The sequence below is a fragment of the Phacochoerus africanus genome, chromosome 11 (genome assembly GCF_016906955.1).
Source record: "Phacochoerus africanus isolate WHEZ1 chromosome 11, ROS_Pafr_v1, whole genome shotgun sequence".
NCBI lineage: Eukaryota > Metazoa > Chordata > Mammalia > Artiodactyla > Suidae > Phacochoerus > Phacochoerus africanus.
Genome location: NC_062554.1, coordinates 98966812 through 99038900, shown reverse-complemented (window position 1 = coordinate 99038900; position 72089 = coordinate 98966812). Strand labels below are relative to the sequence as shown.

The 72089-nt window shown below is 34.4% G+C and overlaps 1 protein-coding gene across 2 annotated transcripts; it reads left to right on the top strand.

Moving 5' to 3' along the window:
- Window positions 1-15660: 15660 nt before the first annotated feature.
- On the top strand, window positions 15661-68220 carry LOC125110738 (platelet glycoprotein 4-like). 2 transcript variants are annotated; one of them, XM_047752253.1, is made up of 14 exons: window positions 15661-15789; window positions 30092-30298; window positions 33740-33900; window positions 38180-38327; window positions 38761-38940; window positions 40214-40305; window positions 42690-42736; window positions 45987-46056; window positions 60195-60382; window positions 61841-61959; window positions 63201-63274; window positions 64119-64173; window positions 65014-65178; window positions 67692-68220. In XM_047752253.1, exons 2-13 carry the CDS (start codon window positions 30179-30181, stop codon window positions 65176-65178), a joined length of 1419 nt encoding a protein of 472 aa, XP_047608209.1. In that variant the 5' UTR covers window positions 15661-15789; window positions 30092-30178; the 3' UTR covers window positions 67692-68220. The 2 variants fall into 2 exon arrangements, with proteins under 2 accessions (XP_047608209.1, XP_047608210.1); XM_047752254.1 differs by lacking the exon at window positions 38761-38940.
- Window positions 68221-72089: the final 3869 nt, after the last annotated feature.

Sequence of the window (72089 nt, the reverse complement as noted above, 5' to 3'; positions counted from 1 at the left end):
ACTCACAGCTGGGTTTCTTTTGATCAAGAATAATATATGTCTAACTTCTATAGACCTCAGTAAAATCCTAACTCTAAAGTTTACTGTATAGCTAGTTCGTAGATAAACACTCTGTTTTAATTAAGTTGGATGTGAATAGGGGAAAGTCCTTCAGGATGAAATTCTTATTATATGATTGTTGTGATTTTGTGAAATCACAAATCACCACAGGAAAATAAGAATGGGAAATAAGAATAATAAGCAAATAATCAGGAAAGACTGAGGAAAACTGAATAGCAAGTGAAAAAAAGAAAAGACTAAGTTATCCATGGAACAATCCCCACTCAGCAACACAAAATGGAAATTATTTTCTGGGAAGTTTAGTTTTCCACCTATGTTAGCAGGCGAGCCTTATTGTCTTCTGGGGCCTGTCCTCGGAATTATGCTGTGCAGGCAGGCATTCCCTTGTTTAGGAACCAGCCCTCGGAATTGTACCACTCAGACAGGCCCCTTTTCCTGATGAGCTTGCCCTTGGAATTGCACCGTTCAGGCAAGCTCCCTTCCTCGGCTTCTTGTATTCTCTCAGCTCCCCACATCAAACAAGATGAGGGTGCCCATAGAAACCACATTTTTTTCACATAGTATTGGAAGTCCTAGCCACAGCAATCAGATACAATAAATGAAAGCTATCTACACTGGAAAGGAAAAAGTAAAAGTGTCATTGTTTGTAGACGACATGATATTACATTTTTAAAAAATCCTAAAGAATCTTAAAAAAAACGTTATAATAAACAATTCCAATAACATGAAAACACTACACAAAATGTTTCCTTTGTATATACTAATAACAAACTCTCATGAAGAGAAATTAAGAAAAAAATCCCATTTACAATTGCATCAATGAACCAAATATCTAGGAATAAATTTAACTGAGGAGGTAAAGGACCTATAAATTTAAAAATATGAGACATTTATGAAATAAACTGAAGAAGACACAAAGAAAGATATTCCATGCTCATGAAATGGACAAATTAATGTTGTTAAAATGATCATACTAGCCAAAGCAAACTACAGGTTCAATGCAATCCCTATCAAAATCCCAATGGTATTTTTCACAGAAATAGGGGAAACAATCTTAAAATTTACAGGGAACCATAAAAGACCCTGAAGAGCCACAGTAATTTTGATAAAGAACAAAGCTTGATGCACCCTGATTTCAGCCTATATTACAAAGCAGTAGTAAGAAAAAACAGGATGGTGTTGGTATAAAAACAGACATATATATCAATGAAACAGAATAGAGTATAGCAATAAAAATATGTATATATGAGCAATTAATTTACAACAAAGTAGCCCAGAATATACAATTGGGAAACAATAATCCCTGCAACAAATGCTGCTACAAAAACTGTGTCTCCTGCACATCAATAAAAAAAGGTGTATTCAGCTTCTCTAATAAGAGAAACAAATAAGTATAGACAAAACTAAGTGAGTATAACTCATTAGATATAAAGCATTTGTTGAAAATAGGAAGGGATGGAAATACTAAGTATACGTAAGTAAATGTGTAAGGAATTACATTTATAGGAGGCATAGAGTTCTCCAATTGTCCTGTCAGTAACATGAAGAAAAAACAAAACAAAACAAAACATGGCTACACATCAGGTCCCTTGTTGTCTACAGCTGTGGCTATACTTGTCCCCCAAGTCCCTCTAATATGGCAAGGGTAGATTTTGACACCAAACACCTGTTTGGGACTCCCTTGCTCCTGAATCATATATCTCAGGATTTGGGTGTAGTGAGCCTTCCATCCTGTTTGAACCCCATCCTAAGTTTGTAAACCCAATCCATTTATCTGTCTCCTAACTTCTCACTGTGATATTAAATTGATTTTAAAATCATAGGATTTGGAGTTCCCGTCGTGGCGCAGTGGTTAATGAACCCGACTAGGAACGATGAGCTTGCGGGTTCAATCCCTGGCATTGCTCAGTGGGTTAAGGTTCCAGCGTTGCCATGAGCTGTGGTGTAGGTCGCAGACGCAGCTCAGATCCGGCGTTGCTGTGGTTCTGGTGTAGGCTGGGGGCTACAGCTCCAACTCGACCCCAAGCCTGGGAACCTCCATATGCCACAGGAGCGGCCCAAGAAAATGGCAAAAAGACAAAAAAATAAAATAAAATAAAATCATAGGATTTGATTACCTAAAGTTCTCTATGATTTTTGTCCTCCCTAGTTCTTAAACTGGGATTAAAAACAAGTTTCTGTTTATTTAGAAGAATTCAGCATGTAAAATACGAATAACATTCAACAGGCTGGCTAAATTAATAATATGCCATAAATAATGTATAAATGAATAATTCATAAATAATATATGCAATACAAGGCCCAGATGGCATATAAGTTTCTTCCAACAAGAGTTTGATATTAGTTGCCTGAAACGATTTGGTTGAGAATGGCTTAAACTGGTTGAGAAAGATTCACAGACAGTCTATGATTTGTGCAGACCAAAGGCCATTAACAGTTAGCAAGGTCTATCACGAGAAATGTTAAGAGAGAAAATTCCTGAAAGGAAAAGTCCCTAAAGGTAACTATGAAATGGGTAAGTTAATGATTGGGTTTAATCATTGACATCATTAAATGGAATAAATATTCATGGTCAATGAATTTAATTCACTGTCATATTGGAGAAATATTTACAAACAAAAACTCTCAAAAACTCTCAAAGTTCAGTGATAGTAGGATTTACTTCTAAACATTGAGGCTCCATGTTTGACTCACTCTATAGACAGACACTACCCTGTGTGCACCAGTCTGAGATGTGATACTGCTGATATAGACGGGGCTGGGTGTTAGAACCTGAGGTTTAGAACAAAGAGAGATCTGCAATTGGCTGTGCAGAGGTGGCCTTGAGGAGCTGTTGGGCAGAAAACAGCAACCAGGAAATTTTGGGGAGGAGTCCTGGCAAAACACCATTGTTAAGTGACATAAAACGGGCAGGACCATCATTGAATCCTCTTTTCCCAAACAGCCCTTTGCCTCAGCAGGGCTCTGGAAAAGGCTCCTTCATGAGCAGGCCTGTTTGTACTCTAGCTCACCTCTCCCACCAGAGTGAGCTCAAGTGCCTGATCACTGCTGCACTGCCTCCCATCTAGGTAGGCTCCTGAACTCCAATGCCACACCACCTTTCTTTTGTGGGATCTGGCAATGAACCCCAATTGCTGTCCCACCATCCTCCTACCTAGATAGACTCCTGTATTTATGCTGCAGTGTCTAGTGGGTTGCAAACTCAGAGGTGTGACTGAAATTACAGAGGAGTTCCAGGGGCCATGTGAATAAGGAATAAGAGCTGAAATCTCTCCTCCTGCCTGCAAGAACCACATACTTACCCCTCAGCCGCTGGCTTTGTAAGTTTAGTGCTTGCAGAACATCTAAATGGACAAGTGCTCCCAAAGCTGAAATGGGTCAAGTTTTAGCAGCTGTGGGCTCTGAGGGTACATTCACATGGGGGTTTGACCGGGCCAGAGAATGAGCTGCCTCCAAAGCACCTACAGCAGGCCCAGGGGAATAACTACTATTGTCCTGGAATCTGATTTCAGTGGCTCTGACCTGGTGGTCTACTGAAAACAATGCCTGAGAAACACCACAGCCAAGTGCCAGCATTCCCACAGTTAAGATGGTGCTGAGGGCAGTGTACTTTGTGAAACTGCACAGTGGGTGAAAGGTACCATAAAAGAGCTCACTCGCTGGTGAACAGGTCCAGCAGAGGAATACTCAGGAGCTCTCCAATCTCACCTACCTCACAACACATATCAGAAACATAGCTCAGAAAAATGTCTGGGGACTCCTATTCCAACAATTTTTAAATATTTAACAATATTTAATGAATACAGAACATTGTAACTGTTTCTATACAGACATGGTTCTAATATTGATTTGCTGTTACCCTATTTTTTTAAGGGAATGGGGGTAGGGGAAAACAGAGGCTAGGTTAACATGGCCTCACTGCTCAGGATCATAACCTATAAATTTTATAATTCAGATGTTCTCTAGTGTACAAAGAAATAATTGAAGTCAATAAGCCTTGTTTCCACCATCAAACTTCTTTTGAAACTATAATATGAACATTGTCTGAGGCATAAGCTTCAAGCCAATGGTTTTTAAGGGCTATTTAAGAAACAGAATTAAGGACACATTCTCCAGATTAAGGATACATTTTACACTTCAAAATATTTTCTTCCTTCTAAAAATGTGAGACAAAGAATAATTTACACTGATTTTTATTATTGAGCTTCAGAAACTTTCCACAAGATGGAAAAAAAAAGAAAAAAGGGATAAAGAAAAAAGGAAAAATTAAACAAAATCTCTACAACCACAGCTCAGCTAATGCTATTTTTTCCATTGTTACCAGTCAGCTCCAAACCCGCTGTGTGGAAAGCCCATTTTTCCATGCACCTAAATGATAGTTCTTTAGTCTATTTGTAGCAGCTTATGCAGGTACAGCCAAACAGAAAGCTTCAAGAAACTATACAGAAATCTTACAATGTGGTATTTGAATTTAAAATATGAAACATAAAATCTACCCAAAAATCATAAAATCAAAAAAGGGGAAAATACAGGCATAAAATAAAAAGAAATAATCAAACTGAAAAAATAAAAAGAAAGGGGCAAAGAAGAAACACAATCAACTGAAAAACAAAGTTTAAAATGGCAATAAATACATGAGTATCAATAATTACCTTAAATATAAATACACTGAATATGCCAATCAGATGACATACAATGGCAGACTGTATAAAAAAAAAATAGCCTACAATATGCTATATACAAGAGACCCACTGTAGGGCAAATGACACACATAGATTGAAAGTGATGGGATGGAAAAATTTATTTCATGCCAAAGAAAAAGACTAGAAAGCAGGAGTCACAACCCTCATATCAGACAAAATAGACTTAAAGACTATAAAGATAAATGAGAGTATATAATGATAAAATAATGAATACAATATAATATAGGAGTACCCAAATACATCAAACAGATACTAACAGAGAAAAAGGGAGAAATTGATGGGAATACAATAATAATAGGAGCCTTTGACACCCTACTCATGTCAATAGACAAATCTAGAAAGAAAACCAATAAGGCAAAAGATATTCCAAACGATACAATAGAATAGGTAGACTTAATTGATATTTTCAATACATTACATCAAAACATAACAGAATATGCATTCTTTTCCAAGGTACATGGAACATTCTCTAGGATTGATCACATACTAGAGCACAAAATTAACATTAACAAATTTAAGAGTATAGAAACTATTTCAATCATCTTCTCAAACCACAATGGAATGAAACTAGAAATCAAACACAGGAAAAGAAATGAGAAAAAAATGACTGCTTGAAGACTATATAGCATGCTACTGAAAAACTAATGGATCAAAAAAGAAATCAAAAAGATAATTTAAAAATACCTCAAGAATGAAGGTCCTAAGAAAACTAAAGAAATAATTAGTAGATGATCCAGCAATTCCACTCCTGGGCATATATACCTGGAAAAACTATGATTGAAAGGGATACATGCACCCCAATATTCATTGTGGCACTGCTCACAATATTCAGGACTTGGAAACCACCTAAATGTCCATTGACAGAGGAATGGATTAAGAAGATGCAGAATACATATACAATGGAATACTACTCAGCCATAAAAAGTAATGAAGTAATGCCATTTATAGCAACATGGATACAACTGGAGAGTCTCATACTAAATGAAGTAAATCAGAAAAAGACAAACATAATATATACTATATCACTTATCTGTGGAATCTAAAATATGGTACAATAGAACATATATTCAAAATAGAAACAGAACCATGGAGAAGGAAAACAAACTTGTGGTTCCCTAGAGGGGAGTGGGGAGGGAGAGGAGTGGACTGGGAGTTTAGAGTTAGTAGATGCAAATTATTAAATTTAGAATGGATAGACAACAAGATCCTACAGTATAACACAGAGAATTCTATCCAATCACCTGGGGTAAACCACAATGGAAAGGAATATAAAAGAAAGAATGTATTTATGTGTATAACTAAGTCACTTTATTGTACAACAGAAATTAGTACAAAATTGTAAATTAGCTAAACTTTAATTTTAAAAGAATCAAGGAGTGTTGTTAACTGTGGCAAAGACAGTGGTAGCCACAAATATTTTCTCCACTTTCCTGCATCTCTCAAACCCCAGCCATTAGGAATTATGCAATAAATTAGTGCCCATTGTCCATGGATGGAAGTGCCATGCAACACTTCCTCAGAAGCCCTGAAGAGCTATCAGGTTCTTATCACCTGTTGCTACACCTGACTTCATGCATAGGAGATGGTCAGCTCCTATCAGCTTGCCTTTCTGGGTGACCCTCTGGAACAGAGCCCCACCAACTCTCATGTTAGAGCATATGGTATAAGAATGAAAGAAACTGTTGTTTAGTTATGCCACAGAAATTTTTTGAAGTTCCATTATCATAAAAACTAAAACCAATTTTGAATAATAAAGGATGCCCCAAAGCTGGAAGTTTTTAAAGTTGTCTTTGAGGCCAACAATTGTACCTGTGTTACTAAATTTAGAAGCCTTGAAAATCTTTATATGTGAAAATTGAGAAATCCTGCACTAACGTTTACTAAATGGTGCCCCTCAGAACCCTAATCCTGGGGTATAATAATAGACACCATATGGGAAAAATTGGTCCTCTGTGGAAATATTTGGGAAATACTGCAAACTAAACAGTCATCTTGGAGAGTCACTATACATATAAGCATGACAAATGATATCTTCATTCCAATTTTCTAAACATAAGCACAGGACACGGTTCCTTCCATTAAATATTTGGGGTAGTAACTCACAGAGTTACAATTTCAGAAAGCCAAAATGAACAAATGTTTAGTACTTCTTTTCTACAGGGCTGTTAAGAGATAGAGGGATTATGCATCTTTCCTATGGTTCAAAAGCTCCAGATAAATCTGTCCTGAGATATGTTTCTGCAATATTTTCTTAGCCTCTTTGCTGAAAACTCCATCTTGTCCTGCTTTACTTTATCCCATCTTCTTGCTTTACTTTATCCCACCTTCCTGGTTTACTTTATCCCATCTTCCTGCTAGAAAAGCTGTCCCAGTGCTGGTAAATGACTTAAGCTTAAGAACAAAGACCTAAAGGCACAAGCATGGTATGTCCTCTAAGGAACAAGAGAAAGAGGAACCTCATGGCCAAGCGGTTTATGAGCAGTCATTAGCAGAATATGCATTAGCAAAGAGAACCAAGGTGCAAACCTAGGCTTGTTGCAAATAGGCATGTTTGCAGAAGCACAGTGAGGATTCTCTAGAATGCTATGCATAGATAACTCAAATGCTAATGATTGTTATGTGCCTAAAGGTCAGAGTAAAAGCTTAACCTTCTACCAGCTAAGTGGCTTTTAAAATAATAAAAGAACTTATAAAATAGTAAACAAACCCTATATCCTCCACCCGTAGCTCCTCCTCATTTGACATCATCCTAAAGAGCGCAATAAAAGCAGTGTGGTTTCTTGAGGCTGTGAGGTGCTCTTGGTCCCTGAGACCTTGAGTCCCCTTACTTAAGATAAATGTCTCTGTGTCTTGTTTCATGTTAACTTTTTTCCTTAAGTTTCACAGCACCCGTTCTTCAGCCCCATCCTGCTGAGCTGGTCTTGGCAAAATCAACACAATATAGGGAAGATAAAGAAAATACATGTTGGTCACAAAAGAATCCTCTTATTCTTAAGAAAAGTGCTCCAAATGTGCCTAAAATATCTGAACATTAACTTTTTGGTCATGACAAAATTTCCTGTTACATATAAATTTTGTAGCAGATAAAGGGAAGTACAAGGTACACATGCACATACATGTGTGTGCTTACATGTCCATATATATATATATGTATATATGTATGTATATATACATGTGTATATAGATAAGAACATAAAAAGGACTTATTCCCCCTCCCCTTAAAGAGTTAAGTCAGATTTGCAAACAGTTCAAGTTAAGATTTGGTCTGCCAACATTTTTAGAAGGCCTTTGAAATTTACATATTGATCTGCTCTGTCCACATGAGAACTATCCATATATACAGAGGCACTCTCCTTTTAAACTCTTTTATACACAGCTCCTACCACCACGTCCATGAAACATATGGGTAAGTTTATTTTATATCTTTAATGCAGTAGGTTTACTTTCATCCTGTCTTTTGATTTATTAGACTACAGGGCTTAAGTCAAAACTTTAATGACCCTGATATTCTGCATTTTATCTTAAGTTATGTCCTTGAAATTCTCTTTTTTTTTTTTTGCTATTTCTTGGGCCACCCCTGCGGCATGTGGAGGTTTACCAGGCTAGGGGTTGAAACGGAGCCATAGCCATCGACCTACGCCAGAGCCACAGCAACGTGGGATCCGAGCCGCGTCTGCAACCTACACCACAGCTCACGGCAATGCCGGATCGGTAACCCACTGAGCAAGGGCAGGGACCGAACCCGCAACCTCATGGTTCCTAGTCGGATTCGTTAACCACTGCGCCACGACGGGAACTCCTGAAATTCTCTTTTAAAGGTGATATTAGAAACCTCAATTTTAACCTCTCAAGTTTTCATTGGCATTACTGTACTACTGTTATGTCTTAAGCACTTAATATTATCATTTTATATTATGTATATATTTATTTTTCTTCCTGCATGTAAAACCCCTTCTCACAAAATACTCTTATAGCTTTATTGCTTTAATAGTTCTATAAATGAAGAAGGGATCAATTGAAAAAATAGATGTTTGTTTATGTATAAACACACACACACACACATACCATCATGTGCATATACATATGCATAAATATGTGTATGTATATCTCCATGCTTAGTTACCCCAAGGATTAAAGTGATAAAACAAATTGTACTTTATTGTCTTACACTGATGACCAATGTTTTGAGATACTTTACTGTGTATGTATATGTTATAGGTTTTTACATGAATTGTGTTATTTAATCTCAAAATAATTCCATTAGTTGCCACTTACAGAATATGTTCATTGTTCATTCCTTCTTTGTTGTATTTAGATATTATTTTCTTTTCTAATATTAGGTTATTTAAAGTTGTTATACAACTTATACAAATGTCTTGAAAAGAATAAAATTAGGTACTGATCAAGAACTCATGTGTGCATATTTTTTTCTTTCAGAAAACCGTACACGGTCTTCAATCAGTCTATCTGGGTTTTAATCTTTGTTTTGACACATAGTAGTTGTGTGACCTCAAGTAGTTTTCTAAAGAACAAAGTAAGGTGTTAGGATAAGTCAACCAGATACCATAATGAGAAGCTTTTATTTAGACAACTGGCATGTAGCAAGCCCCCTGCTACATGTTAACTCTGTTACTTTATCATCATCAAAATTTATAGGTCTTTGTTTATTCATACAATCTAGAACTGCAATGCACATAATGTTAAAATTCTTCAAGTTTGCTGAAGTGTAAACCAAAGGAATGAATCACTTAAAATTTTTATCTATTGTAGGATCTGTATAAGGCTTTATATTTTAAAATTTAAATCTATCATATGATTTGATCTTCACCTTGAGGCTGTAGGTAGAATCAGTGTTACTCTCTTTGACGAGAGGAAATCAGAATTATGAAGACTGTGTGCTCCCAGTTCACAAAAACATGAACAAAGCTGTGAACTTGGGCCATGTGATTTCTTGTCTAGAATGCTTATCATGCATCTTTCATCTGCTTCTCAAATATGTTGCAATATTTATAATTACTCAACATACTTTACTGTTCCTCTTTTACTTCACAAATGTTAAAGTCCATGAATCAATTTATCTGAAAATACTGTTCTAAAGGATTTTTTGAAACCATAAAAATGCTAGAAGAATGTTTATTATTTTCATATTCTTGGAGAGAGCCTTTCAACGCATGGTATAATACCCAAAAAGATTTACCGCAAATGTTAATGGCATAAAAATTGAAAATTTAAGTTATTTAAAAATACAGTAAAAATAAAGTTTAAACTAGTAATTTAAAAAAATTTCAAATCTCATAAGTGAATAACTCCTTACTATTTAATAAACAAAAAAAAAACACAAAAACAAAAGATGAACAAGTTATTACCAAACATATTTTAAAATATAAATGCCAATATACTTAAGAAAATACAGTAAAACTTCACTCAAATACTTATCAATAAAATAAGTATGTGTTAAAAACTTAAAGTTCAGTATAAACAAGTGTGAGTGATAGATGGAGACAGGCTTTTTCACACACTGTACACATATGAACACATATGAACAGAAATTTGGTAAAATTCACTTTCCCTCAAAAAAGTATATACTTTTAACCCAGAAATTTCACTTTCTGCTGTTTACTACTGCCCAAGCATATAAGTAAAACTATACTAACAGGAATATTCAGCATTGTTTTTGCAAGATCAGAGAACTAGAAGAAAATAAAGTTCCATTAAATTTAAAAGACAATATTACCAATTATTCAAAAGACAATACTACATTTGTTATGGAATATATTTCAATAATTGAAAAAAGAGAGTTTATACTATCCAAGATATGAGAATATCTCCAAGGCACCTGAAACTAACAGATGCAAGTTGCAGAAAGTGGGTTTTGGTATAAGTATTAGTCCATATTCATATGTATATAAGTATAAAATTACTTGGAGAGGGAAGGTAATGGGCACATACCTAACACTGGTCACTCCCGAGGAACAGAACTGGTAGTTGAACAAGACCTCATTTGTACCTTTCTATAATTTTAGATAATTTTGCTAGTCCATATGACTTTATTCTCCAAAAGTTTGTCAATAATCATCAGAGCAATTATTTATTAAAAGATACTATATCACAGGCTCTTTACTAAGTCCTTCATATTACCACACTTGATCTTTATAACATACTGAGAAGGAGCTATTCCCACTAAGAGAGGTAAGACAGCAACATGTCGTACACTATGGTAAACTATCGATTCCAAATTCCTACTTAAGCACATTCACTTCCATGGCGGATGCTCTTCATCTCAATGCATTGCGTATCTGTGATATGAATAAGAAGTATAATAACCTCTCAATTCTGGTCATTCTCACTCCTTCCAAAATATTATTCTGGCTATGATCATCAGGTATCTATTCTTTGATTCAGTTGATTATACCAGCTATGAGCCTGCTCTGTGCTCTGAGGATTCAGCAATGAACTAAACAGATAAAGGTTTACCCTCCTACTGAATCAAAGTTCTAGCAAATGCAGAGGCAGGAAAAAAAAAATGTCAAATCCATGTCTGATGGTGCTGTGTAATCTCAGTAACCTGAGCATAGAAAGGGGAAAGGGTCAGGGGCCTGATGGGAAGGGACACATTTTGATGTCTCGTAATCAGATCTCTGCTACATGTGACACGCAGCTCACCTCACTTAGTTATTAAGATTCTCTTATTTAGGCTTCTCCATGTTTTAAGAAAATAAGAATAAGTAGTTATTTAACTCCTAATCCCCAGTCAATACAGTTAGCTCCTGCTCACATCAGAATCCTTTTATGACTGTTTGATTCCAAACCCTATATGGTCTTTCAGAAAAAAGAAAAAAAAAAAAGAAGAGTTCTCAAAGAACTATAAGCTGACCTCAGAGTATTAACAGTTTTATCTTTCATTCTACTAAAATCTGTCTAGTGCTATAGCACAGTTATATAAGGCAAGATATACCCTCCTGTAAAACATATCCCTTCAAAATACTACACATACATAATCTTTTGAAAATGAAAACCTGAACATCCATTACTCAGTAATGTCTGCCTGCCTTACTATTCCAGGTGAATATTTTGCTCAAAATATAAATATATGGTTGCAGATTTTATTTAGCTATGCACTTTCTATGTCTTGTGTGCTAAGCTACTCAGTAACTGCTGTCTATAGGAATGAATACTTAACAGCTTCCTCTGGGAATGCGCATTTGATTCCTTGGGATGCTCATGGGAGGGTGTGGCACTGTCCTCTCCAGATAGAGGATTCAGATGACATTAGGCCACTGATTAATAATGATCCAAGTAAGTTCAGTGTCAACTTAGGTATCTGTTTTGCATATATTTTTTTCTGAAATATCTTTAAGTGTTCATGCTTATATTATAACTATACTTTCAATATATATAAGATATGTGGTTTAAAATAGGTCCTATCTGAACTCCTGTATTGGTCAGCTATTTCTGAATTGTCCAACTGGAAGGTGTGTGTATTCCTGTACATATGTGAGAATTAAGGCTGATAAGAGAATATATCAATGCAGATTAACTACAAAAAAAAGAGAGATTCTTAGACAAAATATATATTGACTTAGACTTTATATTACCTGTTTACTAATAAAACAAAGATAAAAGGTCACAGTTATAAGGGAACCATTTTTTAAATTTACCTGAAATCTATATATGTCACTCTATTGAAAAAAGTTTTTCTGGCATTTAGTTGACTTACAGTGTTGTATTGGTTTCAGGGGTACAGTGAATCGGTTATACATATAAACATAGCCATTATTTTTCCCATATAGGTTATTATAAACTATTGAGTAGATTTGCCTGTGCTATTCAGTAGGTTCTTATTAATCATTTATTTTAGACAGCAGTGCGTGTATGTTTTTCACACCTTTCCAATTCCTCCCTCCCCACAATGGTTTCACGTATAGTAACCATAAGATTGGTTTTGAAATCTCTGAGTTTGTTTCTGCTCTATAAAGAAGTTCATTTATCACATATAAGAGATATCATATGATATTTGTCTTTGGCTTAGTTTACTCAGTATGATAATCTCTAGGTCCATCCATTTTGCTGCAAATGGCATTATTCCATTTTTATGACTTAATAATATTCCATTGTATACATGTTCCACTCCTTCTTTATCCATTCCTCTACCAATGCTCATTAAGGTTGTTTCCGTGTCTTGGCTATTGTGAGTGGCACTGCAATGAGTATTAGGGTTGCATGTATCTTTTCAATTTATGGTTATCTCTGGCTAGATGCCCAAGAGTGGGATTGTTGGATCATATGGTAATTTAATACTTAGTTTTTTAAGGAACCTCCATACCATCCTTCACACTGGTTATACTGATTTACATTCCCACCAATAGTATAAGAGGGTTTCCTTTTCTCCATACCCTCTCCACCATTTACTATTTGTAGATTTTTTAAAGATGAACATTATGATTGGTGTGAGGTAATACCTCATTGTAGTTTTGACTTGTGTTTCTCTAATGATTGATGATGCTGAGCATCTTTTCATATGTTTTTTTTTCTCTCCTTCCTCTTTGGAGAAATGTCTATTTAGGTCTTCTGCCAATTTTTGATTGGGTTTTTTTTTTAATATATAAAGTTGCATGTGATGTTTGTATATTTGGAGATTAATCCCTTGCCAGTTGCTTCAGTTGCCAAGATTTCCTTGAATTCTATGGATTTTTTTGTTGTTGTCTTTGCTTTTGTTTTTAATGGTTTCCTTTGATATGAAAAGACTTTAAATTTAACTAGGTCTCATTGGTTTATTTTTGTTCTTATTTTCATTAGTATAGGATATGGATCAATACGATATGGTTGCAATTTATTTCAAAGTGTGCTATGTCTGTTTTCCTCTAGGAGTTTTACAGTGTCTAGCCTAAACATTTAGGTCCTTAACCCATTTTGAGGGGTGTGTGTGTGTGTGTGTGTGTGTTTATAATGGGTCAGAGAGTATTCTAATTTCATTCTTTTACATGTGGTTATCTGGTTTTCCCATTACCAATTATTTAAGATATGGTCTTTTCTCCATTGAATATTATTGCCACCTTTGTCATAGATTAGTTAACCACAGGTACTGGGATTTATTTCTGGGCTTTCTAATCTGTTACACTGATCTATATTTCTGGGTTTGTGTGTGTGTGTGTGTGTGTGTGTGAGAGAGAGAGAGAGAGAGAGAGAGAGAGAGAGAGAGAGAGAGAGAGAGAGAGATACTGTTTTGATTACTGTAGCTTTGTAGTATAGTTTGAAGTCAGGGAACCTGATTTCTACAGTTCCATTTCTCTTTGCCAATGTTGATTTAGCTATTTGGGGTCTTTTGTGTTTCCATACAAATTTTAAAATGTTTTGTTGTAGTTCTGTGAAGAATGTCCTTGGTAATTTCATAGGGATTGCATTGAATTTGTAGATTGCCCTGTATAGTATAGTCATTTTGACAATATTGATGCTTCCAATCCAGAGCATGATATATCTTTCCATCTGTGTCATCTACTTCTTTCATCAGCATCTTATAGTTTTCAGAGTATATGTCTTTGTCTCTAAATAGATTTATTAAAAGTTTAAATCTTAATAATACAAGGCCATTTCTCCTCTATTATAATTACGTGGCCAAGCATTTGAAAAAATCCCAATATGCCTAAAGAATTTTATAACATTAATTTTTAAGTAAATGTGTCACTCAAAATACCCTGGAAAGAGAAATAAATGATTGAGAAGAAAAAGTGTTTGGATTCCTTTCCAATTGTATTGCACAGCTAGCAAATTCAAGGATTTGACACAAGCCCAGAAGAGAACGATCCAATGAGGATTGGTTTAAATACAGTATAATGAATGAAACATATTTCTGCTTGTTATTGTTAGGTTGATGTCTTTTATGGTTGATTTAGAGGCATTTCTTAGAGGTCTATACAATAGATAACTTTCCAAAGATTTTGATTTTGCCTGTGTGATTCTGAACATTTCTTTATAAGAATGGATTTTTAATATTGAGGGTCTATTTTACTCCCAAATGCAAAGGGTTTTATTTGGTTAGATTTTTAAAAAATTATTTTCCTTTAAAATAACTGAGGTATATGCTTTTATATTAAAAGGTCATTCTAAATAGTTATTCTATTTATTTTTAAACATAACTTTTTTATTTTATTTATTTTATTGTCCACAATTGTGGCATGTGGAATTTCCTCAGCCAAGGATTGAACCTGAGCCAATGCAATGATACTGCTGGATCTCTTAACACACTTCGCTACCACGGAATTCCAGTAATTGTATTTAAATGTTATTTAATACTTGTCTTTTTATCTGAAGAAGTCAAAAAGAAATTTTTTTTTCTTTTTAGGGCTGCACCTGTGGCATATGGAGTTTCCCAGGCTAGGGGTCAGATCAGAGCTACAGCCATCAGACTACGCCTCAGCCACAGCAATGCAGGATGCAAGCCACGTCTACAACCTGCACCACAGCTCAGAGCAATGCCCAATCTTTAGCCCACTGAATGAGGCCAGGGATTGAACCTGCAACCTCATGGTTACTAGTCAGATTCATTTTCACTGTGCCATAACAGGAACTTCTGTTTTTTGTTTTTCATACAAGGATTTTGCTGTGGCCATGAAACTTCTGTAAAACTAACAGGAAAGAATAAATAGAGAAGAACTTCCAGTTACAGCAATAAGCTGCTTCCTTTATAAAAGTCTCTTTGTCATTTTTGTTGATTGAGAGTCCCCAGTTATTTTCACAATGTCTCAACACCCTTTAGATTAAGGCTTTATAGAAAAGTGTATTGTATTTAAACTACATGAAATGAGTTTGGCAAAGTAAGTCATGCAGGAAAGTGAGACTCTGATAATTCTCCCTAATCTACATTTTTCACCCCTGGACTCAGTTCCTCATCTGGAATAATGATGTAGTAAAGCAGAATATATTAGAGGTCACTCAGCCAGTACATTCCTTTTGCTTCATTGGCTTCTGACTTACTTGGATGGACAAATGCACCCCAAAATGAAAGTGCTGCTGAGGATCTTAAATGGAGGTAATGAGTCCTCACCAGAACATAAAAATCGACCTATTAAGAGCTATATCAATAGTGGGATGGTGGAGGGAGGGTATTTTTTCCTTAATTCCTCTTGCAAAACACCACTCTATAAACTAACATTGGCTTTTTTTTTTTTCTTTTGAGACATATTCAAAATTACAAACTTCTTGTAATGAGGTTTTCAGTGGGTTTTTTTCTGCAAAATATCTTTTTTTTAGTAGTGTTTTTTTCCCCAGTAGGTCTTTCAGTAGGATTTTTTTTCAAAATACTATTTGGCCCTCCTAAGAATGATCTGTTCCATTGTTGTCCAATGTTGTAGTATTTGCTAGAAAATTTTTTTTTGCCTTTTTAAAGGTAAGTAATAATTTTTTTAATAAAAAGTTTTCTAACTCCCAAATGGAGGAATCATACTCCTATATAAATACCCTTAAGAAGTTATAGAAAAACAACAACAGGAAGCAGGAACTGTTTTCTTGAAGTCTTTAGGCTTTTTCTTTTAAATTTAGGTTTGTGTTGTTTTTCAAGTTAATCTCCCTACATTTTATTTTTAAAAAATATTAAATCCTTGTCCAATAGGCAATGGCATTTTGATTCTATTTAAAATTTTATGTGTATCTGCAACATGTTTGTTAATATTTACTGCACATCAGATATATTTAAAATTATATACTATGTAAATTGATTATTATAGAACTTTGTTTACTTAGACAATACATGATTTTTAATTTAAATTATAAATCAAAATAAACATTAATAAAAATCAGTATAGAGGGATTAGTGCACATAAATGACTTATCACTTTTATGCCAACATGCTTTCTAATATGCAATTGTTCACTACTTATTACTTTAGTCATTAGTTTGTTTTGCTACTAGAAATGACAAATTAGAATTCATATATAACTCTAAATGGCATAATTCTCTAGAGTATATCTCAGTTATTTTATGGAGTTATTTTATTACATATTAAGAGGTGTCTATGCAGTTCCCATTGTGGTTCAGTAGTAACGAACTAGTCTAGTATCCACGAGAATGTGGGTTTGATCCCTGGCCTCACTTAGTGGGTTAAGGATCTGGTGTTGCCTCAAGCTGTGGCATAGGTAGGTTGTCTTTTTTTTTTATGGTATCCTTTGCTGTGCACAAGCTTGTAGGTTTGATTAAGTCCATTAGTTTATTTTTGTTTTTATTTCTGTTGCCTTGGGAGAATGACCTAACAAAACATTTGTACAGTTGATGTCAGAGAATGTTTTGCCTGTGTTCCCTTCTAGGAGTTTTATAGCATCTTGGCTTATCTTTAAGTCTTTAAGTCATTTTGAGATGATTTTTGTGCATGGTGTGAGGGTGTGTTCTAGTTTCATTGATTTACATCCAGCTATCCAATTTTTAAAACACCGCTTGCTGAAGAGACGGTATTTTATCCATTTTACATTTTTGCCTCCTTTGTCAAAGATTAATTGACCACAGGTGTCTGGGTTTACTTCTGGGTTCTCTATTCTGTTCCATTGGTCTGTATGTGTGTTTTGGTACCAGTACCACACTGTCTTGATTACTGTAGCTTTGTAATAGTGTATGAAGTCTAGGAGAGTTATGCCTTGTGCTTGGTATTTGCTCCTCAGGATTGCTTTGGTAATACTGGGTCTTTTACAGTTCCATATAAATTTTTGGATTATTTGTTGTAGTTCTGTGAAAAATGTCATGGCTAATTTGATAGGGATTGCATTGACTCTGTAGATTGCTTTGGGTAGTATGGCCGTTTTTATGCTATTAATTCTTCCAGTCTGGGGCATGGAATATCTCCATTTCTTTGAATCCTCTTTAATTTCCTTGATTAATGTTCTATAGTTCTCAGCATATAAGTCTTTCACATCCTTAATCAGGTTTATTCCTAGGTATTTAATTTTTAAAGTGTGATTTTAAAAGGCTTTTTTAATATTCCTTTTCTATTATTTCATTGTTTGTATAGAGAAATGCAAACAATTTCTGAATGCTAATCTTGTATCCTGCTACATTACTGAATTTCTTAATAAGTTTGAGTAGTTTTTGTGTGGAGTCTTTAGGGTTTTCTATATATAGTATTATATCATCTGCATAGAGTGACAGTTTTACCTCTTCTCTTCCAATTTGGATTAGAGGATTATTCCAATTATTTCTTTTGTTCATCTGATTGCTGGGGCTAGGATTTCCAATACTATGCTGAATAAAAGTTGTGAGAGTGATAAGGCCATCCTTGTCTTGTTCCAGAAGATATACAGATGGCCAACATGAAAAAATGTTCAACACCATTAATTATCAGAGAATTGCAAATCAAAACTAAAATGAGGTACCACCTCACACCAGTCAGAATAGTCATCATTAACAAGTCAACAAATAACAAATGCTGAAGAGGGTGGGGAAAAGGGCACCTTCCATCACTGTTGGCGGGAATGTAAATTGGTACAACCACTATGGAAAACAGTATGGAGGTACCTTAGAGAACTAAACATAGAACTACCATATGACCCAGCAATAACAATCCTGGGCATATCTAGACAAAAGTTTAATTGAAAAATATACATGTACCCTAATGCTCATTGCAGCACTAGCCAAGACATTTAAACAACCTAAAAGTCCATCGACAGATGAATGGATTAAGAAGATGTGGTATATATACCCAATGGAATACTACTAAGCCATAAAAAAGAACAAAATTATGCCATTTGCAGAAACATGGATGTAACTCTAGACTCTCATACTAAGTGAGGTTAAGTCAGAAAGAGAAAGACAAATTCCATATAATATCACTTATATCTGGAATCTGATATATGGCACAAATTAACCTATCTACAGAAAAGAAACAAACTTATGGACATGGAGAACAGACTTGTGGTTGCCAAGATGTAGGGGGAGGGGTGGGAGGCACTGGAAGTTGGGGGTTATTAGTTGCAAACTATTGTCTTTGGAGTGGATAAGCAATGAGATCCTGCTGTACAGCACATGGAATTATATCTAGTCACTTGTGATGGAACATGATGGAAGATAATGTTAGAAAAAAAGTGTATAGATAGATATATATGACTGGGTCAATTTGCTGTACAGTAGAAGTTGACAGAACATTGTAAATCAACTATAATAAAAACAAATTTATCAAATAAAAATAATATAAAATTGTGGGAAAAAATTTACAAAAAATTAATCTACATTAAAAAGTAAAATAAATTTTAATATGTGAGAAGCTACATTATCAAGAAAACCAGATGTGAAGGAAAAAGCTTGATATGCTCTGAACAGCTGTATTTGAGAAAAGAGTGGGAACAAACTACACTTGTTTTTGAAGATAAACTTAAGTGGAAAAGCTGTTGAGGGGAATGTGCTGAGTAAGCTGAACTTTTCTCTTATTTACTCAGTGCGTGTTTTTCATAAATTATTTGTCCCTCTTTTCTTGAGGTGAATAAAACAACAGTTTACCTTTGAACAAAACAGGTTTGAACGTCTTCAGTCCAGTTTAATACAGATTTTTTTCAATAAATACTGAAGTACTATCTGATCCACAATGTGTATTTGGTTGAATCCACACATGCAGAACCATAGACAAAGAGCATATGACAGTTACCCCTCTTGTGTTGTTCAAGAGTCAACTGTATTTGTATTTCTGTTTTATGAAGCATAAGGTTAAACTATGATTAAAGTAGCAATACTTATTCATGGTGACAAGGCACTGAAGCATAATTAATGAACCCAAATACAGCAGTCCCCCCATATCCATGAGTGTGGTGGGATACCTTCCAAGTCCCTCAGCAGATACCTGAAACCATGGATAGTACCAAACCCTAAGTAGTTCCCCCTAATCAGTGATTCTGCTATCCATGCTTTTAGTTATCCTCGGTTGATCACATTTAACATTGAGTAAGTGAAATCACAGAATGTAAAGCCACTGATAAAAGAGGACAATAATGTGAAATAGTTTTCCTATTCTTAGAGAGAAAAAAAAATGGAAACTTATATCAAGGCAACAAGAGTGAGTCAGCCAGTTGAAAATATGAAAAAATTAGACAAGTTGAATCTTACTCTCTCAAAAATATCAGTATATGTATGAAGGAATGTTAGAGAAACACTTGTATCTTTTCTTTTGTATCATCCAGACCAGTGTTAGACTAGTAACTGTCTAATCATGCAACTCAACAGAATAAATTATTGATGCTTCTGTTTTGTGGTGAACTTAATTCAACAGCAGTGAGCTGGGTGTACTATTTCACTTCAGTTTTAAATTCAAAACAAACAGAGCCTGGGAAGTATCCAGGTCTTCCCATGACTTGACTCCTCTGGGCTCAGGGTCCATAAAAATCATAACAATGAGTTTTCAGGTTTAAGAAGGAGGCATTGGAGAACCTTTTTTGCCCCCACCCCCACCAGTCTTCCAACAGACTTCTTTGAGACACTTTGTCCCTTGCATGAACTCCTCTGTAGTCCATGGGGCTGCATGAATAAAGGATAATGATTCTGGTAAAAGTCAGATAGATTCACAACTAGGTGATGACATAGAATACGGAAAGGCGAAAATAAATGCACATATATCAATTTGGGAATAACTGAATTGCAATTTTTAAATCATTTTATATTCCATCTGTCAGAACTGCAAAGGACATTTCTATTGAATAACTTTTAGTTATAAAATATCTTTCTGAAAGAGATGACTTTATCTTTTAGCTCTTTTTAATAGATTCTTAATGTTTTATAAACAAAAATGGAATTTGACCATCGGGATTTACTGTCCCAATTTTTTAATGAGTTGCCAACTTAAAGTTTCTATAGGGATTCTTCTCAAGCTTCTTAAATATAAAACTGGAGAGTGTCAGGTGGGAGTGGGGAGATTGAGTTAGGAATTGGGGTCACAATCTTCCCACCACTGCTGTAATCACACTTGATTCTACCTAACGGTGTTGTGTGTAAGAATTTGAGAGAAATACCTTTTCAGCTGCTTAAATTAAAAACTTGGGATCTCTGTACAGTAGAAATTGACAGAACATTGTAAATTAGCTATAATAAATAAAATAATAAATTTTCCTAAAGCCTAAAAAAAAAAATGTGGATCTCATCTTAGCATCTTATTTTACACATAAAGAAATTGAGGTTAGAATGATTAAATGGCTTGCGCATGATCACCTGGCAAAAGAGTAGCCAATAAGGCTTTGGTTTTATCACCAGGCTAACAGTCTCTGTTCTGCCTGATTGAGTCCCTATATTTTGATGACTACTTTAGATATAACTTGCAGATGAGAACTGGGAAAAGTCTATGAAATGAGCATTTAGTAAAATATGACTTAATCTCCTGAATATGATCACTTGTATATAGGACAGATTACCTCAGTGATATTCTCTACTTTGCAATTACGATGATTATTTAGAAGATTGATTCACAAGGATAGGCATTAACCTATTCTTTAAATGTTGGTAGAATTAACCTTTGAATTTATTTGGTCCTGGAATTTTGTTTGTGGGAAGTTTTAAGTCACAGATTCAATTTTAATACTTACAATTGGGCCTTCATATTTTCTATTTCTTCCTTGTTCAGTCTTGGGAGATTGTACCTTTCTAAGAATTAGTCTTTTTTCTAATGTGCCCATTTAAAAGGCATACAAGTGTTTGTAGTAGTCTCTTAAGGCTCGTTGTATTTCTGTTGCGACAGCTGTAACTTCTTTTTCATTTTTAATTTTCTTAATTTGGGACCTCTCTCTTTTTTCTTGATGAGTCTGGCTAAAGGTTAATCAATTTTGTTGATCTTTTCAGAGAGCCAGTTTAATTTCCTTGATCTTTTCCATTTTTTGTTTAGTCCACATTTCATTTATTTCTGCTCTGATTTTATTATTTCTCTCCTACCAACTGGATTTTGTTTGTTCTTCTTTTTTAGGTGATTTAACTGTAAGGCTAGGTTGTTTATCTGAGATCTTTCTTGTCCTGATATTGGCTTGTATTGCAGCAATATTCTCTCTTAGAACTGCTTTTGCTGTGTCTCATAGGTTTCATTTATCATTCATTATAATGCTGATTTCATGATGATGCATTCTTTAACTTGTGCTTGTCTGTGAAGTTTTGATTTCTCAGTCTCATCTGAATGAAATCATTGCTGGGTATTCTTGGTTGCGGTTTTTTTTCCCTTTCAACACCTTAAATATATTTATATTTAAGTGTAAATGTAAAATCTTACAGAGGAAGGAACAGTTCCAAACTCATTCTATGAGGTTACCATCACCCTATACCAAAACCACATTGATACCACAAAAAAGAAAATACAGGCCAGTTAACACTAACAAATAGAGATTCAAAAATCCTCAAAAAATTCTAGCAAACTGAATCCAAAAATACATTGAAAAGTTCACAAACCATTCTCAAATGGGATTCATCCCAGGAAGCAAAGGATTTTTCAACATTCACAAGTCAATCAGCATGATATTTCACAATAAAAATTGAAGATTAAAACATATGATCATTTCAACATACGCAGAAAAATGTTTTGATAAAATTCAACATATATATAGTAAAAACTATTCAAAAGGTTGAAAAGAGAGAAAATATTTCAGTAAAATAAAGGCCATACACAACAAGCCCAAGTTTACATCATGCTCAAGAGTGAAAATTTGAAAGCACTTCCTCTACCATCAGGAAAAAGGCAAGCATTACACTTCTCAATACTTTTATTCAGTGTAGTTTTAGAAGTATGAATAAAGAGGAAATAGATCAACTGAACAGATCAATCACTAGAAATGAAATCAAATATGTAATAAAAACAATCCTGGGTCTTTTGTGGCTCCAAATAAATTTTTGGAGTGTTTCCTCTAATTCTGTGAACAATGTCATGGGTAATTTGATAGGGATTGCATTGAATCTGTAGATTGCTTTGGGTAGTATGGCCATTTTTACAATATTGATTTTTCCAATCCAGGAATATGGAATATCTTTCCATTTCTTTACATCTTCTTTAATTTCCTTGATTAATGTTTTATAGTTCTTGGCATATAAATCCTTTACCTCCTTGGTCAGGTGTATTCCCAGGTATTTGATTTTTGGGGGTGCAATTTAAAAAAAGTATTGTGTTATTATATTCCCTTTCTAAAATTTCACTGTTAGTATATAAACATGAGACTGATATCTGAATGTTAATCTTATATCCTGCTATTTTGCTGAATTTGTGGATCAATTCAAGTAGTTTTGGGTTTGAGTCCTTAGGGCTTTCTATATATAGTATCATGTCATCTGCATACAGTGACAATTTTACCTCTTCTCTTCCTATTTGGATGCCTTGTATTTCTTTTGTTTGTGTGATTGCTGTGGCTAGGACTTCCCATACTCTGTTTAATAGTAGTGGTGAGAGTGGGCATCCCTGTCTTGTTCCAGATTTTAGTGGGAATGTTTTCAGCTTTACTCCATTGAGTATTATATTTGCTGTGGGTTTGTCATAAATGGCTTTGGAATGGTTAAGGAATGTTCCCTCTATACCCACTTTGGTAAGAGTTTTGATCATGAAGGGATGTTGGACTTTGTCAAATGCTCTTTCTGCATGTATTAAGATGATCATGTGGTTTTTGACTTTTGTTAATGTGGTATATGACATTGATTGATTTCCATATGTTGAACCATCCTTGTGAACCTAGGATGAATCCCACCTGATCATGGTGTATGATCTTTTTGATATGTTGTTGGATTCAGTTGGCTAAAAATTTTGTTGAGAATTTTTGCATCTATATTCATCAAAGATATTGGCTGATAGTTTTCTTTTTTGGTGATATCTTTGTCTGGTTTTGGAATTAGGGTGATGGTGGCTTCATAAAATGTCTTTGGGAGTGTTCCTTCTTCTTCAACCTTTTGAAAAAGTTTAAGGAGGATAGGCATAAGTTCCTCTTTGTATGTTTGGTAGAATTCACCTGTGAATCCATCTGTTCCTGGACTTTGAATTGAAGGGAGTGTTTTTATGTCATATTCAATTTCATTTCTAGTGATCAGTCTGTTCAGTTGATCTATTTCTTTTGTTTCAGTTTCGTCAGGTTGTAAGACTCTAGAAAGTTTTCCATTTTTTATAGATTGTCAAATTTGTTGGCATATAATTGCCAAAGCAATCCTGAGAAACAAAAACCAAGCAGGAGACATAACTCTCACAGATCTCAAGCAGTATTACAAAGCCACATTCATCAAGACAGTGTGGTAGTGGTACCAAAGCAGACATACAGACTAATGGAAAAGAATAGAGAACCCAGAAATAAACCCAGACACCTATGGTCAATTAGTCCTTGACAAAGGAGGCAAGAACATAAAATGGGAAAAAGACAGTCTTTTCAGCAAGAATTGCTGGGAAACCTGGATAGCTACATGCAAAGCAATGAAATTGGAACACGCCCTCACACCATGCACAAAAATAAACTCAAAATGGCTGAAAGACCTAAATATAAGACAAGACACCATCAATCTTCTGGAAGAGAATATAGGGAAACATTCTCTGACATCAACCTCACAAATGTTTTCTCAAGTCAGTCTCCCACAGCAATAGAAACAAAAGCAAAAATAAACTAATGAGACTTAATCAAACTGACAAGCTTATGCACAGCAAAGGAAACCAAAAAGAAAACAAGAAGACAACTTACGGAATGGGAGAAAATAATTTCAAATGATGAAACTGACAAGGGCTTAATCTCTCAAATGTACAAACTACTTATACAACTCAACAGCAAAAAAACCAACAACACAATGGGAAAATGGGCAAAAGACCTGGACAGACATTTCTCCAGGGAAAATATACAGATGGCCAACAAGCACATGAAAAAACGCTCAACACCACTGATTATTAGAGAAATGCAAATCAAAACTAGCATGAGCTACCACCTCACACCAGTCAGAATGGTCATCATTCATAAGTCCACAAATAACAAGTGCTGGAGAGGGTGTGGAGAAAAGGGAACCCTCCTGCACTGCTGGGAATGTAAGCTGGTACAACCACTATGGAGAACAGTATGGAGGTACCTTAGAAAACTGTACATAGAACTACCATATGACCCAGCAATGCCACTCTTGGGCATATATACAAACAAAACTTCCCTTGAAAAAGACACATGCACCCACATGTTCTTTGCAACACTAATCACAATAGCCCAGACATGGAAACAACCTAAATGTCCTATTGACAGATGATTGGATGAGGAAGATATGGTACATATACACAATGGAATACTACTCAGCCATAAAAAAGAACAATTTTGTGCCATTTGCAGCAACATGGATGGAAATAGAGACTCATCCTGAGTGAAGTAAGTCAGAAAGAGAAAGACAAATACCATATGACATCACTTATATCTGGAATCTAATTTACAGTACAAATGAACTTTCCACAGAAGAGAAAATCATGGATTTGGAGAATAGACTTGTGGTTGCCAAAAGGGAGGGGGAGGGAAGAAAAGGGACTGGGGGGTCTGGGGTTAATAGATGCAAACTATTGCCTTTGGAGTGGATAAGCAATGAGATCCTTCTGTATAGCACAGGGAACTATATCTAGTCAGTTGTGACGGAACATGATGGAGGTTAATGTGGGAAAAAGAATGTATATATACACATGTGTGTATATATAAATATGTGTGTGTGTGTGTTTATATGTATGTATGTGTGTGTGTGACTGGGTCACTTTGCTGTACAGTAGAAATTGACAGTACACTGTACAATGAAAAAAATAAAAATTATTAGTAAAAAAAAAAATAGAAGGCCTAGCCACAGAAATCAGACAAGAAAAAGAAATGAAAGGAATCCAAACTGAAAATGAAGTTAAACTATCATTGTTTGTAGATGACCTGATACCATGTATAGAAAATCCTAAAGACACTACCAGAAACTACAAAAGCTCATCAATAAATTTAGTATAGTTGCAAGGAACAAAATTAATATACATAATAAATCTGCTGCCTTTCTATACATGAACAGTGAACTATCAGAAAGAGAAATTAAGGAAACAATCTCATTTACCATCACATCAAAAAGAAAAAAATACTCAGGAACAAACCTACCTAAGGAGGAAAAAGATCTATTCTCCTAAAACTATAGGATACTGATGAGGAAACTGAAGATGACACAAGCAGATAAAAAGATATACCATGTTCTTGGAATGGAAGAATCAATGCTGTTAAAATAACTATTTTACCCAAAGCAATCTACAGATTTAATGTGATCCCTATCAAATTACCAATAGCATTTTTCACAGAACTAGAACAAAAAAATTAAATTTATACAGAAACACAAAAGACTCTGAATAGTCAATCATAAAAAATAAAAACAAAGGTGGAGCACTCAGGCTCCCTGACTTCAGACTACATTACCAAATTATAGTAATCAAAATAGCATGGTATGGGCACAAAAACAGACATAGAGATCAATGGAACAGGATAGAAGGTCCAGAAATAAACCCATGTACCTATGGTCAATTAATCTACAACAAAGGAGGCAAGAATATACAATGGAGAAAAGATAGTCTCTTCAATAAATGGTGCTGGGAAAACTGGATAGATGCATGTAAAAAATGAAGTTAGAACATTTGCTAACACCATTTACAAAAATAAATTCAAAATGGATTAATGACCTGGTAAGACCGTATACTTTAGAACTACTAGATACAAACAAAGGTAGTACATACTTTGACATAAATTTCAGTAATACCTTTCAGTAATACCCACCTCCTAGAGTAATAGAAATAAAAACAAAAAATGAGACTTAAATAAACTTAAAAGCTTTTGCAGAGCAAAAAACCCATAAATAAAAAGAAAAGAAAATCTACAGAATGGGAGTAATATTTGCAAATGATGCAAAGGAAAAGGGATTAAACTTCATAATATAAAAAAAACTCATAGTGCTCAGTATCAAAACAAACAAACAACCTAATTAAAAATGGACAGAAAACTAGACAGACATTTCTCCAAAAAGACACACAGGAGGCCAACAGGCTCTTAAAAAAATGTTCGACATTACTAATTATTAAAGAAGTGCATATCAAGACTACAATGAAGCATCACCTCATACCAATTAGAATAGTCATCAACAAAATGTCTACAAATAATTAATGCTGTGGTATGGAGAAAAAGGTACCCTTCTACCCTGTTTGTGGGAATGTAAATTGATAAAATCATCAAGGAGAACAATTGGAGTTTTTTTCAAAAAAATTAGTTACCATATGAACTAGTGATCCAACTCCTGGGCATATATCCAAAGAAAAGTATAATTTGAAAAGATAAATTCATCCCAATGTTCACTGCAACCTTATTTACAATAGTCAAAACAGGAGAGCAAACCAAATGTCCATGGACAGACAGATGAATGGATAAAGAGATGTGATTTTAAATAATAATGAAATAATGCCACTGCAGCAACAAAGATAGGCCTAGAGATTGTCATACTAAATAAAGTCAGAAAGACAAATATCATATGATATCACTTATATGTGGACTCTGAAAAAGAATGATACTAATGTACTAAATGAAACATAAATAGACTCAGAGACATGAAAGATAAATTTAGTTACCAAAGCAAAGAGGGGAGAGGGATAATTTAGGCATTTGAGATTAACATATATACAGTTTTATATTTAAAATACATAACCAGCAAGGATCCACTTCATAGCACAGAGCACTATACTCAATGTTTTATAATAACCTAAAAGAGAAAAGTATCTGAAAAGAACATATATATAAATAAATATTCATAAATATATAAAGAATATATATGTGTATACATATATGTTTATGTATATAACTAAAAAAATATTGTTTCACAAAAATTTTAAGGTGCTGTATGCTTTGCAAAGGAGTGTTACTTGAGAGTACCTAGTCTTTACTGTCATGTTTAAATAATTTTTCTTGGAGTTCTTGTGTCTCAGTGGAAACAAATCTGACTAGTATACATGAGGACATAGGTCTAATCCCTGGCTTCGCTCAGTGGGTTAAGGATCCAGTGTTGCTGTGAGCTATGGTGTAGGTCACAGACATGGCTCAGATCTGGCATTGCTGTGGCTGTGACATAGGTCAGCGGCTACAGCTCCAGTTGGACCCCTAGTCTGGGAACCTCCATATACCACGGGTGCAGCCCTAAAAAAAAAAACAAATAATAATAATAATAATTTTTCTTTGTTTTTGACAACCCTGGTCAAAACCATAGGAGACAGCATGTTACATTATTTCAGAGGTCAGGGAAAACTATCCTTCACACTCCACCACCAAGCAATTAATAAAAAGTCAACTCTACTTGCTCAGTGAGGTACAGAATTTCACAGGAAAAATAAATCACTTGTTTAGACTGGTGTGTTTCATTAACATCGAAAAAAATATATGACATTAATGACTATTCAATGGCAAATAGTGACTATTCTTTGCCACCAATAACTCAAGAGGAATCTGTATTCATTCTGATTTACAGTGGAAACATTCTAGGTATCAGTTTAAGGCATAGGTAAAGGGAAATCTTAAAGATAAAAAGATAAAAAATAATTTTCTGTGAAATTTTTTTGTACTATTTGTCCTCTACATTTTGGGGAAAGTCTAATTTCCCTTATTTTCTTACCATTATTTTCTTAGATATATAATTAATATTAAAATAAGTAAATGGTGGAAAGAAATAGCAATAAAATCATAAGAAGGGTAATTTGACCAAAACAAAGCTATGGAGCAAAAAATCTGAGACCATGAAAAACAAAGTTTTTATTATCATACAAGGTTTCCAAAAATATTGTGTGTTCCTCTTTTTTTTATCAGTAGCCTCCATTCTGATGAAATTTTTGTTTTCCTTGGCCAGGGACATTTTGAAGTAGGAAATATTTGTTTATAACTACAAAGCACATTCTGTTAATCATTGTCAGGACAACCTCATTAATAAAACACAGTTGCAGCCAAAGTAGCTCAAATGAAAATGTTTTCAAATTAATTTTTATATTTGTGCACATATTCATTTGAGCTATTTTGGTTGCAACAGCATTTTTGGGATTGCCAAGGTGGCAAGGGGAGGAAGTGGGATGGATGGGGAGTTTGAGGTTGGTAGATGTAAATTATCACATTTAGAATGGATAGCAATGAGGTCCTACTGTACAGCACAGAAAACTATATACATTCTCTCAGGACAGAACATGATGGAAAATAGTATGAGAAAAAGAATGTATACATATGTATGACTGGGTCACTATGCTGTACAGAAGAAATTGACACAACACTGTAAATCAACTATACACTAATAAAAATTAATTTAAAAATAAAATTCAAAAAAATCTGTTATAATAGAATCTATTCATTCCATTAAGAGTTTTTTTTCCAAACTTGATGAAATAAGTACACATTATAGAAAGATATCCAATAAGATTGACCAGGTGAAATACATACTGACACAAATCCAGTTTATTTTAAAAGAATTGGCATGAATCGATTGCCCATAATAGAACAATATTGCACTTGAGTATATTGAAATATATATATATTTGAGACCAGTAAGAAAGCAATGCCTACCTTAGAAACTAGGCATCCTCTACATTATATATTTACTTCAAAATTTCATCTTTAGAATAACTAAAAGTCAATTATTAATAATGAAAATAAAAATACTCATAAAATATTTCAAATTTTCAACTTGGTTGATATGAAAGAATTCAAGCATAAATTAAATATCCATTAAAAAGGAATTTATTATAATTTTGATGATATTAAAGTAGTCTTGTATTAATTTTCTGAGGTATATTTTCATAATTGACTCATGCTTTTCTGTTTTGACAGCTTACAAATGATTAGAATTGATTCCTTCTGAGACTCATCAGATCATTTCCTATAAAATCCATATCTGTCTGTCTATTTGTGAAAAAGGTACAATAAAGAAAACATCTGTCACAACACTTGCTTAAACATTTAGAGACTTCAGTCCACCCACATTCACTTTGCAGAAGTCCACACAGAGTGCAGATGGTTGTGTTTGGGTAGAGAAGCCAAATAGAGGGTGAAAATGCCCATGTGTCACCTGGGCTGACAGAAAGAAAACAAAGGATGAAAATACAGTAAGCATGTTCTCCCTAGGTAAGATCTCAGTATGTTAATCACCCCTCAGAAGAAAATTAAAAAGAGGAGAATTTTGAAGAAATGCTCTGTGTGATATTTTTTAAATTTTCTACCACTGATAGTTCAAATCAAGAAAGAACTAGAAAGATTTTGTTTTTAAAAATGCATTTAGAATTGGAAAACTGAGCTGTTTCAGTTGAATGATTTCCTTGTACATTGAACTTTTTATATTGACATTTAAGCTTCTGTTTTATGATTTCCTCCCAATTATAGAACAAGACCTCTTGAAACCCACTCCTCGGATCTCAGAGATTGAAAGAAGCAGGTGCTGAAACTTAGTTTTTCCTCTGAACAAGAAAAATGGTCTGTGATAGAAACTGTGGGCTCATCACTGGTGCTGTCATTGGTGCAGTCTTGGCTGTGCTTGGAGGTATTCTGATACCAGTTGGAGACATGCTTATTGAGAAGAAAGTTAAAAAGGTACAAATAGTATTGAGAATATTTCTTGTCATTCTATTCATTCTATCTTCTGTCACTATTGGCTTAGGGTGCCTCTTTCATATTTCATTGTAACTAGCAATTTTGTGTCTCCAACACAAAGGCTGGGGAAGGAAATGCTCAGAATATGATGTATCGTCTGTATGAATGCACGGCCATGTTAAGTTTAAATATCCAAGTTCTCATTTAAAAAAAAACTATCATAGCTATAAGTAGAAATAATTGCTTTTAATTATGTCCAAAGATTATGTTGATATGCTTGTTTTGGTATACATATATACCATTTTCATTGAAAGATTCCTTAAATTATATAGCAGTTTATAATTTTCTATCATTTCACATATATAATTTAATAAAGTCCCATAATGACTTTTTTCTTTCTACATCTATATTGCCATTTCCTTTCCATGCCAGTAACCACTAGTTTTTCTATATCTGAGTCTGCTTATATTTTGTTTCATTCACTTGTTTGTTGTCCTTCTTAAATTCTGCATGTATTTGCTCTCATACACTATTTGTCTTCCCATATCTGACCTATTTCCCTTATCATAGTGCCCTCCAAGTCCATCTATGTACTACAAATGGCAAATTTTGATTGTTTTTTTATACCTTGGTAGTATTCCATTGTATATATATACCACACCTTCTTTATGCATTTAAATGTTGATGTTCATTTATGTTGCTTCTTTACCTTAGGTAATTGCAAATAATACACCTAAGGATATCAAGGTGCATATAACTTTTCAATTTAGTGCTTTTGTTTACTTTGGTATATACTTGGAAGTGAAATTGCTGGGTCATATAGTAGCTCTATTTTTAGTTAGTTGAGTAACCTCCACACTGTTTTCCACAGTGGTTTCACCAAACTATATTCAAACTATAACAGTGTTCAAGGGTTCCCTCTTATCCACATTCTTGCCAACACTTGTTATTTGTATTCATGTTGATGACAGCCCCTTATGACAGTTGTGAGGTGACAGCTCATTGTGTTTTTGATTTGCATTTTTCTGATGATTGGAAATGTTGAGCATCTTCTCATGTGGCTGTTGGCCATCTGCATTACCTCTTTGGAAAAAAAATCTATTCATTTCTTCTGCTTATTTTTAATCAGGTTGTTTGATGTGGAGATGTATGAGATATTTATATATTTTTTACTAACCCCTTATTGATGATCATATCATTTACAAATATTTTCTCCCATGTGCACTGGAAAAGCATGTATTTTCTCCTGCTTTTAGATGGACTGACCTATAAATATAAATCAAGTCCATCTGATGTGTCATTTAAGGCCTGTGTTTCCTTATTAATTCTCTGTCTGGATTATCTGTCCATTGATCTAAGTGGGGTGTTAAAATCCCCAACTATTATTATTTTACTGTCAATTTCTCCTTTTGTGTATGTTGATATTTGCCTTATATATTGAGGTCCTCCTATGCTGAGTGTGTATATATATTAACAAGTATTATATTATCTTCTTGGATTGATCCCTTAATCATTATGGAATATTCTTCTTGTCTCTCATAATAGTACTAATGTTTTAAATTTTTTTATTAAAGTATAGTTGATTCACAATGTGCCAATTTCTGCTGTACAGCAAAGTCATATATATGTGTGGGTGTGTGTATATATACACCCCCACACATATGTATGTATAATATATTTACCCCCCCACACACATACATTCCTTTCCTTATATTATCTTTCATTATGGTCTATCCCAAGAGACTAGATATAGTTCCCTGTGCTATACAGTAGGACCTCACTGCTTGTCCATTCTAAATGAAATAGCTTGTATCTACTAACCCCAAACTCTCAGTCCATCCTACTCCCTCCCAACTCCCCCTTGGCAACCACATGACTGTTCTCTGTGTCTATGAGGAACAGTTTTGGTTTTAAAGTATATTTTATGTGATATTGTGTTGCTACTCCAGCTTTCTTATGATTTTTATTTGCATAGAATACCTTTTTCCATCCCCTCACTTTCATGATATGTGTCTAGGTCTATAGTGAATCTCTTGTAGGCAGCATACATATGGAACTAGTTTTTTGTTTGTTCATTTCTTTTCTTTTTTCAGCCGCATCTGTGGAATATGGATGTTCCCCAGGCCAAGGATCAAATCCAAGCTGCACCTGTGACCTATATCACAGCTGTCATAACACTGGATCCTTAACCCACTGTGCCAGGCTAGGGTTTGAACCCGCACCTCAGCAGCAACCTGAGCCACAAGAGAGACAACCTCAGATCCTTAACCCACTGTGTCATCATGAGAATTCCATACAGAACTGCTTTTGTATTCATTCAGCTACTATATGTCTTTTGGTTGGAGAATTAGTCAATTTTTCTTTAAGGTAAACATGTTCTTATTGTCATTTAGCTAACTGTTTTGGATTTGTTTTTGTAAGACTTCTCCACCCCCTTCTTCTTTTGTTGTCTGATTTTTTGATTTGATGACCAGCTGTAGTGGGTTTGTTTGTTTGTTTTTTGTCTTTTTGCCTTTTCTAGGGCTGCTCCCGCGGCATATGGAGATTTGCAAGCTAGTGGTCAAATCAGAGCCGTAGCCACCAGCCTACACCAGAGCCACAGCAACGCGGGATCCGAGCCACATCTGCGACCTACACCACAGCCCATGGCAACACCGGATTCTCAACCCACTGAGCAAGGCCAAGGATTGAACCCGCAACCTCATGGTTCCTAGTCGGATTCTTTTAACCACTGTGCCACGACGGGAACTCCAAGTGTTTTATTTTTGATGTATATCTATTACAGATTTTTGGTTTGTGGTTACCATGAGGTTTGAGTATAGTAGTGTGTATACACACACACACACACACAATGTATATATACATATATATATATATATATGGTTGTCTTAAGCTGTTGATCTCAATTTCAAATGCATTTTTTAAAAAACTTGCATTTTTAATCTCCTCCCCAATGATGACTTTTTTGATATCATATTTTATATCTAATTGTATTCTCGATCTCTTAAATGCCTATTTTTAATTGCATTGAATTATGTCCAAAAGTTGTGTTGACAGCTGCACACTGAGAAAAGTAAAATAATATTTCATATACATAACTTGAAATATGATTGTATTTAATCTGACTCAGGAAAATGTGTCACAGGATTTTACAGCTTGCCCATGGTCAGCCTTAAAATCAACCTACAGACAGACATGTATGCAATACCACACACTTATTCTCTTCACACACTTATTCTCTTTGTAAAAAGTTAACTGAAAGCGATTGCTATGTAATTTGTTCAAAACATTTCTCTTGCAAGTATGCAACAAAGTTTCAAAGGTTCTCATGAACAAGGTTCCTAAGCTTAGACCTTTTGTTGACTAACTGAAAGTTTTAATTCCCACAAGTGCCTACATTTACTACAAAGAAATAACCCAAACTTGTTCTCTTTTTCATAGGAAGTTGTCCTTGAAGAAGGTACAATTGCTTTTAAAAATTGGGTTGAAACAGGCACAGAAGTTTACAGACAGTTTTGGATCTTTGATGTGCAGAATCCAGAGGAAGTAGCAGTTAATAGCAGCAAAATTAAAGTTAAGCAAAGAGGTCCTTATACATACAGGTGAGAAAGTCCCCACAAATAAGTGCATCTTTCTTGATCATATGCATTTCTGATAAATCTTCCTGTTGACAAATGCCATTGTATTGAAATATACGTATTATTTTCTTGTCACTAATATAGACTGAAATATTTTTTGTGCCTATCTAAAATCCTAATCTGGTTTTAATGATTATATGAAAGGCAGATTTTACTATAAATTTACCAGCATTGGTTAAAGGTGTTTATATTTGTTCCCTATTTTCTCACAACTCCAAAGAGAAAAAAAAAAAATCTGTCAAGGTTTTAAAAATCAGAGTATTTTAAAATTTTAAAATTGAATGTGTAGGCTATATCAATGATCTTCAAAGTGTGGCTCTCGGACCAGCAACATCGACATTATCTAAGAACTAGGTAACAATGCAAATTCTCAGGCCCCGTCTTAGACCAAATGAATCTGAAACTCTATTTAGAACCCAGCAATGAGTTTTACAAATATCCTGGGGAATTTCAATATTTACTAAACTTTAGGAATCACATAATTAGATATATTTTATGTAATTGCAATACCTGCTAAAGATCTCTTCCAGCTGTTTGCAGCTTTTGTGTGTAATTATGTTTACTCAGTAGTTTCATTCTTATATTTTCTCCAGAACTGAGACCTGAGTAAGTTATATTTTTATCTTACATGTCTTAATAGTTTAATAGATTTTTGAACACAATCTTCAGCAATAGAAATAGAAGAAAGTAATCACCCAGAAGTTTTCATTTCATAAATTTAAAACAAAACAAAACAAAAAAAAACTGATACCAGAGGATGGGAAGTGTTTTACCATGTTCACATAGACCCAGGAACTGGAAACTCTTAGAACTGTTGATTTTCTCCTACCTAAATTATAGACCATGTGCCTTTTCTAACAAAGTAAGAAAAGGGGAGATTGAGATACTAAAAATACTAAACTTAATTGTTAGGAATATATTAATGGTGTCCACATGACAAAAGAGTTAAGTCCTGCTATATTATTTGTTACAGAAACGTGGCTTTCTCTCAAGAATAATTCTAACTAGTTATACACCAGGATCAAGTATTATCATGCAATATCATATTTGCAGTGATCTCTTAAAATTCATAGTTTTACAGTCTCATATGTTTTCTAATTTATAATTACATAGTTTCTTTCCTCTCCATGCATTAACATGTTTGTAGATTGACAACTCACACTCAAATACAATGAAGTATCAGTAGCTGTGAAGGTAATGCCTACTGCCAGAGCACATGATGTACAAGCTGCAGAGGGCTTGGTGCCTATTATGTCCTCGTAATTATCCCCAAGTTCCCTGTCTCTAGGCACATATCTGTGACGATTCACAATTCTGTTAAATAAGACTTGGTTTTCATTGTTACCAAAAAAAAAACCCTACCATGGAAAATATTTTTATTTTTTTTCATGGTCTTAAGGTTCTTATGTTATTAACAAAAGCCTATATGAATATCTTGTTCCAAAAAATGTAGCTATAATGTATACTTATAAATATATAGAATTTTCATGTGACCTAATAAGAATCAAAGTAAAATAATTTAAATATCATACCCTATAATAAGTGAATACATATGAGAAAAAAGAATAGTTATTAGAATTTGAGAACATCATGGTTTTGGGTTTTTTGTTTGTGAAGGGTTGTTTTTACTTTTAAGTGTATTAATTGGGGTATGAGAAAACATCAACATAATATTGAATCCTATCTTAGTCCTGCTCTGATAGGTGACAACTATTATAAATTTTATCCTTAGGGAGTTCCTGTCAGGGCTTAGTGGTAATGAACCCAACTAGTATTCATGAGGATGCAGGTTTGATCTCTGGACTCGCTCAGTGGGTTACGGATCCAGCATTGCAGTGAGCTGCAGTGTAGATCACAGACGTGCCTCAGATCTGGCATTCCCCTGGCTGTTGTGTAGGCTGGCAGCTGCACTTCTATTTGACCCCTAGCCTGGGAATTTCCATATGCCAAAGATGCTGTCCTAAAAAGACAAAAGACAATTATTCTCAGATGGTTTAACCTATATCTCTAAGGGATGAAAGTGGATGCGGTAGATATAATTAATTTATTTGAAAAAGCAAAGAGGGGACCATTGGAGAAGAGAAGTTGGATCTGCAGCTAAACAATAAACTACATAACAGTGTTAAAGGGAAATTTAATCAACTACTAGTCATCTTGTCTCATGATGTTACCAAAACAGAGAGTATCTAATCAGATAGATGCCTTAAATAATGGGAAAAAACAACTTTTCAGAAAAAGTTACTAGTTTGAGAGTTCTCACGTGTTGAAGGGAACCTACCTCCCCATGAATTATACCCTGAATTCAGTTGAAATTAGAAGTGGAGGAGGATGTACCTCCTCAAACAGAACAACAGGCTTGTTTGGCTTTTGACTGTTAAATTGACCTTGATGGAACTTTGATTGAAAGGGTATGACATAGGTCAAAGCATGAAATTGCCTGGATTGAGAACTTAATAGTATATTTTCTAACCTGCACCATCCCTATGAAGACTTAGTAATTCCTTCAGAATATCCTCAGATCCAGTATAATTTTTTTTTTTTTTTTTTTTTTGGTTATTGTGCTTTGCAAGAGTACACAGAAAGCCATCTGGGGTGAAATGAGGCAAATTGCTCACTTTGACCTTATTAAGTAACATTTTCTAAAACCCATATATATATTCTAATTTTAAAATAAAAAAAATTATATGATTATGTTCTCTTTATAAGTATATTCTAAACTCGGGCCTCAATTTAAAGGATTTCTCTCCTAGTAAGTGCCATCTACTGGTATAGTTTTGTAAATACAATGTAAGTAAATTAGAATTGGGTCACAATTATTTTGCCATTATCTCAATTATTATATATTCATAAATGTTCCTGAAAATAAAAGCATTTTAATTTTAAATTTTAATAATATGTAATCTAATTTTAAAATACAATTATCTAAGAGAAAATAGTAATTGACTAGTAATACACTGTACAGTGTGCTGTTTCAGATTTTTATATTCTTTGAATGCCTACCATACTCAGTGATAAAGCTTTGAAGAAATTATACTGAAAGTAAAATATATTTCTATATATGTGTGAACCGTCTTTTGCGATTATGTGAGCCATTAATTAATTTATTCATTTTAAAAAACTGTGTTGAGAACTTACCAAGTAATGGTTGCTGTGGCTGGGGAAAAAAAAATACTCATAATCTACTCTACAGGAATTTATTTTTTTATTATACCTGATTGAAATATGTCACCTTTTTGGTTTGTTTTGTTTTTTACATTTCAATCCCATGCATTTTTTGGTCTTTACCTTAATTAAATAATTGCAACTATCTATTAACACCTGAAATGCAAACATATGACAGAGCAATGTCTACCTTATTTCATCTCAGTAAATATCTCATACTTGGAAGAGATTTTTTTTTCCATAATAATCACCCATCACCACATTCCTAATAGTAGGTGGTACTTTGGCTAAGCAGTTAGAGCCAGGAGCTTAGAATTAATAAGTATATAAAATATGGGAGCGGGATGGAGGGAAATTTATCTGTAAAGCAGAAATTATATTCTAGTAGTTACCAGTAGTTACCTTAATTCTTATTAAAATACTGGAAATTATGGAAAAGCCAGTGTTGGAAAGGCTGTGTACTTTGAACAGTCTTTCTAATATAAGAAAACATGCTCTTACTATTCCCTCTCTACCCTCTCCACCTGACAATCAGGATAAAAATTAAACATTTGCATATGGAATGCAACACTTTTATCTTTGCGATCTTGCCTATTTTAGTTGTCTTATTTCCAACACTCTCCTTACTCAGAGTCTTTTAACCAACCATACTGAAACATTTGCATTTCTAAAATTACACCATGTTTTTACTTCTTACTTCATTGCTAATTTCTACCCTATTTTGTCTAACTAAACTCCTGTTTGTCATCACACCACTTATGTGGAATTGTATTTTGTCCATTATCCCCATCATAACCATCTCAAGCCTGGGTTTGTACCTGTTTTTGTGTTTTCCCACAGACTCTGAAAACTCCAATAATAGCACTTATTCCTTCTCCCCTGCTACATAAATTTAAGACCCCTCCCTTTTCTAGTTAGCTAGAGACCCAGCATTGGCTTATTTATCTTTTTAATCTACTTAACATAATTTATGATATACTAAACATATTCAAAAATTATTAGTTGTATGAATAAACAGCATTTGAGACTTAATATTCACTTGAAACAATTATTTTGAATTTTATTTTCTTCTGTTTTTCAGAGTTCGTTATCTAGCCAAGAAAAATATAGTCCAGGACCCTAAGACCCACACAGTCTCTTTCCTACAGCCCAAAGGTGCCATCTTTGAACCTTCACTGTCAGTTGGAACAGAAAATGATACTTTCACTGTTCTCAATCTGGCTGTAGCAGTGAGTATCCAAACATCAAAATCATTTGTTTTGATATACTCTAGAATCCATTGTAAGTAATCTCATGATTATAATATCAATAGATATCCTTTGTCATTTTTTGAAAAATGTGTTCTTCTCTCATTATTATGACTTATGGTCATTTGAAAAGATGACAAAATCATACAATAATCAACTGAATTAGAACATCACTTAAAGTGTATTATTAAAATGTCGGATTTAACTTAAATTCTTCTTCATATGGCTCACACTGAGGCAGAGAAATGTATTTATTCAGAGATGAAAAAACATTGCACCCTTACTCCTGGCAAGATTTGGCAGTATTTTAAAGATACAATAAAAAGTTGTTTTAAATAAACTTAATTCTCGTATTTAGTTATTTGTTAAAAATCTGATACTGCAATTGTTGTCTTAAACAGAAATTTTTTTGTAGGCCGCACCCCATCTCTATCCAAATGCATTTATTCAACTGATACTCAATGTATTTATAAAAAGGTCAAAGTCATCTATGTTTCAAAAGAGAACTTTGAAAGAACTACTGTGGGGCTATACAGACCCATTCTTGAATTTGATTCCATACTCCACTCCTACCACAGTTGGTATGTTTTATCCTGTGAGTACCAAATATGAATGTTGATATTGTTACACTTAAATTGGGTAAATAAAATGGCATTGGCAATTCATAAATTTATAATTTAGTGTGTTAAACCTCTTTCTTATCTAGGACTACATCCTCTAATTTTTTAAAACTCTCTACTTCACATGGATTTCACTTTTCTAGTTCAGAAAATTTGCTTACCTGAAATTAACAATTAAATTTAAAATTAAGAAACTGAAATTTAATCAAGTATCCATTCTCATAAATAAATATGCAGTTGTCTAAAATAAGTTGTAAGCTGGTAAAGCCTTGAACACTGTTTTTGGTTTTCATTTCCCATCTTAAAAAAGTCAAGTTTAATGTAATATTTTTATATATTTATATTAAATATATTCATCATGTCATTACTCCTTCTCTAGACCTCTTAATTTGTTTTAATGCAAATGTGTTTTAATGTAAATTTAAAAGTTAGCCAAAATTGCACACAACGATATTGATACATCAGCAATGGCATATCTTCATAGAATTATTTAATATGAACTTTGTGTAAACAACAAATGTCATGAAGTGATGGCTTGGAGATGAAGGAAATGTGAACTTGGTGATGTATTTAATTATAACAATGTTTTGAATTATAAATAGGACAAGGTGACTACTGAACTGAAAATTTGACTATTATTTCACTTTGTATTTTATGAGATATTAGTTATATTCTCAAATTCACAGTTGCTATTTTACCCTAGATGGTTTTTAGGATTGCAAGGTTATTCACCAATTAAATACAAACAGAGAAAGCCTTAAGGGATAATAAAGTTACTAAGCTTATCTCAAATACTCTTAATTCCTTGCTTGGGTAATACTGGTTTTAATTTTGTATCCCAAATCTTTAGTAACCACTTATTATGCATCATAATATAGAGGATTCTTCTAGAAATCTGTCATTGTTCTTTTAGTTTTTTTTCACTATTTCTTCACCTCAGTTATATAGGAAGAGTAATCAAAATGGCCTTTCTGGCTTAGTCATGACAAGGAGTTAGACCATGCCAGCTTCTGATATTAGTTTTATTCTTTTGTCTCAGCATTTAGCCTTATTTCTAAGTGCTCTGTCTTTTCTAAAGGTTAAAGACCAATGATTTTAAAACTTTATTGTAGATACATTTCAAGTCATACAAATTAATTATGAACTACTAGTAATCTAGAAATTCAGAAATGAATTAATTACATATTTTATAACTTGGAAAATATGGCTCATCCTAGAAGTAATTTTTTCTTGTACATATCTTTTCAGCACCACAATACTTCAGATGGAGTTTATAAAGTTTTCAGTGGAAAGAACGATGCAAGCAAAGTTGCCATAATTGACTCATATAAAGGCAAAAAGTAAGTTTCCAAAGCAAGTGTGTCTATCTCTTACTAGGGTACTCTAAGGCTGCAAGAAACTTATTGAACAACTGGTAAAGCGCAGGCACCAACCTATGGAACAGACCTGCCTATATCCATGACAGTGCTTTCATGACTTTCCCCTTCCAAATTTTCTTGAAATAATTTTCTGCATTGATAAGTCAGCTTGTATAAACATTAATAATACAAAAATGAAATTTGCATTTTAAGTGCTAAAACTACATATTTTAGAATCTGAAAATAAAGAGCCTGCATCCTGTGAGGTAGTAATAGGATGAGATATGTTCATATAAACATTATTTCCTTTTATTCCTTATCTCCTGCATGTTCATCTGGAGTGTATCTATTTACCATATGCTTAAAATAGGAAGACCTCCAATAAATATCAAGGGAGAAAGCTTTTCCTCCTCAAGTAAAATGTATTTTAGATCAGGTATTTCCTGACAAAGAAAAAGGTAATCAAAATGCAAAAAGATGAAATGTTTTAAGTAACCACTGCTTCAACCTGCATCCCTACCTAAAATTTTGCATAAAACAGTTAAATGCTCACTGTGTAGTCCTTTTCCTCTAGAGTCCATAGTCGCATACTTTCTAAAGAAGAGTCTAATAGAGGAAAACAAGCACTTCTAAATGCTCATTTCAGGGTTACTAGGAATTTCTAAGTGCAGTAAGAATTTCACATTGGTTTAAGATTATAACGAAATTAATTGAACTGATCATAGCAAGACTGATCATGATTAACAGCTTATTCTGTTTAAAAAGAAGCAACACCTTGGAGTTCCCATCGTGGCGCAGTGGTTAATGAATCCAACTAGGAACATGAGGTTGCGGGTTCAATCCCTGGCCTTGCTCAGTGGGTTGAGAATCTGGCGTTGCCATGGGCTGTGGTGTAGGTCGCAGACGCGACTCGGATCCCATGTTGCTGTGGCTCTGCCATAGGCCAGTGGCTACAGCTCCGATTCGACCCCTAGCCTGAGACCCTCCATATGCCGCGGGAGCGGCCCAAGAAGTGGCAAAAAGACAAAAAAAAAAAGCAACACCTTGCCTTGACATCTTATTGGATGGCACGTTAGGACAAACCCATTTTTCCACACCAAATAATAGATGAGAGTGCAGAGAAAATATTACTACTGTTTTTGTTGCTTACAGAGATATAAATATATCCTATTAAGATATCAGTGTGTGAGTTTATGAACTGTGTCCTGCTTTAATGTCAGTTCATGCAAGAGTTAAAAGAGGGGGAGTATAAATTGATTGTCCGTATGTTTACATTCTCTATTTTTTTTTGTAGTTGTTTTTGTGTGTGTGTGTGTGTGTGTGTGTCTTTTTAGGGCCGCACCCGCGGCATGTGGAGGTTCCCAAGGTAGAGGTCTAATTGTAGCCCCTGGCCTATGCCAGAGCCACAGCAATGTGGGATCGAGCCTCATCTGTGACCTACACCAGCAGTTCATGGAAGTGACGGATCCTTAACCCACCGAGCAAGGCCAGGGATCCAACCCTCAACCTCATGGTTTCTAGTCAGATTTGTTAACCACTGAGCCATGATGGGAGCTCCTCCATTGTCTATTGATTAAGCATCTGCTTCTCTTTGTTTCTTCTTCTATAGCCCCCCTTTCTCCCTCCTACTGAGTATACATCACTTTTCCATTTAATATTTTCCTTCCATTCAGTTTGAACATTAAGTATACTACTAAATAATCCATTATTCCCATTGGGAAAACTATTTACCCCTAAAAAATATAAATTTCTGTGGGGGAGGGGGGTTGGTTTTTTGGTTTTGTTTTGTTTTTTTTTATCTTTTTAGGGCTGCACCCATGGCACATGGAGGTCCCCATGCTAGGGGTTGAATCAGAGCCACAGCTGCTGGCCTATGCCACAGCCACCGCAACGCAGGATCCGAGCTGATTCTGTAACCTACACACACCTCATGGCAATGCCAGATCCTTAACCCCCTGAGCAAGGCCAGAGATCAAACCTGTGTCCTCATAGATGCTAGTCAGATGTTTCCACTGAGCCATGTTGGGAACTCCCTAAATTTCTGGTAAATACTTCTCAAACTTCTTTTTGCAAAACTCTGTTCCACATTATTCCTAATAACATTTGGCAGTTTTTATTTTTCAATCTGGCCACTTCATAGTATCAGGCATTTCATTTATCTCAACAAAATGAAAACCTCAACTAAACACGGATCAAATGCTTGAGAACATATCTTAAACTTAGCATTTGTCACATCTAGTCTAATCAATATTGTTTTAGAAGAAGTACTGAATCATAACAGACAAGGTAACATAAGAATGTGTTCTTGGATTGAGAATGTTCATTTTCTTTCTTTTCTTTTCTTTTTTTTTTTTTTAATTCTTAAGGAATCTCCCTTATTGGCCAAGCTATTGTGGCATGATTAATGGTACAGGTAAGGGCATTTGTTTTGTGATAATAATCATAGTGAAACCACCTCCTTTCTTCCACAAATATACCGCCATACTTACAATATTCTGAGGGTTGAGAGTATGTTTACTAATCTTTATATCCCTACAACATAATTCAAAGTCTCTACCTGGGGTGTAAATGTCTACCTGATGTGATGGGATTTCTGAAGATTAACTATTGAGGATTAGCCTTACTGCATTCCTAGGGAAACATTTGCCTTGAAAATCTTAATGAACTCCTTCTTGGCTACAGAAAGGGATAGAAAATCTCAAAGTAGAAGTTACTGTTCACATGTTTTGTAAATACAGCACAGATAATAAGTTGTAACTGAAAGAATCAAAAATCAAGATAATTATAAAAGGTAAAGACATACCTCCAAGTGAGATTTTAAGCTGACGTAGAATCAGAGAACTTGCAAGAAGAGCCATCTATTTTAAATATGATGGTCAGAAGGAGAGAGAAAAGTACAGCACAGTAACAAAAACAGGGTTACAGATGTACTAACTACGAAAAATGTACACAAAAGTGAACATTCTGAGTTAGAGTTGAGAAGAAAGTACTATGAATTTAGATTTACAGTGTGGTTAGATCTGGCTTATTATTCTTCTTGATTAAAAGCAAAGCACACATATGCCTATTAGTTTAAGAATTAAGACTATAAAATGCAATGAGAATGGAATTCCATGAGGTAATTAAAATTAGAAGTCTGCTTTTAGTTACTAAGAAGCAGAAGCAGAACATAATGTTTACAAAGCTGGTGAGGCAGTACCTCACCAAGTAATTATAATGAAGGGAAAGTGATAAAATCAAGATGAAAAAGTGTTAAATACAAAGTTACATAAATTGTAGGAAATAAAAAGGAAACATAGGGAAACTTTACTTCTCCAAAGGTATTGCTGAGCTTTGCATGTTTATTTAATTTTGTTAACATACTCTTATAGAAAAAAATAGAAAAACCACTATTGACTTTGGTTTCTAACACTTTTGAGTCAGAGGAGTGGGTGAAGAAATTCGTATCTAAGAAGTGCATTATGCAAATAAATGGTCAGGTGTTCAAATACCATAACTCTAGCAATTTTATAAACATAAACTTCAGTGCTTAGATACAGAGAAAAACATACTGTTTCTCCTGAATGGTATTCTTTATGGGTTTAAAAAATATATGTAAAAACTTTGTCCAAAACTAAGTAGAGAAGTTGGAAAAAGGGAGGTAGAAGATTCATTAACAACAATAATGTAAATATATGCATGTCAGACGTGAAGGTAAAAATATCTAAGTGGAAAACAGAAAGTAAAACAAACTAGGAGCTGAGGACAGGCCAGGGAATCTAATGGAATCTCTGTGAGAGAGATTCTTGATTACGGCACTAAAAAAAGAAACTAATGAAATGTATAATGTCCATATGTGTTTTCATCATGTCTTGGATGTAACTTCTCTAACTTCCTCAATAAGTTTAAAGAGACATAAAATGAAAATATTAAGTTTGAATGTATTGAAAAGAAAAATAGTTCTGCTTGGATCGGCTCTTATACAGTCATGATTCATGGTAATTGCTGCTGGCATCATATAATCTTCAAGATATTTCAGATAATGATTTTTAAAGCTTTTCAATGTATTCTTTTCCTTTAATGCCTAAGGTGTTGGGAAGGCTATTGTAGGCAATGTGTGTTCAAGGACCTCTCTGGGGACTTTAAGCTAATTTCCAATATCCCATTCTCTCAACATCAGGATTAACTGTGATCTTCTCTTACATATCCCTTATCACAAGAGTATAGTAAAAAATAATAAGATTTGAGGGTTGGTGTACTTACCCAAGAAGAACATGTTATTCATAACAGAAGCATGGGTCTTACAGTTTTTAACAAATGCATTTAGTGATGGCTCATTTTGTTGGTATTAATGTGTAGAACAAAGGGAGGAATTATAAACTTATTTCTTCTTATATCTAGTGTGTGGCAAGGATAAAAGCCATACTATAGATTCAGTAGACTTTTAGTTTGATTTCTTGAACCATGAGTTTAAATTCTGTTTAGTGAAAGTACTTCAGTATATGATTTAAAAAATATGAATCAGTCATTAGGGCAGATGGACACATCACTATTAAAAGTAAGGACAGGAGTTCCCGTTGTGGCGCAGTGGTTAACGAATCCGACTAGGAACCATGAGGTTGCGGGTTCGATCCTTGGCCTTGCTCAGTGGGTTAACGATCCGGTGTTGCCATGAGCTATGGTGTAGGTTGCAGACGTGGCTCGCATCCCGCGTTGTTGTGGCTCTGGCGTAGGCCGATGGCTACAACTCCAATTCGACCCCTGGCCTGGGAACCTCCATATGCCGCAGGTGCGGTCCAAGAAATAGCAACAACAACAATGACAAAAAAAATAAATAAAAAAATAAAATAAAATAAATAAAAGTAAGGACAACACTTACAAAACAAGAGCTCTAAGTTATCCTCAAGGTAAGAAGAGTGTTATTCTATTAATGGGGTGGGAGATTTAAAACATCATGATCACAGTTTTAAGAAGTGATTTAGCCATTTCTTAAACTTTATTTTTAAGGAGTGGGAAAATTTAATATAAAACTGAGTATCAGTGAATGTGCATAGTATACAAACTTGAATATGGTAGCTGCTAACCACATGTCACTATTAAGCACTTGGAACTGGGTTAGTACAAACTGAAATGTGTATGAGTATAGACACTGCATTTTGAGATTTTGTTTGTATATTGATTATGTCAAAATGATGATATTCTAGATATAATGGGTTAAATAAAATATACCTTATACTGGTTTCATTTTTAAAATGTGGCTAAAAAAAAAAAAAAAAAGAGTTCCCATCCTGGTGCAGCAGAAAAGAATCTGACTAGGAATCATGAGGTTGCTGTCTTCACTAAGTTGGTTAAGTATCCAGCGTTGCTGTGAGCTGTGGTGTAGGTTGCAGACGTGGCTTGGATCTAGTGTTGCTGTGGCTGTGGTGTAGGCCGGCAGCTACAGCTCTGATGGACCCCTAGCCTGGGGACCTCCATATGCTATGGGTGCAGCCCTAAAAAAGGACAAAAAGACAAAAAAAATTAAATAAATAAATAAATAAAATGTGGCTATGGAAGAATTTTGATATACATATATTTTACATATACTGATTGCATTATATTTCTATTAACAATCCTAGAATTGAGATTTCTAGATTTGTCTAATTATACCTAAACCTAATCCCTTGCTACTGACTTTTAAACAGATGGAGCCTCATTTCCACCTTTCATTGAGAAGACCCGGGTATTGCAGTTCTTTGTATCTGAAATTTGCAGGTAATACAAACAGACAGATGTATTTCTGCAAGTCACAATTCTTTCTCCAAGTGAAAAAACACAGACCTCAAAGCTCATCCTTACTAATCTTGTTATTTGATAAAAGTAAAGTATATTTAGGGACATTTTTCCTGATATATAAAGAATGACTACAATATGAAATTCCCTTGTTTATAAAGTTTTTTAAAAATTTGAAGGTTATGGAAAGATATTTTGCATAGTGAAAATCATTATCATCCTTGTCATTTTTTAAATGATTTTTATTTTTTACATTACATCTGGTTTACAGTGTTCTGTCCATTTTATGCTATACAGCAAGATGACCCAGTCACACATACATATATACATTTTTTTCTCACATTATCATGCTCCATCTATATATAGAGAGAGACTAGATATAGTTCCCAGTGCTATACAGCAGGATAATTGCTTATCCATTCCAAAGGCAATAGTTTCCATCTGTTACCCCAAGTTCCCAGTCCATTCACTCCCTCCCCCTCCCCTTGGCAACCACAAATCTGTTCTCCAAATCCATGATTTTCATTTTTGTAGAAAGGTTCATTTGTGCCATATATTAGATTCCAGATATGTATATTAGATTTTAGATTCCAGATATAAGTGATATTTGATATTTGGCTTTCTCTTTCTGACTTACTTTGCTCAGTATGAGAGTCTCTAGTTCCATCCATGTTGCTGCAAATGGCATTATTTTCTTTTTTTTTTTTTAGCCAAATAGTATTCCATTGTGTATATATATACCATATCTTCTTAATCCATTCATCTGTTGATGGACATTTAGGTTCTTTAAATGTCTTGGCTATTATGAATAGTGCTGCAATGAACATATGGGTGCATGTATCCTTTTCAAGGAAAGTTTTGTCTGGATATATGCCCAAGAGTGGGATTGCTGGGTCATATGCTAGTTCTATATTTAGTTTTCTAAGTTACCTCCATACTGTTTTCTATAGTGGCTGTACCCATTTATATTCCCACCAACAGTGTAGGAGGGTTCCCTTTTCTACACACCCTCTCCAGCATTTGTTATTTGTGGACTTATTAATGATGATCATTCTGACTGGTGTGAGGTGACATCTCATCATAGTTTTGATTTGCATTTCTCTAATAATCAGTGATGCTGAGCATATTTTCATGAGTTTGTTGGCCATCTGTATGTCTTCTTTGGAGAAATGTCCATTTGGGTCTTTTGCCCATTTTTCCATTGTGTTGTTGGCTTTTTTGCTGTTGAGTTGGATGAGTTGTTTGTGTATTTTAGAGATTAAGCCCTTGTCAGTTGCATAGTTTGAAACTATTTTCTCCCATTCCTTAGGTTGTCCTTATTTTTTGGTTTCCTTTGCTGTCCACAAGCTTTTCAGTTTGATTAGGTCCCATTGGTTTATTTTTGCTTTAATTTAACTTGCCTTGGGAGACTGAGCTGAGAAAACATTTGTGCAGTTGATGTCAGAGAATGTTTTGCCTATGTTCTCTTCTAGGAGTTTGATGGTATCTTGTCTTACATTTAAGTCTTTAGGACATTTTGAGTTTATTTTTGTGCATGGTGTAAGGGTGTGTTTCAGTTTCATCGATTTACATGCAGCTGTCCAGTTTTCCCAGCACCGCTTGAAGAGACTGTCTTTTCCCCATTTTATATTCTTGCCTCCTCTGTTGAAGATTAATTGACCATTGGTGTCTGGGTTTATTTTTGGGTTTTCTCTTCTGCTCCACTGGTCTGCTGGTCTGCTCTGGTACTAATACCAAACTGTCTTGATTACTGTGGCTTTTTAATATTGCCTGAAGTCTGGGAGAGTTATGCCTTGTGCTTGGTTTTTGTTTCTCAGGATTGCTTTGGCAATTCTGGGTCTTTTCTGATTCCATATAAATTTTTGGATTCTTTGTTCTAATACTGTGGAAAATATCATGGTTAAATTGGTAGAGATTGCACTGAATTTTAGATTGCTTTAGGAATTATGGCCATTAGTACAATATTAATTTTTTTCAACCCTGGAGTATGGAATATCTCCATTTCTTTGAATCCTCTTTAATTTCCTTGATTAATGTTTTCTTTTTTTCAGCATATGTCTTTTACCTCCTTGGTAAGATTTATTGCCAGGTATTTAATGTTTTGGGGTCCAATTTTAAAAGGGATGGTGTTTTTGTATTCCTTTTCTAATATTTCATCATTAGTATACAAAATGCAATTGATTTCTGAATGTTAATCTTATATCCTGCTACTTTGCTGAATTCGTTGATCAGTTCAAGCAGTCTCGTGTGGAGTCCTAAGGGTTTTCTATATATAGTATCATGTCACCTGCATACAGTGACAGTTTTACCTCTTCTCTTCCAATTTGGATGCCTTGTATTTCTTTTGTTTGTGTGATTTCTGTGGTCAGGACTTCCAATTCTATATTGATTAACAGTGGTGATAGTGGGCATCCCTGTCTTGTTTCAGATTTTAGTGGGAAGGCTTTCAGCTTTTCTCCATGAGTATTATATTTGCTGTGGGCTTGTCATGAATGGCTTTGATTATGTTATATTCCTTCTATACCTACTTTGGTGAGAGTTTTAATCATAAATGGATGTTGAACTTTGTCAAATGCTATTTCTGCATCTATTGAGATGATCATGTGGTTTTTGACTTTTCTTTCGCTAATGCTGTGTATGATTTTGATTGATTTGCATATTTTTAACCATTCTTGTGAACCTAGGATGTATCCCCCTTGGCCGTGGTGTATGATGTTTTTTATATGTATTGGATTCAGTTGGCTAAAATTTTGTTGAGAATTTTTGCATTTGTATTCTTCAGATATTGGCCTATAATTTTCTTGTTGGTAGTATCTTTGTCTGGTTTTGGAATTAGGATGATGTTGGCATCACAGAATGTCTTTGGGAGTGTTCCTTCTTTTTCAACCTTTTGGAAAACTTTAAGGTGGGTGGGTATAAGTTGCTCCTTGTATGTTTGGTAGAATTCACCTGTGAAGCCATCTGGTCCTGGACTTTTAGTTGTAGAGAGTGTTTTTATTACATATTCAATTTCATTTTGAGGGATCGGTCAGTTCATTTGATCTATTTATTCTGGATACAGTTTTGGCTGGCTGTAAGTCTCCAGAAAGTAGCCCATTTCTTCTAAGTTGTCAAATTTGTTGTAAGAAAATGCTTCATAGTATTCTCTTATTGTTTTTTCTGTATTTCTGCAGTATCCTTTGTGATTTCTCCTTTTTCATTTCTTATTTTAATTATTTAGGGTTTTTCTCTCCTCTTCTTTTGAGTCTGGCCAAAGGTTTGTCAGTTTTGTTTACCTTTGAAAAGAGCCAGCTCTTGGTTTTATTGATTTTTTCTATTGTTTTTTGAATGTCTATTTTATTGATTTCCTCTTTGATTTTATGATTTCATTCTTTCTGCTGGCTTTAAGGTTTTTTTGTTGTTGTTTTTCTAATTCATTTAGGTGGTGAGTTAAGTTGTTGATATGAGATTTTTCTTCTTTTTGGAGGAAGGCCTGCATCACTATGAATTTCCCTCTGAGCACTGCTTTTGCAGCATTCTAAAGATTTTGAGTGGTTGTGTCTTTATTATCTTTTGTATCAAGGTATTTTTTAATTTCCTTCTTGATTTCCTCATTGACCCATTGGTTTTTTAGTAGCATGTTGTCTAGTCTCCATGTAGTCAGTTTTTTCTCATTTCTCTTCCTGTGGTTAATTTCTAGTTTCATGACATTGTGGTCGGAGAAGATACTTGAAATAACTTCTATACTCTTAAATTTGTTGAGGTTAGCTTTGGGCCCCAGTATGTGATCAATCCTTATGACTATTCCATGTGCACTCGAGAATAATATATTTTCTTATTTTTTTGGATGTAATGTCCTGAAAATGTTGATTAAGTCTAAATTTTCTAACATGTCCTTTAGGATCTCTGTTGCCTTATTAATTTTCTGTCTAAAGGATCTGTCCACTGATGTGAGTGAGGTGTTAACGTCTCCTATTATGATTGTAGTCCCATCAGTTTCTCCTTTTATATCCATTAGCATTTGTTGTAGGTATCGGGGTGCTCCTATATTAGGGGCATGTATATTGACGATTGTAATATCCTCTTCTTGAATGGATCCTTTTACCATTAAATAGTGTCCTTCTTTGTCTTTCTTTATGGCCTTCATTTTAAGTCTATTATGAGTATTGCAACTCTTGCTTTCCTGTCTTTTCCATTGGCATGAAATATCTTTTCCCATCCCTGCACGTTCATGCTATATGTGTCTTTTGGCCTAAGGTGAGTCTCTTGTAGACAGCAGATTTTAATTTTTTGCTTTTTTATCCAATCTGATGCTCTGTGTCTTTTGATTAGAGCATTCAGTCCATTGACATTTAAGGTAATTTTTTGATAAATGTGTATTTGTTGCCATTTTAAACCTTGTTTTCCTGTTCATTCTGTTTCTCCTTTGTTCCTTTATTTATTTTATTTGTTTTTTGTTGGATGATTTCCACTTATTTTATGCTTGTGTCCTCTTCTTTTTAGTTTTTATAAATGTAATGTTTGGCTTTGATTTGTCATTGCCCTGTTTTTTAAGTATATTAACCTCTTCCTATATCTTCTTGCTTTAACCTGACAGTCATATAGGCTCAGACACATTATTTAAAAATACATATATGTTCTAGATTTTCTTACTTTCCTTCCACACATTCTATGAGTTTGTGGTCCTTTTTTATATCTTCATGTTTGTCCTCTTGCTGTTCCTTGTTTTTATCATCAATTTTACAGTAGTTTTTTTTTTGTCTTCCCCTTTTAGATCTGCGTGCTAGCTTATTTAAGGGAATGCTTTCCAGTTGTGATTTACTCCATCCTATTTCTTCTTCTTTCTGTATTTAGAGAAGCCCTTTCAGTATTTCTCTTAGAATGGGTTTAATATTGCTGAACTCTTTTAGCTTTTTTTTTTTGTTGGAGAGATTCATTATTTCACCTTCTATTTTAAATGATTTTCTTGCTGTATAGCGTATTCTAGGCTGCACATTTTTTCCTTTCAGAACTTTAAATACATCTTGCCACTCTGTTCTGGCCTGTAGTGTTTCTCTAGAGAATTCAGCTGATAGCTCTATGGGGGTTACCTTACAATTAATACTTTGTTTTTCTGTTGCTGCCTTTAGAATCCCCTTTTTTTCTTTAACTTTTGCCATTTTTATTATAATATGTCTTGGTGTGGGCCTATTTGGGTTCAGCTTGTTTGGGGCCCTCTGTGCTTCCTGTAACTTAATATCAGTTTGCTTTAGATTTGGAAAGTTTTCAGATATAATTTCTCCAAATATATTTTCAAACCCCTTTTCTTTTTCTTCTCCTCCTGGAATTCCTATTATGAATATATTGGCCTGCTTTACATTATCCCATATATCTTTTATGTTGCTTTCGTATTTTTTCACTTGGTTTTCTGTCTGCAGTCCTGATTGGGGGATTTCCATTATTCTATATTCCAAGTCGCCAGTTCATTCCTCTGCATCATTCATTCTGCTCTTTAGTGCCTTTACCTTAGTTTGTGCCTCTACAAATGAATTTTGTAATTTTTCTATGTTTCTCCTTACATTTTTAGTTCCTTTCTAAAGTAATCTGCATTACTGTTTATATCCAATCTTAATTCCTTGATATTCAGCCTAATTCCTTCAATATTTTCACTATTAGCAAACCAAATACAACAACGCACAAAAATGATCCTATACCATCATCAAATAGGAGATTCCTATGAAACAAAGAAATAGAAAAGGAACCTACACACTGGGAAGCTACCTAACCAATGGCCACCCGTAGCCCACACAAGAAGTGCCCAGTCTCCTGTAGCTCAAGCAAGTGCCTTCTTGCTACACATAGTCTGCACCAGAGGCACCCCACCTTCTGAGAGCTCATGCATGCTCAGGGAGATTCCTATGACAGGCTGCCCCTTCTCCTCTCACCCTTCCTGACAACAGCACCTTGCTTTTCCTGTGGGCCCAGACCTCACCCAGGGTTCCCCATGCTGTGGTATTCATGCCCCAGCCCATAGCACACTACTCTACAGCCAGTGGCACACTGGTCCTTAGCCCCTTATGCTGTCTCCACACAGCCAACCCTAGTCCTCTCACCACAGCCTGAATCTCAGTGCCCAGCCCCCACCTCCAGTCTCAGGCTGTGGTTTCCTGGACAGTGGTGCAGATGATCTGTGTGGTTCTCACTCTACTTTGCCCTCCTCTGTCTAATTGCTGTGCCTTTTTGGCAACTTTGTGGTCCCTCCATCTCGGCTGATCTCCCCATTGGTTAGGTAGCTTCCCAGTGTGTAGGTTCCTTTTCTATTTCACAGCTCCCTCTCAGGAATGTTAGTCCCATCCTGATTCCCTTTCTTTCTCTCTTACTTTCTTTGTTTCTAACCAGTTATGTCGAGTTTACTGCCCTTTTTGGAGGTTTAAGTTCTTCTGCCAGCATTCAGTAGATGTTCTATGCAAATCATTTTACATGTAGATGTGTTTTTTTGATGTGTTTATGGGAGAAGGTGAGTGTGGCATCTTACTCCTCTGCCATCTTGATCCTTCTCTCTTCTTTGTCATTTCAAATCAAGAACTATTTTTCTTTTATTTTACTAAACTAGAAGTATGTTTAGTAATAGTCAAGTCTAGAAGGGCATGCTCAATTTTTCTAAAGATGTCCAAAGAGGAAGACAGAGATGAATATTGCAGAGGAGGACATGGAAATCACCTCCATCCACAAATACATCAAAAACACACCTACATGTGGAATAGTTCTCACAGAATACCTACTGAAAGTGACAGAAGATCTAATACAACAAAAGCTGCAAGAAATATCATTATGTAATTGGGTAGGACTAAAGGAAAAAAAGGAATTGAGATGGGACCTGCACCCCTGGGAGGGATTTGTGAAAGGTTCCCTTATCCTGGGAACCCCCTTCACATACTGGGAGATCTGGGTTAGTGAGGGTGTTTCAGAGGCTCATAGGAGAGTGTACCAGCTGACTTGTGGTAAAGAAAAGTCAGCTGTTACAGTCTTCAGGACAGAGAGAGACCAGCACATAGTTTCCTGCCACCTTGAACTTTCCAGCCAGAGACACTCATCTGCTAGGATGTAAGGCAGCTTAGTGCTGAAAGTTGGGCTTCATCAGACAAACCCAGGGATAGAACAAGATTTGTCTGTGCAGAGACAGCCCAAAGTGTTAATGTGTGGTCTGGGCCACAGGAGGATGCTTAAGTCCACCATCAGAGGCCCGCTGTCATTGTTCACAAAGGGAGAGGCTCTGCCATAGCTGCCTCATTCTCAATAAGCTAACAGCTCACTCACAGACTTTAATACCCCACTAACATCAATGGACAGATATTCCAAATAGAAAATCAATAAGGGAACAGTGATCCTAAGTGATAAAATAGAAAAGTTAGACTTGATATTTTCAGATCATTACATCCAAAAAATCAGAATACACATTATTTTCAAGCTCTCATGGAACTTTCTCTGGAATAGACCACACACTAGGTCAAAAACAAGCCTCAACAAATTTAGGAGTTAGAAAACATTTGAAACATCTTTTCTGATCACAATGGCATAAAATTTAAAATCAACCACTGAAAGAAAAAGGTGAAAGAAATGATCACATGGAGACATACAAAAAGTCGCTAAAACAAAATAGGTCAATGATGAAATCAAAAAGGAAATTTAAAAATATTCAAGACAACTGATGATGAAAACAGAACCAGGAGTTCCCAGTATGGTGTAGTGGGTTAAGATTCTGACTACAATGGCTCAGTTTGCTGAAGAGTTTCAGGTTCAATCCCTGGCTCATCAATTAAAGGAACTGGCATTACTTCAGCTGTAGTGTAGGTTGCATTTGTGGCTTATATTCAGTCCCTGGCTGAGAAACTTTCATATGCCATGGATACAGCCATAAAAGAAAAAGAAAGAAAATAGAACACAACCATACAAAACGTAAGGGATGCAACACAGTCCTAAGAGAGAAGTTCATAGAAATATAGGTCTTCCTCAAAAAACAAGAAAAATCTCAAATAAACAATCTAACTTACTACATAAAAGAATTGGAATAAAAGGAACAAAACCTAAAATCTGCAGAAGGAAGGAAATAATAAATATCAGATAGGAAAAAAGTAAAATACAGAAGAAAAGTAATAAAAAAATAATAAAACCAAGAACTGTTTTTGGATGAGTAAATAAATCAATAAATCCCTTCCCAAGCTCACCAAGAAGAGAGGATCCCATTAACCAAAATAAGGAAGATCTGAGGAAGAATAACAATTGACACAGAAGAAATACAAAAAAATCATAAAAAATACCGTGAATTATTAAATGCCAACAAACTGGACAACCTAGAAAAAATGAACATGCTTCTAGAAACATACAGCCCACTAAAACTGAATCCTGATAGATTCTGATAGATACATATTAGAAATAGATAATTTGAACAGCCTCATCACTAGATGTGAAATAGAATATATAAAAACAAACAAAAACCAAACAAATAAACAAACAAAAACCTTTAAAACAAAAGTACAGGACTGGATGGCTTCACTGGGAAATTCTAACAAGCATACAAAGAAGAATTTCTACTTATCCTCTCAAGGTCTTCCAAACATTAAAGAGGAAGTAACACTCCCAAAGTCATTCTACAAAGCCACCATCACCCTGATACCAAAACCAGAGTAAGACACTGCAAAAAGGAAATTACAGGCCAGTATCTTTGATGAATATAGATGCAAAAATCCTCAGCAAAATATTAGCAAACCAAATACAACAACGCACAAAAATGATCCTATGCCATCATCAAATAGAATCCATTCCAGGATCACAGCATATGCAAATAATCAATGAAATAGACCATATCAAAAGAAGAAAGACAAAATCCAAATGATAATCTTAATAGATACAGGAAAGGCTTTTGATTAAATTCAACATCCATTCATGAAAAAAACTCTCACCAAAGTAGGTACAGATGGAGCCTATCTCAGCATAATAACAGATATTTATGACAAACTCAAAACCAACGTAATAATAGTCAGAGATAAAAATCAGAAAGTGTTCCCACTAAGTTCTGGAACAGGACAAGCATGCCCATTCTCATTATTTCTATTCAGCATAGTATTAATAGACATTCCTGCCACAGAAATCAGATAAGAAAAAGAAGAAAAGGTATTCAGTATAGATGACATGGCACTCTATATAGAAAACCCTAAAGATAAGACACGAAAACTAGTAAGACTAAAAAATGATTACAGCAATGTAGCAGAATACAAAATATACATAGGAAGTCTGTTGCATTTCACTATGCTAACAATGAAATATGAGGAAAAAAGTGAAATAAAATATTGCTTTTAAAATTGCATCCAAAAAATACTTAGGAGTAAACCTTACATAGGAGGTGAAAGACCTACACTGAAAACTATAAAACGTTCATAAAGGAAACTGAAGATGCATCAAAGAAATAGAAAGGTAGTCCGTGCTCGTAGACTGGGAAAATTAATATTATTAAATACCACACTGCCCAAAGCAATTTACAGATTTAATGGGATTGATATCAAATTGCCCATGATGTTTTTTCACAGAACTAGAACAAATTATACTAAACTTTATATGGAACCACAAAAGACTCAGAGTTGTAATACTGAAGAAAAAGAACAAATTGGAGACACCCCCCCCCCAGACCTCAGATAATACTACAAAGCTACAGTAATTTAAACAGTATGATATCGGCACAAAAGCAGATATACTTATCAATGGATCAGAAATAAACCAATATACCTATGGTCAATTACATCCTATAAAGAAAAGAGTCTCTTCAGCAAGTGGTATTGGGAAGCTGGACAGCCACATGTAAATCAATGAAGTCAGAACACTCCCTCATAAAATACACAAAAATAAACTCAAAGTGGCTTAAAGATCTAAATATAATTTATGATAACAGAAAACTAGGAGAGAATATAGGCAAAATATTCTCTCACAAATTGAAGCAATGTTTTCTTGGGTCAGTTTCCTAAGGCAAAAGAAACAAAAACAAAAATAAACAAATGGGACCTAATCAAACATAAGCTTTTGCACAAGAGAAACCAAAAACAAGACATAAAGAGAACCTACAGATTGAGAAAAACTATTCACGAATGCTGTAACCCACAAGGGCTTAATTTCCAAAATATGCAAACACTCATACAGCTCAATATCAAAAACACAAATAACCCAGTCACAAAACGGTCAGCAACTTCCCAGGGCCCTGCAACTAGGAGCAGCCTGAGCCACCATCCCACAGGTCCTTGCCCCTGTCAGGGGCCCAGAACCAGGCTCTGGCTACTAGCTCTTCCCATTGCCTCCATCTCACTGGAAGCATGCACAGCACCCCATTAAGGGGATAACAGCCTGCACACATGAGAAAAGAGACAGCAAGTATCCCCCGCCCCCGCCAAAAAAAGCAACCCTCATGCCAAAAATAAATAATAAGCCCTCACAAAAATAAACAGGGGTACTCTTGCATATAAATAACCCTCCAAGAGAACAGGGTGTTTTTTTTTCCCCCTAAACTCACAAAATAAGAAAAATATAAGCAAAATGAAGAAGCTTAGGAAAAATTTCCAGTTAAAAGAACAGGAGAATTTCCCTGAAAGAGCAAACAATGAAACAGACCTCTGCAGTCTAACAGACACTGAGTTCAAAAAGAAGATAAAGAAAATACTGAAGGAATTAAGAGCAGATATGAACAATAATACAGATTACTTTAGAAAGGAACTATAAAATATAAGAAGGGGCCAAGGAAAATTAGAAAAATAATTTGTGGAGATGCAAGCTGACTTAAAGGCACTGAAGAGCAAAATGAATAATACAGAGGAATGAATTAGTGTCTTGGAAGAGATAATAATAGAATAGAATCATCCAATCAGAACAGAACTTATACCTATCCTTCTTAAAGTCTTCCAAAGGTTGAAGAAAAAGGAATATTCCCGAAGACATTCTATGAAGCCACTATCATGTTAATACAAAAACCAGGCAAAGATAGTACCAACAAAGAAAATTACAGGCCAGTGTCATCATCTATGTTTGATGACCATAGATGCAAATTTCTTAATAAAAAATTTAGCCAACCAAATCCAACAACATATTAAAAAAAACCATGTACCATGACCAAGCAGGATACATCCTAGGTTCACGAAGATGGTTCAACATAAGCAAATCAATCAGTGTCATACACTGCATTAGCAAAAGAAATGTCAAGAAACGTATGATCATCTCAATAGATGCAGATAAAGCATTTGACAGAAATCAACATCCGTTCATGATAAAAACTTTTACCAAAGGGGATACTGAGGGGACATAACATAAGATAATCAAAGTCATTTATAACAAACCTACAACCAATATAATACTCAAAGGAGAAAAGTTGAAAGCCTTCCCACTAAAAAGTGGAACAAGACATAGATGCCCATTCCCACTACTTTTATTACACAGAGTACTGAAAGTCCTAGCCATAGCAATCAAAGGAAATAAAAGGTGTCCAAATTGGAAGAGAAGAGGTAAAATGTCACTCCATGCAGATGACATGACGCTATATAGAGAAAACCTTAAGGACTCCACACAAAAACTGTTCATACTGATCAATGAATTCAGCAAAGTAGCAGGATACGAAATTAACATTCAGAAGTCAGTTGCATTTCTGTACACTACCAATGAAATATTAGAAAAGGAATGCAAAAATACCTCTTAAAATTGCACCCAAAAACATTACATACCTGGCAATAAACCTGAACAAGGAGGTGAAAGACTTATATGCTGAGAACGTTAATCAAGGAAATTAAGGAAGATTCAAAGAAATGGGAAAATATTCTACACTCATAGGTTGGAAAAATTAATCTCATAAAAATGGCCGTACTACCCAAAGCAATCTACAGACTCAATGCAATCCCTATCAATTTACCTATGACATTTTTCACAGAACTAGAACAAACAATCCAAAAATTTATATGGAACCATAAAAGACTCAGAATTACCAAAGCAATCCTGAGGAACAAAAACCAAGCACAAGGCAGAACTCTCCCAGACCTCACACAATCTTACAAAGCTGCAGTAATCAATCAAGTGAGATATAGTACCAAAACAGACATATAGACTAATGGAACAAAATAGAGAACCTAGAAATAAATCCAGACATATACAGTTAATTAATCTTCAACAAAGGAAGCAAGACTATAAAATGGGAAAAAGAATCTTTTCAGCAGGTGATGCAGGAAAAACTGGACAGGTGCCTGTAAATCAATGAAACGAGAATGCCCCATCACACCATGCCCAAAAATAAACTCAAAACGGCTTAAAGACTTAAAGATAAGCCAAGACACCATAAAACTCCTAGAAGAGAATATAGGCAAAACATTCTCTGACATCAACTGCACAAATGTTTTCTTAGGTCACTTTCCCAAAGCAATAGAAATAAAAACCAAAATATACCAAATGGATCTAATCAAACACACAAGCTTTTGCACAGCAAAGTAAACCATAAAAAAACCTATGGAATGGAGAAAATAGCTGCAGATGATGCAACTGATAAGGGCTTAATCTCTAAAATAAACAAACAACTCATCCAATTCAACAGCAAAAACAAAACAAAACAAAAAACCAAACACCCAATTGAAAAATAGGCAGAAGACCTGAATAGACATTTTTCCAAAGACATACAGATGGCCAATAGGCACATGAAAAAATTCTCAACCTCACAAATTATTAGAAAAATGCAAATCAAAACTGTAATCAGGTACCAGCTCACACGAGTCAGAATGGTCATTAGCAAGTCTACAAATAACAAATGCTGAGAAGGTGTGGAAAAGAGGGAACTCTCCTACAGAGTTGGTGGGAATGTAAACTGGTACAACTACTTTGGAAAACAGTACAGAGATACCTTAGAAAACTAAATATAGAACTACCATAGGACCCAGAAATCCAATTCTGGGCATATATCCAGACAAAACCTTCATTCAAAAAGATACATGCACTCCTGTGTTCATTGCAGCACTATTCACAATACCTGGAAACAACCTTAATGTCCATTGACAAATGAATGGATAAAGAAGACGTATATGTACACAATGGAGTACTACTCAGACCCAAAAAAAGAACAAAATAATGCCATTTGCAGCAACATGGATGGAACTAGATACTCTCATACTAAGTGAAGTAAGAAAGAGAAAGACAAATACCATATATCACTTATATCTGGAATCTAATATATGGCATAAATGAACCTATCTACAGAAAAGAAACAAACTCATAGATATGGAGAATAGACTTGTGGTTGCCAAGAGGAAGGGGGAGGGAATGGGATGGACTGGGAATTTGTGGCTAGTAGATGCAAACTATTGAATTTGGAATAGATAGGCAGTGAGATTCTGCTGAATAGCACAGGGAACCATATCCAAGTGGCAATTTGTTAAATGATGGAGGCTTAGGATCTGCACATCAAACACTCTCATGCATCAGGTGAGTAGCCAGGATTGTCTCTCCAGGATTAAGTACTGGAGGACTGAATATTATTTTTATTTCATTTAACTGGGCACAAACAAAGAATTTGAAGGCATCCTGAGATCCTGCTATATAGCACTGGGAACTATGTCTAGTCACTTATGGTGTAGCATGGTGGAGGATAATGTGAGAAAAAGAATGTATATATGTATGTGTGACTATCTCTTTGATGTACTGCAGAAAATTGACAGAACACTGTAAACTAGCTATAATGGAAAAAAATCATTTTAAAAAAAGAATTTGAAGGAGTCCTTATAATGGAAAAAAAATCACTTTAAAAAAAGAATTTGAAGGAGTCCTATAAAATATTTATATTTTCCTCTATATATTTATAGAGAAAACTAACTATGAGAAATGTCTTCAGTATAAATGCTCTATGGTGATTCAGAAGTACAAATTATTCTAGAAATTTTGAAAACCAAGATAAGAAGAGCTTCAACTCCAGTATTAGGTTCTGGTATGCCTTAAAGTTTCACAAGATTTTTTTTTTCTATAAATCAAGCAAGAATTCTATCAATATTATAACCAATGTTTCTATTTTAAGGCAATAATATACATTTAAAAATAAGAAGAATCTTCACAATGCAGTTTAGATTTCCAGAATGAAGCTCTATTTCATCTGTATTTAGATCCTTCTATGCTGTATTTGGAGCTGAAGTTAACCTGAAAGGAATTCCTGTGTATAGATTTATTCTTCCATCCATGACTTTTGCATCTCCACTTCAAAATCCAGAAAATCGCTGTTTCTGCACAGAAAAAATTATCTCCAAAAATTGTACATTATATGGTGTGTTAGACATTAGCAAATGCAAAGAAGGTAAGTAAAAGTTTTTGATGACACAATCCATTACAGAATTTGCAATATTCTTTAAAATGTAAATTTCACCCAAGATTCATTTCCACCAGAAATTTTAAAGTGAGAAAGTAATAATGGCAGAAAATAAGGCTGGTATTAGATTTTTTTTGTCTTGACTTTTTAGGCTTTTTAGGTCCTAGTTATTTCAGTGTTATAAAACTTAGTTATTATTTGGTAAAACCATGCTGATATCTCCCTATGCTACTTTGGAAAATGTCTCTTTAGGTCATTTGCCCATTTTTAAATTGGGTTATTTAAGTTTTTTTGAGTTGTATGAATTCCTTTCATATCTGGATGTTAATCAGCTTATGGGATATGTGTTTTGTGAATATTTTCTCCTATTCCGTAAGTAGAATTTTCATTTTTTGATAGTTTCCTTTGCTGTGCAAAATCCCTGCACTCCTTTTATTTATTTATTTATTTATTTATTTATTTATTTATTTATTTATTTATCTTTTTAGGGCCACACCTGTGGTATATGTAAGTTCCCAAGCTGGAATCAGAGCTGCAGCTGCAGGCCTACACCACAGCCAGAGTAACGCCAGATCCAAGCCTCCTCTGTGAGCTGCACTACAGCTCACAGCAATGCTGGGTCCTTAAGCCACTGTGCAAGGCCAGGGATCAAACCCACATCCTCAGAGATACCAGTCACATTTGTTTCCACTGAGCCAAAACGGGAATTCCCCCTGTGCTCCATTACGATTTAAGCTAAAATGAAATTAGTTCCCAGAAGACTTTGAGCATCCCAACTTATCCCTCTGACATTTTTCTAACTTTTTATACCCTAGAAAGTGGTAAATAAAAATAAGTGCATTTTAGGATGTCTCTGAGATAAGAATTGACTCAATCATGAAATTTGTAGTCTATTTTATTTTGTTCATCTTCATATGGCAGTCGGTGTGAATAAAATAAGAACCTCTTAAATAAATTCTAAGTCTCTAGACAATTATTGCCTGAAATGTGAATGTAAATTGTTATAATTTTGAGTTCAACAGATAAGCTTCATGTATTGAAAATGAACATGTGAAGATGTTCTCTTGTGGTTCAGCAGGTTAAGGATCCAGCATTAGCACTGCAGTAGCTTGGGCCACTGCTGTGATATGGGTTTGATCCCTGGCCCAGGGAACTCCCACATGCCATGGGTTTGACCAAAAAGAAAAGAAAATGAACATGTAAGGAACGAAAAAGACATCAACTGTCTAGTTAGCAGGATGATGCAGAAGTTTCTATTTTATTTTCATTCAGTAGCAGTCAGATGTTATAATTTTTCCTCACCATTATCCCCCAATTAATATTCAAAGCCAACTACACATTTATCTTGTTAATTTAAAAAGCTTTGTTTTCAAGGAACTTTTTCTAAGCAGTATGTGAAATGAGGAAAATGATTTATCTCACTTGTCTCTTAAATTTTGTTTTCAGGAAAACCCGTGTACATTTCACTCCCTCACTTTCTACATGCAAGTCCTGAAATTGCAGAAACAATTGAAGGCTTAAATCCAAATCAAGAAGAACATAGCACTTACTTAGATGTTGAACCTGTAAGTAAATACATTATTGATCTGACTGATTTAATATTGCTTTCTAAAATGAAGGAAAAATTAAGTTCTCCCCTTTTTGACAATCGTATTTACTGATCATACTTACTGCATCACAGATTTTTTGTTTTGCTTTGTTTTGTTTTGTTTGTCTTATAGCCGCACCTGTGGTATATGGAAGTTCCCAGGCTAGGGGTTGAATCAGAGATACAGCTGCCAGCCTACGCCACAGCCACAGCAACACAGGATCCGAGACACATGTAAGATCCACACCACAGCTCATGGCAACACTAGATCCTTAACCCACTGAGCAAGGCCAGGGATCAAACCTGCATCTTCATGGATCCTAGTTGACCCATGATGGGAATTCCCAATTGCATCACAATCTTGATAAATTACTCACTTTTATTTCAATGAAAATGACATTGCTTTTTTTCCCTATTGTTTCTTATGAAATATCAAGGTAATTTTATTTTAGTTTTTCAGCATATGTAATTTTAAAAGGCATTTAAAAATTATTCATAGGTTAGGAAAAGCAATGATGGAAATGATTCTACTTGGCTTAAGGTGATTTGGTATAAATTACAAGTTTATGCTTATTTTATACTTAACTGCAAGTATTACTTATTATAGGGAAACCTGTAGATGACAAGGGATTAAAAGAGATTTTCCGGGTATTTGTACATTTGAGGAAAGACCTATTAGACTTAGTGTCAGGAAAAATCTATTAAATTTCCAATAGACCAACAGTTTCAACTTTTATTTTATTATTCTCCTTTTCTGAAGTTAAACAAAATGCCAGAATTTTAGCAGTTGTATTTCAGTTTAAATAATGATAGAAGTAGTATTATAATTATACTGAGGACACATGGGTTATGACTATATATATATATATATATCCATGTATAGTTCCAGATTTGAATTACTATATGAGCTCTAGGTTTCACTACTATTGTTAATTCCCAAAACCAGTTCATATAAATGTCGCAACGCTAACTAACACCTTGGCATTAGGTGGGGCAAGGAATTGTGTGTGTGTGAATTTACATATGTGTATACAAGTGTAAAATGTAATTGTGGACCATTATGTATGTAATATGTCCAATTAAGTGTTTAATAAATTTAACAAGTTTCAAGTAATACAGTTTCACCTTAAGTTCTACATAATAGTAAAAATAAGATTTGCATATCATAAAAGACTGTTTAAGGAAGTTGCTAATTTTTTTAGTTTGTTCTCTTTTTAGATAACTGGATTCACTTTACGATTTGCACAACGGCTACAGATCAACTTACTGGTCAAGCCAGCAAGAATAATTGAGTGAGTCCCATAATTAGGTTCATTATGATTTTTAGTATTTGCTTGTCAGAAAGTGAGTATATGTATGAAATTAAGTGGAAAGAATATAAAATTTCAACTTCTCTTTGGCTAGATGTGATTAACTATTAAATCCTTGTAACTTTTATTTGTAATTTAGAATTATATCTATAGAAATGGATAAATGTGTAAGAAATGGTATTTACATATATTCTGGCATGAGTATTTGGTAGCATTTCTCATTTTACTATCCATGCAAATATTTCCATGACAACATTTTATAGAAATCATAATTTAGATTCCTAGGTATAATTTGTCAAAAGGGAAATATATCCTTAATAAAAGTCAATCTAATTAGAAATCTGTATCAGAAATATTTCTGAGTTGGAGTTCCCGTCATTACTCAGTGGTTAACGAAACCCACTAGTATCCATAAGGATGTGGGTTTGATCCCTGGCCTTGCCTAGTGGGTTAAGAATCCGGCATTGCCATGAGCTGTGGTGTAGGTGCAGATGCAGCTCAGATCCCACGTTACTGTGGCTGTGGTGTAGGCTGGCAGCTACAGCTCTGATTTGACCCCTCACCTGGGAACCTCCATATGCCGTGGGAGTGGCTCTAGAAAGACAAAAGAGAAAAAAAAAGAGAGAGAGAGATATTTATAAGAGTAAAAGATATCTGAGAAATAGCCAGATTAAACTTTAATTGCAGGCAACAAAAATCAAAAAACTTAACCAAATTGTAAGAGCAACTAATTTCTGAACATTTATTTACAGCAGTAATTAACATTTATGTTATATATGTAACAAGTTAGTATATATTTTATAACTATTTTCAATATCTATTACAGGGCATTAAAAAATCTGAAGCAGAACTATATAGTACCTGTTCTTTGGCTTAATGAGGTTGGTATTTTTGTCTACTAATCACCAAAACCAATAAACTTCTTTGTATATAGAGAAGGCTTTTGATGTTTGAAAATTTAATACGCATGTATAGTATTGGAAGTTGTTTATGTTCCCATTACCTGAATTTATATATTATTAATTATATAATTATTTTGAGACAACAAAACTACACAGAAATATCAGGTTTGTATTAGTTTTCAATGTTTTTATTTCAGAAAAAGGGAGTACTTTTAGATTATTTTCATAATATAACTATTATACACTCTTTCTTGTCATAGTACTTGTGTTAGGAAAGAGTCATGCATACATATAATTCCAAGTACCTCAGTGTGAATATTGTACTGCTAATAAAAGTCAATCAATCTTATAAAGATCAGGCAAGAGTAGGTGTAGGCAGTCTACCTCAGTGCCTGACAAGATATTTTGGGATAAATCATGAAATTGATTAGTCATGGAATTAGGGAATACACTGCATAAGTCTTTAGAGGAAGGAAACTATTGATCCTTGCCATTTCCCTTTGTCACCAGGAAACATATGTTGGGAAAGAGGAAAATATTTCAGTGCAATGATCATATAGATCAATGAAGCCAGTGTATTGGAGAATGTTATATAACGTGACTAAAAGAAGGGCAATTATACTTCACTCACTAAATCTTCCACCTTAACCTTTATTACATACTTTGACATGCAAAGGGAATTCCATTGGCTTGTCTTATAGATAAAGATGACTGACACCTGTAAGATGTTTCAAAATAAGAGTGATACTTAAGCGGAAGTTATGAGTATTTTATTACCCTGAACTACCCAAATAATGCTATTTATTAAATTTTTTGTAGACTGGTACAATTAATGATGAGAAGGCAGAAATGTTCAGAAAACAAGTGACTGAAAAAATAAACCTCCTTGGCCTAGTAGAAATGATTTTACTGAGTGTTGGTGTGGTGATGTTTATTGCTTTTATGATTTCATACTGCACATGCAGATCAAAGAAAGTAAATTAGGTAAGTATGGCAAAAATCATATACAACTTCACTAACATTAGTTTATATATTACTTGTTTTCATCTTATAAAAGGGTTATAAATTAGGATTCAAGTATGTTGGGGCATATCTAGGCAATACATACTCAAATTTTTGAGATAATTAACGTAATTAAACATAAATGAAGGCTGAATGAGTAATATGGCCTATCAATTAATATCAAGCAGCTCACTACTTTACATCTTTATTCTGAGAGGAATGGGCTAAAAGATGAACTTATCTTTGAAATTTAGAATGTTGCACAAAAGCTAATATGTACTAACTTTTGATTTCATGATTATTTCTAGCTTGTTAATTATTTTAAAAATCACAAATAACTAATTTAATATATCACTGCCTAGAAAAATTGATGTAAAACTGATATTGGTAGTTATCTGGGGAGACTGAAATTTATAAGGGAAAAGAAAATTAAAAGGGAAATTAAACTATAAATTAATGAGAACTAAAATATTCATAAATAATAGAGATAAAATAAGATAAAAATATGCTATTTGAAAATGAAGGCAACATATTAGTATAAAAATAGAGTTGCTTCATACAGACATGCTGCACAAAATCAGGGTGTGTACCCTCGATGTTCAATGTGAAGCTCTGTTGAATGATTATAATTCATAAGCTAAAATTGAATACAACAGTATAAGAAAATAGAAGAAAAGCAATGTCCAACACAGTAAAACCAAATTACTCAAAGTTTAGAGGAAAAATCAAGTAAAAGTAGACAGATCTGAATTTTGGCAAAACTATAGAGGTGGTTCAGGCCTCTGTGTTTTAAATATTAGCTCCTGTGCCCCCTTATACACAGAAGAATGAATGCCTGACTCTATCTTCCCTAAGTGGAAGCCTTTTTTTTTTTTTTTTTTAAATAATCACAGGCATTAATATGGCCTGTGGTGGAGAATCTTCCACTTACCTATAGTTTCCATCAGTCCTCCCTTCCCAGGAACATCATAAATATATATATACAATCTAAATAACAGCAATTTGCCTTCTATGAAAACAATCACAACTTCAAAACATGTCCACGTGCTACACTTCCAGTCAGACTGTTGCCTGTAAACTGGCATATGTAGAAATTCTGGAGGTGGCCATGATAATCGTTGAGCTTTCATTATGCATCAAAATCATGCTAAGTATTTTACATGAATTATCACAGGTAATTCCTAATATAATACAATTTTATGAGTTTCCAATAGGGATTCATCCGCATCCATTCCATCTTTTGGAGACATTTCAAAAAATTATAAATTTAAACAAAGCAAATTTGTCCATTTTTAAAGTGTGAAAGAGTCACATTGTAGCCTGAGAAAAATAAAGCAGAATTTTTGGAACTATGGATTTTCTTTGGATATGAGATTACAAGCTTATGTCTATGAAGGCAACTTGATCTTTTGTTCTGATCATTTCTGCCACTATTTATTCATAAAAGAAGACAGAACAAATCTGCCTACAATGTACTTGAACAGAATGTATTCAAAATGCTAAATATATTCATATTATAATAAAGGAAATATTATATCACCTTTAAGAACTGCCTAGGCCCACTAACAAACAAGTTATGATTAAACAAAGTAATTCATATTCATTTGTATAACAGAAAAGATCAGCCACTGAAAAGTCAAATCAGAAGAGAAACCTTTCCTAGTGGGAAAATATGCCTTTCAAAATGATTTAGAGTAGCGGTAAAAAATTTTTCTGCTATTATTTTCAATTAAAATTACATGATTAGTTTCATCAGTGCTTCCTGAATCCTGAATATCAATTATCATGTGTCTATATGGGCCTAAATTAAATTGAAAATTTTCTACAATGTCTTTGTCAACAAGTATATTAGTTTGGCTTAATAGTTTGACTGTTATAAGGAAAAGTTACTGCTCTTTACAAAATGATGTGTCTTTCTTTTCTTTACAAAATAGAGACCATTTTTCCTAAGTAGATTACTTGATTTACTAGATTTAGAAGAATCAAAAATAAGATTTCCTTAAAGAAGCCTCAGTTTTGAATACTGTAATAATTATGCCTTTGGGCAAATTTTTAAACAATTGGAAAATAAGGAGATGGATGTACAAAAAGGAATAAAGGAAAGATGGTGGAGCCAAGGTGTTGCTTTACTCAACAGACCACAAAGAGAATAAGTCAATAGTCCTTTTGAAAATAGTAGTTTATATACCTAAATGGAAGATAATCTAAAGGACAGCAAAGAATGCAAATGCTCATTCAGAGCAGATTTAATTAAATACCCCTCCTTGTGTGGCTCTAGGCAGCTCCTGAGGGCTGGGAAGCAGCCTTCCATGTATCCTTGAATGGGATAATTATTGCCTTAGCCATGAAGTTCATGAGAAAATTTCTCTCTGCAGCTTGAAAGATTTGGCAAGCTAATAGAAAACATGATATCCTCAATATATAGAATTTGAGTATTACCTGTTTTATTTTTCCACAGCTTTCTGATAAGTACTTACCTTTCTTCTATTTTCCAGGAAGCAGATGAGTCTTTACGTTTATGCCCCAGCTACATCAGGACCTTTCTTAATATCCACCTACAAAATGAAGATGCAATATGCTTTATTTTTGCAAAATATACCTTATCATATAGTTGAAGAACAGGTGTCACTTTTTTTCTCTCACTGAGCAGTGGTACATTTTTAAAGGATTATTAAGATTAAAACTAAAATTCATAATTTGAAAAAGGGCACCTTTTAAAATTCAATTATGTACACAGTCAAATTGATTTCAGTTTCCACAGAACTCACTTGAGCATGATTATATTTATTTGGTACTACTTCACAAAATGGTTCTCTGGTGGAAAATCTGGCAGAGGGGAGGAGGTTCTAAACAAATCCTGAAACCTGAACTCTTTCCTTCCCCATCAATGGGAAAACATCACTACCCTTATGAGTGTTCCTGAAACTCACAGACCCCAGGACTTTCAGTACATTGCATTTCATGAGCATCAATTATTTTGAAAGACATTTAAGAATGGAAAATAAATGATTGACCTATATACCATTTCTTGTGCATTATTGTTTCTTCCTCTATGGAATCCTTTGTACAACAACAGCAGCAATTGTAATCATGCACTTTTTACCAATATGGGTTTATTTTTCTGTCATTGATTATGCAAATGGGCATGTTTATGGGAGTATTTTCCAAGTTTTGCTGCTTTTCTGGAAATCTGAGTAGATTTTGATCAGTTGCATACAATTTATGCTTAGCAACTTCAGAATGCTTTACTAGTAGTAAGAGATGTAAATGATAATAAAGAAACTATTGTGTGGAAGATTGCAATGAGTAGGATATTCATTAGTAGTTATTTGTTGTAATATTTCTTGCTTTCATAGTCACCTCAGAAAGACTGATTTCAATTAAAAGATGTCATTTAAATTCCTGTGCTTTTCCTAGTTCCTGTTGTGTCACAAACCATTTACTTTAATTTTCTGTTTCAAGTAATCTATCTGAAGTTTCTTTACTTATGAATCTATATTTCATTTCTGAAACATTTCTTCCTGAAACATTCTTAAATTCAATTTTGACCACTTTTCCCTAAGCTAATATTTAAGCCAAGTTGGGAGGAAATGTAGAAAATATACTTAGTTTCACGCTTTACAGCAGTAGGACTTAAGTTCTAGACTGTAAAGGATCTTTCTATTTTTTAATAAAATATAGTAAATTTGCAATGTTGTGCCAATTACTGCTGTACAGCAAAGTGACCCAGTCATATATACATACACATATATATACACACACACATATATATACATACACACACGTTCTAGCTTTCTTTTTATAAGATGACATATTTTTAGGTAGTCCTGCTTTCTTTTTAGCACTTATGGCAGATAACGCTATCCTCCTAAAATGGCTCCCTATAGAAAGGAAAGATGAACCACATTCTGTCTTGTGTCTTATACAGAGAAGTTTACAGGGCCAAGTATTAGTGACTGGTTGGTTTGGATAATAAATCAAGAATAATTTACTCTCCTCATGTTAGCTGCCAGGGTAAATACTGAAAACCCCAACTCAAGATACTACCAGTTTAGAAGGATCTTTGGAAAATATGAAGATATTCAAACCTAGTGATGTAATGTCCTGTCATTTAATTGGTAGGGGAATAAAAGGGATCCTCCTAAGATATTGACATGTGAGATGCCAGATATCCTCTTCTGATATTTGAGTATACCTTCATTGCATTAGGATATTTGGGAACATGTTGATCTAAGAGAAATATAAAGGAAATTTCTTCAATCTTAAACTAAAGGATGAATGATGAAAAGTAGAAAGTATTCAAAAGAAGTAGATGAGAAATTATATAACCTCAACATGACATTATTGTCAATGTCTCCATTTATAAATCTTCATATAAAATATATCTCATGGTATTTAGGTATCAGGTATTATGAATTATCTATGTTTAGTATTGTTTAAATACATATATATTATAATCTTTATAATTTCTCACCGTATTTTCTCTAAATACTATAAAATTATGTAAAAAAAAGGCAATCCATATACAAAAGTAAATGACATACATTAAAAACAACATGTAGAAAATGATTCTTTCTTTAAAAAATGAGAGATTATTATATGAAAAATGATATTGGACATGTGTGTATTTATGTCCACAAACACTGAAGTGGGAGTGAAGCACTTTAGGGACTGTATTAAGTGTGTGACTGTTTGCCCTGAAGAAAGTGTAATTGTACACACAGATGAATTTTATGCTTTATTCCATAGAAAAACCACACCATTTTGTAAAGACACACATTTTAATTCCCAATCAGTTTAATCACCGCACAATTATAATTGTTCAAAGCTTCAGTTTGAAGATATATAACATCCGCAAAGGGGTTAATATCAGTTAGAGAATCTATGGCATCTTAAAATGGGTTAAGGCTTACTATTGCTGTCAAGTGCATAAAGAAGAAGAACAATGTGTATAGCTTTCAATTTTCAGGGGAAAAAAAAGTAAAGAGGGAATTCTTTCAGAAAAAAAAACAAAAAAAAACATAGCTATAGGGAAATAGGTTATCCGTCAAACTTTACTCTTATGAAAATGCAGGAATCTGTCGTTCTTATCCTGTTATCAATTTCTCAGCCGCAGAGTAATTATCTTTTGAACTGCAGTTTGTTTCAGGTGTGTTCCGACTGTCAATTAAATGTTTCTGGATGAAGTACAATGTATTAGAGACACTGCAGCTCTCTTTGTCTGCCTCTTCTGGCCCATCTACACCTCTAAATAATCACTTTACTTAAATCATCAGTGCCTCTTACATGTTCCTGCATATACTAACAGAATTACCTATCATAGTTTTTTTTTTCTGAGTTAATTGAACCAAAATGAGCTAATGTATTAAAAATGAATTAGTGTTTAATGATGATGTGAAATACATTCAGGCCTACTCTTTTGCTTTTGTGGCTCAGAGGTAGCTACATTTTTTTAAGTATTGGTGAAAGTAAATGCTTCAATAGAAAAATTATTTTATTTTTTTTATTTTGAATATGTTTGACTTCATTGCTATTTTTATATTGCTGCTATAATTATATATTAGCTGTTTTTGCCTGTAGTTCTTTACATATTAAGTCCTATTTTCTTTTTCCAATTGTTCTCAGGTGCTAGTAAGCTTAAGTGCAGGTATTTCAGATATGCTCCTTTCTAAGCACACATGAAGGAATTCCCCCTGTGGCGCAATGCAGAGGCTGTGGCATAGATCATAGCTATAGCTCAGATTCAACCCCTGGCCTGGGAATTTCCATATGCCATGGGTATGGCCCTAAAAAATAAAAAATAAACACTCGTGAAGGAGAATTGTTAAATAGCTAGGACAAACATAAATGTTTTAAAGTTTTGTTTTGTTTTGTTTTGTTTGCCTTTTTTTAGGGCCACACCCAGGGCATATTGAAGTTCCTAGGCTAGGGGTTGAATCAGAGTTACAGCTGCCAGCCTACACCACAGCCACAGCATATCTTGTATCCTGCTACTTTGCTGAATTCGTTGATCAGTTCAAGTAGCTTTTGTGTGGAGTCCTTAGGGTTTTCTATATACAGTATCATGTCATCTGCATAGAGTAACAATTTTACCTCTTCTCTTCCAATTTTGATACCTTTTATTTTTTTTGTTTGAGTGCTATGGCTAGGACTTCCAGCACTATGTTGAATAAAAATGGTGAGAGTGGGCATCCTTATATTTTTTAATCTGTGCACAGGGAGCACATGGCTGTAGAGAGTTGACCACATATCAATCATACAATTTTTAAATCATGTTTTCAGCTCCACTAATCAGAGAATAACTAGGACAGATGAAACTAAATGTGGAAACTAGGGTGACTCATTGGATGTAAAGTAAAGCATTTGTTGGGAATTCTCTTATAACACAGTTGGTTAAGGATCCTGCGCTGTCGCTTCAGTGGCTCAGGTCACTGCTGTGGCACAGGTTCGATGCCAGGCCCAAGAAGGTCCATATGCTGCAGGTGTGGCCAGAAAAGAAATAAAGTAGAACACTTTTTGAAAATATGAAGGGGTGAGAATACCAAGCAAACATGACGAGTAAATATGTAAGATATTACATTTATAGGAGGCAAGGCATTTGTCCCTTATCAGTATCACACAGAAAGAAAAAAACAAAAACCATGCTGTCCATCAGGTACCTTCTATTTTTTGGACTCCCTTTGTCCTATGTCAGATACCTCAGGGTTCAGGTATAGTGAGTTTTCCACCCTTTTTGAACACTGCCATAAGTTTTTAAACCTAATCCATCTTTCTCCTAACTTATCACTGTGATTTTAAATTTATTTTAAAATCATAGGGTTTGATCATCTAAAGTTCTCTGAGATTTTTCGTTCTAACCTCTAGGATAGTATCTGGAACTGTACTTGGAGGAT

What these genes read in the sequence shown, in the direction of transcription:
- LOC125110738 (XM_047752253.1), top strand. Translation starts at nt 30,179, where the DNA reads ATGGTCTGTGATAGAAACTGTGGGCTCATCACTGGTGCTGTCATTGGT. An exon ending in TTCTCAATCTGGCTGTAGCA is followed by an intron (nt 38,328 to 38,760) that starts GTGAGTATCCAA and finishes ATTTTTTTGTAG; the next exon opens with GCCGCACCCCATCTCTATCC. An exon ending in CATTAGCAAATGCAAAGAAG is followed by an intron (nt 60,383 to 61,840) that starts GTAAGTAAAAGT and finishes TTTTGTTTTCAG; the next exon opens with GAAAACCCGTGTACATTTCA.